This window comes from Orcinus orca, chromosome 16 (genome assembly GCF_937001465.1).
Source record: "Orcinus orca chromosome 16, mOrcOrc1.1, whole genome shotgun sequence".
Classification (NCBI taxonomy): domain Eukaryota; kingdom Metazoa; phylum Chordata; class Mammalia; order Artiodactyla; family Delphinidae; genus Orcinus; species Orcinus orca.
This window is the reverse complement of record NC_064574.1, coordinates 6,225,661-6,296,844: the sequence shown is the minus strand read 5'-3', so window position 1 is coordinate 6,296,844 and position 71,184 is coordinate 6,225,661. Positions and strand designations below refer to the sequence as shown.

The following is a 71,184-nucleotide window of genomic DNA, read 5'->3' as shown; positions in this document are numbered from 1 at the left end:
TTTCCTCTCCCACGGGCCCCATTTCCTCACTCTGTGTGGCTGTGGCCCAGCTCCTGGGTTTCCTGCGGCCAATTAGCCGGCCTACACGGGCGGCTGCCCTCATGGCCTCAGGGACGATTTCAGATCTGCCAACATTCGGCTGTCCGTGGACATGGGCCGCTCTTGTCCATCAGCACTGCTCCATCAGGGGTGGTGATGTCTCTCCTGGGTGACCAACTGGCTGCAGAGAGGGGCAGGGAGGCTTGGGGGCGGGCAGAGGGGGAGCAGATTCTCTCAGGGAGCCCATGAGGGCTCTTGCTTGGATGTCACTTGAAGGTTGCGGGATCCTAAGTTCCACTTGGCTGCGGTCGATTTGCTGGCCCGTTAGTCGGGAATTATTTCCTCGGAGGGCGCCAAGCACAGCTTCCGAAGTCTGGGCGGCTCACTTTTGGGGCCAGGTGATGAAGTGTACTGGCAGCCGGAGTGAGACAGGGCATCACGGTCTGTTGGGGTAATGTGCTGTCAACGCTTTGTTTCCAGGACACTTCTGCTCTGCCGGGCGCCTTGGGACCCAGTGGGAGGGGGAAGGAGGGGGTGGATTGGGGGAGCCCGGGGTGGGAGCCAGCAAGAGATGGGACTGTGGCCAGCACATCTCACCATTTCCCAGGAGTACTCGTGGCCCTGCCCCCGCCAGTGGAAGGCTGGGACACATGTCCGGGCCTGGCAGGTGTCTGCCTTTCTCCAGGGTCACCCAGAGCCTCACAGCCCCGGGCCTGGTGGCCCTCTGCCCTCGGCACTCAGCTCCTTGCCCTCCCCAAAGGCTTGTGTTTCTTTGGCCTGTTGGACGGGGGCCTGGACACTTCTGTTTCCTGCTCAGTGAAGTTGGCAGTGCGGGTGGGGAGACTCAGGGTCAGTTCAGGGCAGGAAAGTGGAGGACCAGGGCTCCTCCCTGGCAACCCCCCAGAGGTGAGGCATCACGTGGTACACCGACCCCCTTGACGCTAGCACAGCCCCTCCACCCGTGGCCCTGGGGCGTTACCGTGCTAACAGTCTGCTGTGCCCTCTGCTCTGGCTTGGCCACGCCCCAGATGGGGCCAGTCAGACGCTGCAGCTTGCCCCAAGCAAGGGTGGAGGTTCTTGATAGAAGACCACCCTTCTCGGTGGTGCTGCAAGTTTGTTTCCATGATAATACCTGTCAAAGCTTGCTGGGCACCGGCTAGGGACCGTTCTCAACCTGGGTACAAATGAGTTCATTTAATCCTCAGAAAGCCTTGGGAGCCAGGTAAACTCTTGTACCCATTTTGTAGATAAGAAGACCGAGGCACGGAGAGCTCAGCTGACAGGGCCGCACACTCTTGGGAGCAGTGCTAGCGTGGGGACACAGCCTGAGCGCCTCGGCTCTGGAAAGAAGCCTGCTGACCCTGAGTTTGCACGTGCTTTGGGAGGGGATTCTCGGCCCAGCCAGCTGCAGAGGTCACGGGGAGCGCTCCGGCCGCTCAAGGGGAACCGGAAATTTGGAAACCGCATTCTTATCTGCTCCCCACAAGAGCTGCAGCTCGGCAGGGCTCCTGAGCAGCGAAAGTCGGCTGGTTCTTCATTCACTTGCTTGTTCGTTCATTCGTTCATTCACTCACTCATTCATTTATTCAACCAATGTGGAGGCAGGCCTTCTCCTGCGCTGGGTTCTCCGCCAGCGGGGGTCAGGCCACGCTTCCTCTCCTGGAGTTCCATGTCCGAAGGGGAGACTGGTAAGAAGTCAGCAAGCACGTGGTGTCTGTGCTGTGGCAGGTGGAAGGGCTAGAAAGACCATTAAAGTGGGTTATTAGAGACTGGAGGCTGATGGGATGGGTGCACAGAGGTGGTCAGGAAGGCCTCTGCGGAGGTGACATTTGAGCAGAGACCTGAACGAAGAGAAGGGGTGAGCCAGGCAGAGGAGAGGTGTGTTAGTCTTCAAAGCTGTGGAACAAAGTACCGTAAACCTAGTGGCTGAAAGAGCACTCGGGGTGTCCGCGGGTCAGGATTCGGCACGTTTTAGCCGAGCTCTGTGCTCAGAGTCTGACGAGGCTGCAGCCACGGAGCCGGCTGGCCTGCGTTCTCCTCTGAAGGCTCATCTTCAAGCTCCCTCAAGTTGTTGGCTAACTCAGAACTGAGATGCCTTTGTCCCACTAGCTGTTGGCTGGGAACTGCTCTCAGTTTCTGAGGGACCTGGGAGCTCCCAGGTCCTTACCATGTGACCTCCTCCTCCGGCCCTCTCACACTTTCAAGCTCTGATTTCAGACGGTCCGGGTCCCTTTTAAGAGCTCACCTGATTAGATCAGGTCCACCCTAGGTAATCTCCCTTTCGAGAAACTCCAAGTCAACTAGTTAGTAACTTCCTCCTGGGATGGATATGCCGTCCCATTCACAGTGCTGCCCACGTTCAAGGGCAGGGAATTAGGCTGGGTGCCTGCCCCAGGGAGACAGTGCTCTGCCACCCACAAGGGATGCGGGCTCTGCTGTGTTGCCCGGGGAGACAAGAGCGCTGTCTGGAAGGACTCCTGGCCAAACTGCCTTAGAAAGAAATGTCAGTGAGAGGCACAGGCTCCATTCCAAAGCATTCCTTCGGACAGCTTTGGGAGTTTCTCCAAGTCCCGGGCACTGTGTTTGAGAGCCAAGTGTGGAGACTGCTCCTGTGTGGCTGTATCCTTCCCAACAGAGAGAGACGGGATACTGCTCAGGGCTCTCTCTGTCACGAGTGACACAAAACCTGCCTCAACTGACTTAAGAAAAATAATTTTTATGTAACTGAAATGGTCTGGCTTCAGGCACAGCTGGATCCAGGAGATCAAATGCTGTCCTCGGGACTTGATTTCTCTCCATCTCTGGCTCTGTCTTCCTTTCCAGTCAGCTCCTGGCAGCTCAAGATTTACAGCCGCCCACCTCCCCTTCCAATAGAAAAGCAGATTATTTCTCTCCAACGGTTTCACAGAATTAACTCAGACTGGTTTGTTCTGCGGCATGTTCCTATCTGTGCATCAGTCGCTGAGGCCTAGAGGATGGGCTAAGCGGATGAGCCAGGCCTGAGTCACACGTCCACCCTTGGACCCTGGGAATGGGGTTCCCCTGCCCAAACAATAGGGAATCCAGTGGGGCAGAGAGGGTCCTGTAAGAAAATTCTAAGTGCTGTTTCCAGAAGATGTGGGAATGCATACCGGGGCATGGGAGGGGGGACAGAGAGCGATGTCAGAGACCATAGCTGTCTCTGCATTTGATGAGACAAAACCAGGGGGGAGAGGTGTGAACACCCACGTCCCACACCAGCCAGGGGCAAGAAGCCAACTGAGGGGAAATTCTAAAGCCACTGCATGCGTCTGTGTGAATCAGTGGGCGCTCCCTGAGGTGGGTGGATGGAGGGAAGAACTCAGGGGGCAAAGGGGATACAGCCATCCCTGGGGGAGAGGGGGACTTCTGGGAAGGGGAGGAGGCGTGGCCAATTCCCTGCAGTGATGTTGGGGGGTAGATAGCAGGAACACCTGGGGGCACTGTCTCCTTGGGGCACCTGGCGAGGTCTGACCCATCTCGGGGGCTCCAGCTCCGGCCCAGCAGAGGCTGCAGATCTGCCTCCTTCAGGTGGCCATGTGGGCTTCGATGATGGGTGCATCAGGGCAACGTGTGGGGAGTGTGCAGCCAGCACCTGGAATGTTCCACCTGGGGAGGGACCCTGGCTTTTCACGATACCTGGGACACTGGGGCAGTATGGGCAATCAAATTTGTGAGGCCCAGTGCAAAGTGAAAATGAAGACCTTTGTTTAAAAACTTAAGAGTTTCAAGACAGCAGAATATCAAACCAAGCACAGGCCCTTCTGAGCTCGGGGCTGCGTGCCTCCCTGGCCGCGCCCACGTGTGAAGCTGCCCTGCAGCGGGGGAGGAGCCCAGCACTTCCCTCCAAAAATCAAGTTTTATTTGACTTAGAAGAATTGAGTCAAGTGATGCCACCTGCTTCCACTGCAGCATCCTTCTCCCCCCCAGGCACTCCGCCTGGAGTCGCATCCTCTCTGGGCTGCGGTAGGAAGAAAGACGGACTCTGCTCACCTGTGCCAGAGGGGAGAGATGCACTTGCTGGGCTCAAAGCCTCATTTCAAAGGTAGAAGAACCTGAATGTGATTCAAATCTGGGTTAAATACTGCTTTTGCCATTGATCAGCTGTGTGACGCCGGAGAGACAGTTCCTCTCTGACCCTCAGGCTCCTTCTCTGCAGGATGTAGGTTCTGATAGCGACAGGTTGGTTGAGCCCACACGGAGCAGCACTGGGGGTGGCCACGTCGCTGGGCTCTGAGGTTTCTCCGTGTCTATTGGGAGAACTTGTGCAGGGTGTGGGGCATGCTTGCTGGGGGGCGCTGCCCGTCTGCAATCACCCCGGAGTCGGGACACCCTGAGAACAGGGCCTGGCCTCTGTCTGCGGCCACCTCTGCTGGCACTGCCTCGCGGGGGGGTGAGGTGAGGTAATCCCCCGTCGTGCCCTCCCAGGTTCCTCCTGTGGCTCGGCCTCCCCGCGCGCCCCCGCCCCGCCGCAGGGCCCTGGCTCTTCTGCAGGGTCACCGATGCCAGGGTCCTCTGTTTTGTTCTGAGGGGCCCACCTCCTTCCCTCCCTCTGTGCGTCCCCATCTGAAGGCCTCCAGCGGGTCCCGGGTCCTCAGGCAGGAGCATCTCCATGAGTCTGCAGGCTGAAGGTCTGCTCTGGTTGCCAGTGGCCAATGGCATCCCAGGGATGTCCTGAGAAGGTCGTCCCTGTGCTCCGTAGTCCCATCAGATTCTGGCTCCATCCTGCAGTGTGCCTGGGGGAGGAGGAGCTCAACGTGCCCACCCACTGCCGGCAACGGAGCAGGCGTCCCCTGTGTGTGAGGTGATTTTCTTCCAAGACCACGGGACCCAGAGCAAAGCCATTTCTGGCATCACGGCAGATGTCCGGCACCTGCTGGCTGACGGCCTCTGATTGGCTTATCTCCTGGAGCTGTGTGGTGACACTTTGACTTTTCCCAGAGTCCCCTCCCCTCCTCCCATTGCCCCTCTTGACAATGGCGTGGGCCACTCTGACCTCTAGATCGATTTGCACTTTGACCACTGGGGAGCTTTTGGGGGAGGTGGGAGCAGGGGTGGCCAGGCTGCTTGGGTAAAGGCATCTGTTAACAGCAGTCTCCACATTTCGCTCTCTGAAGGCTGAGAGACCCCTGAGCAAAGGCTGGCTTCAGGAGCGTGTGACCTGGGTAGTCACACAGGTGCTCGAACCCTAAAGGACCCCACGCTTGGTTCAGTGCTCTGCTCTCACTGTTGGGAAACTCTCAATACGTTTTGAACAAGGGCCCCGAATGTCCTTTTCTCGCTGGGCCCTGCCCTTGGATTATGGGGCTGGCCGGGGCCCTGAGGTTGCCCCCCGCCACCGTGGGAAGAGCCCCTGTTTCTCCCAAACATTCTCGAATGTCTGCTTCCTCCTGAGAGCTATCTCATTGATGTGGCCCTGCTGGGGGCGGTTCATTCATTCTGGTTCAGGGGCCCCCTCAGAGCTGCTCCGCTGCACCCCATTTTTGATCCTCCAGCTTTTTCTTTAATTTTCGACCTTTTTCCGGCCATAGATTCATCGAGTCTGAGCCGGTGCCAGGCTGACCTCTCTTGCTGCAGCATCTCACTTAGTCCTCACAACACCCCCAGGGGATGGAAACAATCATCAGTCTAGTTTACAGAGGCCGGGAGACATGCAACAGGCTGAGACGGCCCTGAATCCAGGCTGCAGAGCCCAGACCCTTAGCAGACGTTTCCTGCCCACAAAGGGCAGAGGTCTGTGCCACAGAGGTCGGAGGAGAGACGAGCGTGTCCTGGGTCCACATCCTCTGCCCCTTTGCAATCTCCCTTCCCCAGGGCTTGCTCTGTGCTGGGGACGGTGCAAGACTTTGAGGGGCTCGGGATCCATGGCTGCATCATTGGGGTGGGGTTGGCCACCCGTGGGACCCATCTGGGGGCCACGTGTTGTTAGTACCAGGAGCCAGCCTGGACCTCGCCTGGGCTGGCAGAGTGGCCTCCCTGGGGACACGAGGCCCCGGCCGAGCCAGGGCTCCCAGGGCTGGGTTCTACGGAGCTTTTTAAAGCCATTTCCTGGGCTAAAAAGAGGAGGGTTGCCAATTGAGTGCCTGGCTGAAGTGTGAGACCCAAACGTCCTGGAGCCCGGTCGTGGAGCCTCCTCGAATTTCTGCCCCGGCCCCGACACGGCATCTGGAGTGAAACGGGCCCAGGAACCTCTCCTTAGTGTCCCTTATGAGGGGAGAAGCTCTGAGCAGAACTCTCCGGACTGTATGTGCCCACCAGTGTCCCAGGGGTTCCTTACAGTCCACGTTCTGGTGGTGCTAATGCTGCTGGTCTAGGGAGAGAGAAAGAGAGAAGGAAAGAAAGTGGAAAAGGGAAAAAAGAAAGAGAGGTGGAGAGGGAGGGAGAGAGAGAGGAAGGAAGGGAAGGAGGGAGGGAGGGAGGAAGGAGGGGAGGAAGGGGGCATGTACTCTGTGGAAGAGAAGCCCCAGGGGGTGGGGGTGATGCTGTGTGGTGGTGACTGGTACAGGTTTTGCCACTGGAGTCCTAGGACCGAATCCCAACCCCATCACTGATGGCTGGGACTCAGGGCCTCAGTTTCCTCCTCTTGAGAATGGGCTAATGACAGTTCCTGCTTGGTGGGCTGGGGTTAGGAGGCAGAGGGCCTGGTTCCCAGCAGAAGCTCCGACTATGTGGGTTTTACGGTCATATTTGAAGTATGACCAAGTGTGGATCTTTCCAGAGACCCCGCCCTGATTTAGGACTCCTCTGCAAAGATGGGTTTATCATCAGGCATTGGAAGATTCTTTTAAAAAACTCCCGAAGTTGGGGAAAATCACATATCATGTTTTAGCTACTGGGGAGTGGGTTTGCTTTAGAAGATTGGAAAGGAAATTTGAATTTTGGGCTTTGTATTCTTTTGTATGTATAAGCTCCCTGGGGCCCCTTGAGAACTTCAAGGGGTGCCCTTGAACTCTGAAGAAAAGTTGCAAAGATAGCACAGTGTTTGCATACGTCCCTCACTCAGTTTGAATTTCCCGTAACGCTGTCATTCTACGTGACCGGGGCTCTGCGTCAACCCCAGTACATCATCACTCACCCAACGCTAGACTTGATTTCGAGTCCCCAGCGTGTCCGCGTCAGGATCGCATCCAGGATGTACTTTGCATTTAGCACTCATGTTTCCTTAGCCGTCTGGTCTGCGACAGTTTCTCCACCGTTCCTCGTTTTCGGTGATCTTGGCCATTTTGGGGAGTAGAGCTCAGGTGTTTTGTGAGATGTCCTGCGATCTGGGTCTGCCTGATGTTTTCCTTGTGGTTAGACCAGGGTTTGGGGTTTCTGGAAAGAAAACCACAGAGGTGAAATACCCTTCCTGTCACATCCTACCACGGGCTACATGATATCCACATGGCATTTCTTTTACTTGTTAGCCATCCTGGAAAACTAATAATACTACATCTTGCCACCCAAAGTGTGGAGGTGTGTACATCTGTCTCTCGGAGCTGTGGAGGTGTCCACAGCAAAGTCATCTCCAAGGGTCACTCTGAGGGACGGCAACAGGGACCAGTCATGGGAGCGGTCGTTGGGGACTTCAACCCCATCTGTCGTATTTTCATTTTTACAAGCTATTTGCTTTTTCTATGAAATGGTAATTGAACGTGTGAGTAGCCCCAGGAGCTTACTCACTGCACAGAACTAAACGCATGCATGTATACACATACATACACATGTACACACACATAGTTACACAAATACACACACGCACACATACACACACACATACACACAAGTGCAAGCACACTGGGGAATCTGAATAAAATGGGTGGCTTGTAACCATGTCAGTATCCAGGTTGTGATGTTACACTATAGTTTTGCAAGGTGTTAGCACCAGGGCAAACTAAGTCAAGGTACACAGGATCTCTTTGAATTATTTCTTACCCCTGCATGGGGATCAATTATCTAAAAATTAAAAGCTTAATTTAAAATAAATGCTCCAAATGCTTCTGGTTGTCTCCAGAATTAAATCCAAGCCCCTCCGTGCTCTGGCCCCGCCCACCCCAGCACACACCTGAGTTCCCACCTGTGGTCCACACACCCCTTTCCCCCCGGGCTGTTTCAGGCCCTCCTACCTCGGCGTCCTCCCACCTCAAGGCCTTTGCACGTGCGGTTCCCACGCCTGGATGGCTCCCCTGTCTGCAGGTCCACTTCCCCCGGCTCCGTCCTAGTTGTCCTTAAAGTTTCATTTCAAGTGTCACTTCCTCTGGGAAGGGTCTCCCTCCCAACGGCGTCTGTCAGCTCCGCCTGTCCCACCCTGCAGCAGCCAGCGCCTCTCCCTCAATGCTCCCGTGGCGTGATCGTGTGATTATTGGTTTCCTGTCCACCTTCCCTCTACACAGTGAGGTCATGCGAGCCCCAGGGCTAAGTAGGCCCTCAGCAAATTCTTGCGGATGAATGAATGGATGAATGAATGAATGAAAATAGGCTTTGCTCCTCAGTTAGTCTGAAACAGGGCCAGAATTTTAATCCTGGTAGTGGAGATGCCAAACTTTCCACTGGAATAAAACTTGTGTTTTTCTTCTGGCCGCTTCTGGTGCGCCCTACCTTGGATGACGTGCCTGTTTGATTTGGGGAGGTTAGGGGCTCATGGGAAGGAATTCTGAAGGACTTTGTCTCCCATGGGGCTCTGGAAGGCCAGCAAGGCATTAAGAAATATCTTTCATCAAGCTTTAATTCAGCCCTGAGAGCGGATTTAATCTCTGCAAGATAAGCTTATTCCAGAAGTGCAAACAGATGCCGTCTGTGGAGTGCCTGCCTCCACTCTGCTCCGAGAAGCAGGCCTGGCTCCGCTCAGACACAGGTTCAGCCCAGGAGTGTGAGGAAAAAGGCTTCAGACGTGGGTTTTCTCTTGGAAGCCTCTCAACCAAAGTTTTGGGAGGTGTTTGAGGATGTCCTTTTGAGACCAGGCTCCAGGCAGGATGAAATGCCCCCGGGGGTCAGCCAACCTCACCTGGGCTCAGAGGCTGTCACTCTGATTCTCTGGCTTCCCGTCATCCTCCCTCCAGCCATCCCGGCCTCGGTTTCCCCATCTGTAAAATGACCAGATGCTCGGCTTTCAAACTTGTATGCGTGTAGGTGCGCAACGTTTTCCTCCCATAAAACGTCTCAAAAGGGTAGTGAATGTGTCATTGCAAGCTCCCTCCCTCCCCGCCCCCCTTACTCGGTGGTGAAGGAACCCCCAGGCAATGACTTCAACCGACACAGCTGCAGCTTCACAGCCAACTCACTGTTTTCTCCGGATCTCATGTTTTCATATACAAAACAGTGCCTGCAAATGAGACCGTGCTCGGGAAGCCCTCCCTTGCGTGCTCAGCATCTGGTACACGGGAAGGGCTTAGTGGCGGGTTGAGGGTGGCCCCCAAAAGCTATGTACACCTGGAGCCTGTGAATGTGGCCTTACTGGGAAAAGGATCTTTGCAGATGGAATTAAGTTAAGGATCTCAAAATGAAGTCGTCCTAGATCAGGGTGGACCCAAGTCCAATGACGAGTGTCCTTAGAAGAGGAGGGGACACACAGGGAGAAGCCATGTGACGATGGAGACAGAGACTGGAGCGAGGCAGCCACAAGCCCAGGACCCCTGGGGCCACCAGAAGAGGCCAGGAGAGGACCCTCCCCCAGAGCCTGCGGAGGGACAGAGGCTCTGCCGACGGCGTGACTTTGGACTCTCGCCTCCAGAACTGCGAGAGAATAAATTTCTGTTGTTTTAAGCCAGCCGGTTCGTGCTGCATTGTTGCATCAGACACAGGAAAACGAATACAGATGCCGTAAATGGCTGTGATGATAATTAATCTTCCACCTTCTCGTCCAACCAGAGCTCACATCCCCGTCTCAGTTTAGGTTGCGTGCGGATTCCCTGCGCTGTGGGGAACATCGTGCGTTTGTGGGTGTCCCCTTCCCCACGCCTTCCCGGGCTGCTCGCTGGAGGGTGTGTCGCCCACCTCTCTACCTCTCTTGCTACATGATTTTTAGGAAACTTCTCTGACATCCTGCCATCTGACTTGGCCAATTTCCTTGCTGAAATCAGACCTCAGCACGACACTGAACCCCCAGCAGGCTGACTTCCTGGAGGCTGCACCTCCCCAACAGGCCCAGGTGGATGCGCGGGGAGAAGGCTCCGCTGTGTTGTCCTGGGGAAGCGATTCCTTCCAATTCCAAGAAGCCCTACGTCCCGGGGACTTCCCTAAGGAGGGCCTCCAACTCTCACAGGCTGAGGAACTGGAGGGTGCAGGAGAATGTTTAGCACCTTTTGAGGGGATATGGATAAAAGTGAACCATCAGGGGAGAGGCCAGTGGGGTAGAAGGCATTTGTTTTGGAGCAGGACGGAGCTGGCCATGAATCCCGCTCCACCTGTATTAGCTGTTGACCAAAGTGCAAGTTACACCACCTCTCGGAGCCTAGCCTTACTCTATTCAGCCGCAAAAGGAGATAATAATGGTGCTGACAGCACAGATCAAGGAGATGAGGCGATGTTCTACAGAACAGCCTGGGCCGGTGCCCCTGGAGTTGTGCGACCCAGTGCTGTGGACCCAGAGGGAAGGCATCCCAAGACGGCACATCTTAAGACGTGTCAGCCCTGTGTGACTTAAGGAGATGCCCCCTGGGGCCACCTCTGGGGAAGTTTGGGGGATAATCACCCAGACCAGGCCCCCAGCAGGAACCTGCTGCTTCCAGTCCAGAGAACAACTTGTCAGGCCTGTCTCCACCCCACACGGGGTCCCTGCGGTTCTTGAAACTCAGAACGTCTGAAGCTGAAATTTCCGAGGTTGGCCACCACGGGCTCCTTGTCTCCTGGTGCCCATTGTCAAATCCTCTGCTGTGTATTTTCAGTTTGTTTTCCTGCATCCTGGCCACCCTGGTCTGTATCTCCCTCCCTCCAGGCCTGGACCATCAGAAGCACGTGTTCTCACCTCTGAAACGGCACGTGGTGTTCATGGCAAAGGAGACTGTGCTGGGGAAGTCCTTCCCTAACACTGAGGCTCTGGCATGTGGGCCGGTTGCTGCCGGCGTGGTGACTGCTCTCCACTGTGATCTTCGCTGGCCTGGGACTTCCCCTCCCTCCTGGTCACAGGGAGAAGGACCTCCGTTGCCGATGTGTGGACACGCTGAGCTCCGGCTGCCCCCCTGCGCGTGGCTGTCTGCGTCCCGCCTGCTGGGAGGACTCCTTCCGCTAAGCCTTGCCCTCTGAGCGCTCCCTCACCCGAATGGCTTTCTGGATTGTCTGATCCCTTCTTTATTCCTTCAGACCCGTTTCGAGAGTCACCTGCGATGACCCAGCTCAGCCCCACGAAGGTTTCCCCGGATTTTCTTGGCCTCCGTGCCCTGGATGTGAACTTGACTTTGCTTTCTAGCTGACAATAATGAGTATTTTTCAGCTCTCTGAAAAGCTTCTGCCTATATTATCTCATTTAATTCCTGCACTATCCCTGCCAGTTTGGGTGGTGTGAGCCTCACTGGCCCCATTTCACAGGGAGGAAACTGAGGCCCCAGAGCTCAGGCTGCTGCCCAAAGCCACACAGCCAGCAGGGGGCAGAAGTGGGGTGTAGACACAGGGCAATGTCACATCTGAGCCCCTGTTGGTTCCATCCGGGGGCACAGAGCCCTTCTGGAATCCTTCTAGCAGGGCTGGGGCTAGGGTGAGGCGAGTGAGCCATGGCCCTGCTCACAGAAAACGCTGTCATCAAGATACACACGATGCCAAAGTAAAAAGTATCAATGCCAAACCATCCGTGATGTACAAAAGACGAAAATGTTTAACCCAGGCTGCAGCCCTGCATTGGCACCATCCCGCCTTATTTGCCTCACCTTAAACCCGGCCCTGGCGCCAATAAACATGACTTCCACAAACAGACGGCGGCCTGGGGACCGGAGTTTACCAATTTGAATTTTCAGACTGAAGACTTCACGTATGTGCTGCCTCTGACAGCCACCTAATTTTTATTATGTAAACTTTCCAGCATGCGGAGAAGGTGAAAGAACGTAGTACAGCAGATCCTGTGGTGTGTGTCGTTTTTATCTCTGCTCTGGACCATAAGCACCTCAAGGCCACGGGCAGCCCCGGAGGCCGTCGAGCGCAAGGGTTCGTGCACTTCATACAAGGACCGCATCTCGGGCCCACCCCAGACATGCTGCATCAGGTCCGCACCCAGCGAGCCTCCCGGGGCAGCCCTGGGCACAGTCAGGCTTTGCGGTCAGACACACCAGAGTTCAAATCCTCATCCTGGCACTTCAACTTGACAGTGAGCGCCAAGTGCTGGGGGTTCTGCTAAGTCCTTCGCAGGCATCGTCTCATTAGTCTCCATAATAACCCAGAGGCTTTTTCAGCCAGTGATTTTGTCCCCCAGAAGACACTTGGTGATGTCTGGAGACATTTTGCTTGTCACCGCCGGGAGGGGCTGCTACCGGCATCCTGTGAGTAGAGGCCAGGGATGCTGCAAAGCCCCCCCAGCACAGGACAGCCCCCCAGCACAGAATGATCCAGCCCAAACGGCCGTGGTGCCAAGGCTGAGAGACCCTGCCTAGTGAGCCAGTGACTATCGTTATCTGTTTTGCAGAGAAAGAAACTGAGGCTTAAGAAGGGGAGTGTTTCAAAGCCACCACCCAAGTGGTAGGTGGGGGCCATGACAGCCCCCCAGGAGGGTTGCCGTAGCAACGGGAGAGCTCATTCAGGCAACTGACTTTTTACAAAGCATCTCCTCTGGGTTAAGTGCTGGAATCACAGTCAGCCTCCGATCAGGGCTGCCGCTGATCAAACCAGAGGCTCATAATGTTTGCTGAACACTCAGGAGCTGCATCGCGGCCGTTATCCGTTAGACTCCAAAAGTCCAGCTCTGACGTCATTCCCGTTTTGTATTTTCATTTGGACACAGGGAGGTCCTTGTGGGGGGCTTGCTTGTGTTTTCCACTTCCTGACCCCAAGTTCCAGGTCTTGGTGCAGAGTTGAGCTGCCCTGGGGAGCCCCCAGAGCCCTGGGGTTCATGCTGGGCAGCAGCCCGATGCGGCCCATCTGGGGAGCAGATGTGCTATTTACAAACCTCCACCCGAGGCCATGAGAGGTGACAGAGGGATCCCACTTCTTGGGCCTCTGGTTCCCAGTAACACGCCTGGTGGGTCCAGCAATATTCAGGACCTACTTCTGCTAAAAAATGATGCCTTGTTTATCCGAAATTCAAATTTAACTGGGCGTCCTGTGTTTTATCTGCACCCCTACTTCCTGGACCACCCCCCTCTCTCCACTTCCCTCCTCTATTATTTTATGTAAACTTTTTATTGAGGTGTAAAATATACAAACAGAAAAGTGGACAAATCTTAACCGACCAGATGCACGGATCTTCACAAAGGGAACACACGAGGGTAACCAGCAATCGCATCTGGAAAGAGGACGTGACCCCAGAAGCTTCCTCGTGGCCCTCTGGTCCCACTGTCCCACCCTGGCGTTACCCCACTGTCCTTATTTGCAGCTCCACACATCACAGACTCTTCCTGTCTTCGAATGATCTAAGCGTGGAAGCACACAGCGTGTTCTCCTGGTCTGGCCTCCTTCTCACGTGGAGATGCAGCCCTGTGGCTGGTGCCTCATCTGTCCTCAGCGACTGGGAATATGCCACCATCAGATACACGACCCTTTGTTTGCCCCTTCCCTGTTGATGGGCATTTGGATTATCTCTAGTTTGGGGCTCTTATAAATAAGAACGTTCTCGCACAATCCTGCCTTAGGCGTCACCCTCGCCCTTCACATCCATCCCCAGTTCACGTATCAGCACGTGGTTGATCTGTCTGGCCGTCTCCCCTTTGGCTGGAAGCCCCAAGGGGGCTGGGCTGGCCTCTCACTCTAGTACCCAGCCCCCAGCACATTGGCTGCACATGGTAGGTGCTCAGTATGGACTTGGGGGATGAAAGAACATCTGCTCCCTCTCTCCCCGGGCATCTCGGGTCAGGGCTGTCCTGGGAGCTGTGTCCATCACGAGTTAAGGTGGGGCACAGAGCTTGGATTTGCATATGCACTTTGACTGTGGACCCAGACAGCTGCCATGCAAATGTCAGGGAAATGGGCCCCTGAGGCTCCGGCAGAAGAGGTGGAGGTACCTGCTTCCCCTGCAGCCTGCGGGCCGATGTCCTATTTTTACCTTCCACGGGCTGCCTGGACTCGGCAGATGTCGCCGGTGGTAACATTCCTGGGCTTCTGGAATGCTTCCAGGCACCCCGAGTCCAGCGGCTCAGAGCTGGATGATAAAGGCCGATAAGGATTCCAAGCCCAGCACCGGCCTGGCCCTGGAGCTCCTCAGACCTGTGCTATCAGAGTCCTGTAAAGGAGCCCAGTCCTAGCTATTCTGGGTCCTGGAAAGCCTCGGGGGACACACTGCTCTGAGGAGAACCAAGAAGGAACCCAGAGCAGCTGGAGATGGAGGCCCACAGGCAAATCCAGCTGCAGACGGCATTTTCCAGCCAATGCGATTGTTTCTGAAAATTGCAAATTAGCTCCTAATGTTCACGTGAAAATGCGGTTCCTGCCTTTCTCTACTCACCCATTTTGCACCTGCCTGACCCAGGGGGCATTTGAATTGTGGCCCTGGGGTGACTTGGTCCTGTGGGGGTGGGATTGGGGGTTCAGCTGAACCTCTCATTTTACACGTGAGAACTCTGGCTGCGCAGAGGTTCACAGCTCAGGTGTGAGGTCCCTTTAGAAATCCTGTCGCCTCCCAGCTGAAAAGTTCTCCCTTCTGTTTAAACACCTCTCCTTGCAAATTAACTCAGTCTCTCAAAGTGTCTCTTTTTCTCTGTTAAAAAATATTAAAAGCAAATTTAAGGGCATTTTTATAAAGGGGAGCGCTGTAAAACACCCCCCAGGCTCAGCTGCCTTTGAATATGCAAATGTTCCCTTCCTGTGGCGCCACCAGAGCCTCAAAGCACCAGGATGAATAACAGGTCTGGTCAAAGTGGCTGCCGGATCAGCTGCTGTCACTGTCCTAAGATGCACACATGGGCAGCGGCTGTTTTCCGAGGGGGTCCCCAGCATTGGTGACCATGTCCTGGGTTCTCCGTCTTCTTTCTCCCACTGGCGAGCCTCAGTCTCCCCATCTGTGAAATGGGCATGGCGACCTATCTCCAGGAGATGATGCGGTGGTGGGCTGGGCTCAGGGCTGGGGTAGGCAAGCCCTCCCCCCCAGGTGGCATCCTCAGCTTGGCATCCCTCCCGCTCACTGTTCAGGCTGTTTTGACGTTGCCTTGCTCTCCTGCAATTGCAGGGCAGTCCTGCACCCACAACCTTCCTTCTCTTTTCTTTCCTTCCTTCCTCTGCCCTCTCCTCCTCCTTTTTCGCTCCTTAGGTGAGGTTCTTGGGAGGCACGTAGAGTGACTTTTTGTGGTAGGCCTGGCTTCAAGGTCAAGTAGCCTTGTCGGGGCCAGGCTGAGTGTAAGGACAAAGAGCTTGGGGGTGGGGATCTCTGGGGGGGGGGGATGGGGGCTGAAGATCCCTGAACCAGCCCCCCAACATCTGCCAGACTCTGGCCTGGCCTCCCCTCTGGACACGGAGCCTCTTTGCATATGCAAAGGAGCCATGAGCCTCCCCAGGCCAGGGCAGCACCATTCCTGCCACCTGCTCTGGAAGGGGAGGCTGCGGCCACTGAGTCCTTCCAAGGAGCTGAGTTAGGGACCCTCCAGGGACCCTCCCCTAAGGGGAGGAGGGGAGCCCGCACCCCGTGGGATGGTGGAGCGAGCCGCTGCTGGCTTTCCCTCCAGCTCTGCTTCCTCTCTCTTCTCTGTCCCTCTGTCTCTGTGTGTGTGTGTGTGTCTCTCTTTCCGCTTCCCCTCTCCTCTCTGTCCCTCTGTCTCTGTGTGTGTGTGTGTGTCTCTCTCTCTCCGCTTCCCCTCTGCCTCTCTTCCTCCCTCCCCTCCCCACCTTGTTCCTCACCCTGACCCCTCCTGGGGGGACCTGACAGCCCAGGCTGTTCTTTCCAAAGGATGCCTCCACGTGGAGAAACATCAGGATTTACTCCGGAGAACACGAGATGCAACACGAGTGGAAGCCCTCTGTCCTCCTCTGCTGCCCAGCAAGAGGCTGGAACTCTCTGCGCCCCCTTCCTTCCCCCACAGGCTGTGGGACGGGGGCGGGTGGGGGTTAGGGTTATAGTGATGATGCTAATTAACTTGCAGGAGGGGCCAACCTGGCCTTCAGCAGAGACAAGATGACACCTGGAGAGCCCAAGTTCGAATCCTGGCTTAGAATCCCACTGGCTGAGCTTGGCCTAGCTATTCAGCCTTCTTGAGCCTCTTTGTCTGTAAAGTCAAGGTGGTCATTCTACCAACCACAGGGTGCTGTTGTGATGAGGGCATCATGGGTGTTGCCACTCCCACCCCAGGGCCTTTGCACGTGCTGTTCCCCCTCCCTGGCATCCCTCTCTCACACAACTCACTCCCTCTTTGTTCAAATGTCAAATTCTTGGGCCATCTTTTGAAAACAACACATGAAATCCATCCTTCCCTCCCTAGCACTCCCTACCCCATCCTTGCTGTATTTTTCTCCACAACACAGACCACCCTCTGCCCGCCAGGCTTCGTACTTCTTTCTTTACTTCTTGGACTGTAAGCTCTGCCAGGGGAGAGGGGCTGTCTTCTCCCCAGCACGTAGTGTTCTGCACACACCAGGTGCTCTGTAAATACTCGTGGACGCGACCAGCACATTGAATGAACGGCATGCTTCTTTCTCATCCGGAGTAACGAAAACACACTCTGATCCTGCATCTGAGTTACCAGGACATTCAGATGTCGGCACCCCTCTCAGGCAGCAAAGGAGCAACGCGGAGCTCTCCCGTCTTGGGAATGGAAAGCAGAGAGGACCCTGATCACTCAGAAAGCAGCCAGGAGGGGCTCCAGGGGGCGTGAGAATAGAAGAAACGGAAGCTAGTTTGCCAGGCACCGGTCTGAGGAGCCCACCCCAGCCACTGCGAAGGATCGCCTGAGTGCTGGAAGCTTCCGGAAGGGTCTGCTCCACAGCCCTTGACTTCAGATCTCAATATTTTTCTCTCTGAGTGGCTGAGCAGATTCTGAGGTTGCCTGAGATCTGACCCTCAGCGAGCATCTGAGAATGCCCTAGTTCTTGGCCCTCGCTATGGCTGGCATCCCCGGAGAGCTTCAGCGATACCAAGCTGGGTCCTGCCCCAGAGGGTCTGGTCTAGATGCAGCTGGGACACTAGGATTCCCTAGGGGATTCTACTGCACGGCCACACTTGAGGATCCCCGTGTTAACGGATCTTTGTGAATGGGAATAACGTTAACTATTGTTTATCTAACATCTTTTTCATACTGGGTGTTTTTTGGGCAAATGTCAGAAAACTGGGCTCCCTCCAGGGGCCAGGCAGGCCATTGTAGGAAGCGGACTGAGAGGCGATAGGGAGTGGTGGGGACTGTGGTGAACTGGGGAACCATGGCCCGTCCTAAAGGGGCAGCCAAACTCAATGCAGATGATGGCCAGTGTCCTGGGAAGCAGGCCCAGTGGGCAAGGGCTTCTGATGAGTCAAGAGAAACAGGAACTCTGAATTTTAGTGGGAAATTAGCTCGTTTTAAAACACCAGCAATTGGGCTTCCCTGGTGGCGCAGTGGTTGAGAGTCCGCCTGCCGATGCAGGGGACACGGGCTCGTGCCCCGGTCCGGGAAGATCCCACATGCCGCGGAGTGGCTGGGCCCTTGAGCCATGGCCGCTGAGCCTGCGCGTCCGGAGCCTGTGCTCCGCGACGGGAGAGGCCACAACAGTGAGAGGCCCGCGTAACGCAAAAAAAAAATAAAAAAAAAATAAAAAAAAACCCCACAAAAAACCACCAGCAATTAATTCATATTAAACGCGGGGGTGGGGAGTGAGTAGTCATGTCCATTGGTTGGATGTAGCCTGTCAGTGGCCAGTTTGAGATCTTGGCTTCATGTCTCTTATCGCTTTTCTTCACTGCAGTATCCATGGGGGTTAGACATTTTTGCTCTTTTTAGAGAAGAGGCAAGAGATTCCGAGAGATGGAGTCATTTATTCAGGGTTGCCGGGGTAGGCAGAAAAACGGCCCCCCAAAGATGTCCCCGCCCTAATCCCTATAACCTGTGACGTCCCCTCATGTGGCAGGAAATTAAAGTTGCAGATGGAATTAATGTCGCTAATCAGCTAACTTTAAAAGAGGGAGATTGTCCTAGATTATCCAGGTGGGCCAATGTCATCACAAGGTCCTTTAAATGTGGAAGACAGAGGCAGGAGAGTCAGTGTCAGAGTGAGAAAACCAAGACCGGCCTTTCCTGGCTTTGAAGATGGAAGAGGCCATGAGCCAGGGGGTTTGGGCAGCCTCCAGACGCTGGAAGAGGCAAGCAAATGGATTCTCCCCTAGTGCCTCGCGCAGAGTCTCACTGCCCAGGTTGCAATCCTGGCTCCATCTTTGAGCTGTGTGACCTGGGGCGTGTTTCTTAACTTCTTCTGAGCCTTGCTTTCTGCATTTTCAAAAGGTGAATAATGATGGCATTTCCCCTAAGGGATGGTTGTGAAGATGAGGTGAGATAATCAGGGTAAACCCCTTGCACTAGGACTAGCCCATCACCCATGGGCTTCTGATTACTATTATTACTGTTACGGGACAACGCTTAAAGCTCTGCGCTCACACTCCAGCTGTGGGCTCGGTGGGCACCCTGCATCAGCTGTGGGCTTCATTTGGGCCACGTGTGTGCACGGTGGCCGGGGGTAGAGGGTGGGTGCAGGGAAGTTGAGGGGGGCACTAGTGTCTCCCAGGCTTGCATTTCCTGTGAATAAAAGTTCTAAAAAGCCCTCCATCCTCTTTCCGTTGAACTCTCTGCCTTTCACAGTCCACCTGAGATGGCTTCGACCTCAGATTTCCACACCCCCCTCAGCGCTGTGGATGCCTATTCACTGCTCTCTCCAAAATTCTAGAGCTGCTTCTAAAGGGCAGGTGCCGTCCAGCATCACCCCATGTCACCCTCAAACCCCCTGCAGCCACGTGGGATCGTCCTCAGGCTATAGACGTTATTAACATAATAACAGTAACAGAAAACATTCGCTTGGTGCGAAGCACCAGGTCTGTGCCAAACACATTTCCCTGTATTGTCTCATTTCACGACCTCAAGAGTCCAAGCGGTGGCCTGTCCTACAGAGAGGGAAACTGAGGCACAGAGAGGTTTAGTAACCTATCTCTTGGACGAGGAGATGAAGCTCAGAGGCAGTAACTAGTTTGTAATCCCTTACAAATGGGAGGTGGGAGCTGGAATCCTAGGCCAGGCTGGTCTTACTCAGAGCCTACGCTCACTCTTCCGTCATCTGATTAAACAATACTTCCAGATTTTTAATTTCCCCCCAAATACCACCTTCCTCACAGACACCAGGTGAGCACATTTGGAGGCAGGAGAGCTGAAGAAAAACTCAGCTTCTATTGGCTACTCCAATAGATGTCCTTGCAAAACCATGTGGCTTTGCGAAGAGAAACTTTAGTCATAAAGATAGATGTTTCACCGTCTAAGTCAGATCACCCCACGCTGTGAACTGTGCTTAGAAATATTGTTCATTATTAGATTGCTGGTGCCATTTGGTAAGGAATTTAAATCCCCCATCAAGTAAATGAATTGCTATTAGTTTGAAAGAATGGTGTCGGGTTTCCACTTCTTTCTAAATAAAGCCTCAGGAAGACAAAAGGACAGGTGGAAGTTACAGGTTAACTTTTTGTGTGCTTGTAAAATTCAGGATGTATGCAAATGAACACAAACGTGGTAATATGGATATTAACTTAAACTCGCTGCAAGATGGCCACTTTTATTTTTTACTTCTTTTTTTTTTGAATTATAGTCGGTTTATAATATTGTCTTAGTTTCAGGTGAAGCGTGACACTTTTAAACTCATTTATTTGAATCAAAAATACTTAAAAAGGGGCTTCCCTGGTGGCGCAGTGGTTGAGAGTCCGCCTGCCGATGCAGGGGACGCGGGTTCGTGCCCCGGTTGGGGAAGATCCCACGTACCGCGGAGCGGCTGGGCCCGTGAGCCATGGCCGCTGAGCCTGCGCGTTCGGAGCCTGTGCTCCGCAATGGGAGAGGCCACAGCAGTGAGAGGCCCGTGTACGGCAAAAAACCCAAAAAAACAAACAAACTTAAAAAGAACTTTTCAACACTGCTTTGGTAAATGGAAAACACCATCACTTGCCAGAAACAGTAATAATTATCATCATTATTGTTAGTGACATTTTGAGCATTTCCTCTGTGGCAGGAACCGCCAGAATGCTTTACAAACTGTGTGACACATTCATCCTCACTGATGTAACTCTATGAGGCTGGTACCATTATTCCCATTTTACAGATGAGGAAACTGAGGTTTCCTTCTTTCAGTCTGTTTGAAGTAGGGGTCTCTGGTGAGGACATGAAACTGACTTGAATTCATCTTTTGAATGCACCTGAATCACCATGTTCCCCTCTCCTCTTCCCTTATTTCACCCAGCTCCTATTCTTCTTGAAAAGTTTAGAAACTTGGTCCAGAACCCCGACCCACACCTGAAGCCTAGGCTGGTGAATGCCCTTTCCCCTCTCCCACTGCGGCTCTGAAGCACCCACCACATGCACCCTCTCCACTACCAGACAGAGCTCATGGAGGGCAGAGACAGAATCCCCTCACCCCATCCCCAGCACGCGGCACACAGTAGGTGCTCAGTAAACAGTTGTTGAAGAGATGAATGAGTGAATGAGTGAAGCAAATGCTGGAAGCAAATTCAAAGTCCAGCACAGCTGAGGTTCCCCGCCCACAGGCACCTGGACGATCGAGGTGGTCCCTGTCTTTGGTTTTGGTAGTGACCTGTCTATTTTAAGGTGCTGCTACTCTGAACCTCCTTTTCTCATCTGCAAGATGAGGGACAGTAGAAAGGGGGTCACCCTGCATCTCCCTCGGGGAGCTGTTGTAAGGATTAAATGAGTTCATATTTAGATTAGAACAGAGCCCGGCACAGAGCAAATGCTCAAAAGTGTTAATAACAACAACAATATTATGTACTATCGTGATGTACATTATCTAGTTATCTATATATCATAACTATTTATGACAAGCGATCTTGGTTTTCCATTTATTGTAGTTGTGAAGTTTTATTTAAAAATAAATGTATTTGATTTTTAAAAAGTGAGTTGGAAATAAGTATCTGTGCAGCGGTACCCAGATATGGCCCAAATCCTGAGTTGGTACTGAATGACAGGTTAACATAACCATCGGGGGGGCGGGGAGGTGACTCAGTTGGGCACAGCTTCTAGAATACGTACCCTGGTCACCTGGAGACAGGCACCACTGTGGCCTGGGGCGTGGGTTTCAGAGCAGAGAGGCCGAGGCTCTTTGGAGAAGCCTGAAGATGGTTTGCCAAGGACCTCAGATGTGCTGCCACCCTGGGCGTCCCCATTTTGCCTTCTCTGAATGTGCAGCCTCCACCCCAGGCCCGGGCTGGTATTTTTAGCACACAGGCACCCTGCACAGCCTCATACACTCTGACCAAATTTAGAAATCACAAGAGGTCTTTGCACTTCCACGCCCTTGGTAGGAGTAATGAATGAAAAGCTCCCCTTCCCCCCACCAGTCCAGCTAGAGCCCACCCTAACGTATGCTGGGGTCTGTCTACCGACTGGTGAGACGCCCAAGATTTATCTCACAGTGAGAGAAAGCAAGTTGCAGAATCACATGTGTGTCTGGGTCTACTTCTGCAAAAAACAAAACAACCCCCCGTGTGTATGTGTGTCTGGGATTGCATAGCCCAGAGAGGGGCATGGGGCAGGCTGCTAACAATGGGAATTGGGGGGTAGGGTGGGTTAGGGTGTGGAGTTGGAGGCGGGGGAGATGAGTAACTCTGTCCCTTATATTTATATAAGCAAAGCTTTACATTTACTATTTACAGTTAGCTGAAGGTTTCTGAGGCTCTGTGTGATGGTTCCTCACTGTTTCTGACAACTGGACATCCACTGCCCATTCCCTAATGCAGGGGTCCCCAACCCCCAGGCCGGTACCGGTCCACGGCCTGTTAGGAAACGGGCCGCACAGCAGGAGGTGAGCGGCAGGCGAACGAAGCTTCATCTGTATTTACAGCCGCTCCCCGTTGCTCGCGTTACCGCCTGAGCTCTGCCTCCTGTCAGATCAGCAGTGGCATTAGATTCTCGAAGGAGCGTGAACCCTACCGTGAACTGCGCATGTGAGGGATCGAGGTTGTACGCTCCCTAGGAGAATCTAATGCCTGATCATCTGAAGTGGAGCTGGGGAGCGGCTGCAAATACTGATTACCATTAGCAGAGAGGTTTGACTGCACAGAGACCATAATAAATCAGTTGCTTGCAGACCCATATCAAAACCCTATCAGTGAGTGGCAAGTGAAAACAAGCTCAGGGCTCCCACTGATTCTGCATTATGGTGAGCTGTCTAATTATTTCATTATATATTACAATGTAATAATAATAGCAATAAAGTGCACAATAAATGTAATGTGCTTGAATCATCCTGAAACCACCGCCCACCCCGGTCCGTGGAAAAACTGTTTTCCACGAAACTGGTCCCTGGGGCCAAAAAGGTTGGGGACCACTGCCCTAATGCTCTCAGATGTGCCAGGGACACTACTGCTCCCTGCTCTGGTCCACTGGGTGCTGACTCCACCCCCAGTTCCAGGGAGGGGCGTGGCCAAGGCTGGCCAATCAGAGCACTGCATGCCCTGGTTCTTCAGGGCTAGGTCTCACAGCTAGCAGAGAGGTTACTGCAGACATTGTTAAAAACGGAGAACCCAAGACCCTCTGCTTAAGAGCTACTCTGGAAGCTCTGTCACACCAACGAATTCATTCCCGTTGGCCAAGCTTGTCTGAGGTTCGTCTGAGGTTCTTCTGAGTCGTGATTGGGTCTCTGCAAGCGCATGAGGCAGCACCCTTATGAATCCACATAAGCTGATGGCTGAATTCTCAGGAGTCTCGCATAGCAGTTGTCAAACATGGCCAATATTAAAACTAAATTATATAAACTTACCATTAAATGAGTTATATTAAAACCACTTACCTCTCCCTAATTATTTCACTACACTTTGCTATTATCCATGACCTTGGAAATGCTGTAGGACAGCGTGTGCCTGTGTGTCTCCCCGCTCCACACACAGCGAGTCACGCTGGTAGCTTGAAACCCGCCATGGTTGGGAGTATTCACACCATGGAAATTGGCAAACGCTGCAAATATGGCTCCCCCGCCCCAAACTGTGGTTAAACATTTACGGGCATGGCGCTGAAAGGAGGCCTGATAATGCGTGCAGGGCCCCGTCTGCTCTTCAGGGACCCCAAGTAACAGGAAGGAGAGATTGTAGCATCCTCAGGGCAAGAACCACAGTTGATCTCCTTTGGTTTCCCCAGCATCTAGCAAGGACATTCCATTTATGGGTGTCAACTGACTTGAGGAAATCAGGGTCCAAGGTCACCTGGTGGTGGGGTAGGGTCCTGAGCTCAGCTCACCTTGGAATCAGCCCTTCTTGTACATTCATCTCTGACACCTGGAAGACCGAGAGGCCCTGCTGGTATCTGAGCCCAAATGCTCTGCCGCCAGTAATGAAGGAGACTCTGCCCCTCCCAGAGGCCCTAATGTTCAAGGCTTTTGTTCTGAGCACTCATTTCTTAACAACTTGCAACTGTGCAAGATGGTTTTAGCAAGTGATGGGCACGGCATTTAATAACACAAGGTCCCAAGCTGAGGCAGGTATGCCTTTCCAAAATATATGAAGAAAAACTGAAAGGATAAATAGACGAACCCACAATTATGGTTGAAGACCTCAACACTCTTCTCTAAGTTATTGAAAGAACAAACAGACAGAAAATCAGTAAAGATATAAAAGACCTGGATGGCACTATCAACAATGTGACCTAAGTGACATTTTAGAACACGCCACTCAGCAACAGGATACACAGTTTTCTCAGGTGCACATGGAACAGTCACCAAGATAGACCATATTCTGGGCCACCAAACAAACCCTAACAAATTTAAGAGAAATGATAGCATACAAAGTTCATGCTCTGACCGTAATGTAATAAATCTAGAGTTCACAAACCAAAAGGTATATGGAAAATTCCCAAATATTTAAAAACTAAATGCACTTCTAAATAACCCATGGGTCAAAGTGGAAATCTCAAGGGAAAGTAGAAAATATTCTGAACTAAAAATAAAAATATAACATATCAAGATTTGTAAAATGCAACTAAAGCAGTGTTGGGAGGGAATTTTATAACATCAAGTGCGTATGTGAGAAAATAAGAAACATCTCAAATGAATTATCCAAACTTCTACCTTAAGAAACTAGAAAAAGAATGGCAAATTTAATCTGAAGGGATGAAATTATAAAGAGAAGAGCAGAAATCAATGAAATTAAGATCAGGAAAAATGAGGGAGAAAATTAATGAAACAAAAAGCTGGCTACTTGAATCAAGACCAACAAAACGGATAAACCTCTAGCTGGACTGACCATGGCAAAAACAGAGAAGACAGAAATTAGCAGTATTGAGAATGAAAGAGAGAACATTGCTATAGACTCTACAGACATGAGAAAGATAATATAGGAATGTTATGAACAACTTTACGTCCTAAAATTTGACAACTTAGGTGAAATGGACAAACGCCTGAAAGACATGGACTACCAAAGCCCACTCAAGAAGGAATAGTTAACCTGAATGATCCCATAGCTATTAAAGACATGGAATCCACAGTTAAAACTTTCTAACAAAGCAAACTCCAGACAAGGTGGCTTCACTGGTAAATACTACCATTCAAGGAAGAAATAATCCTAATTCTATACAAACTCTTCTAGAAAACTGAAGAGGAGGGAACACTTCCCAACTCATTTCTTGAGGCTAGCATTACCCTAAAACCAAAGATATTACAAGAAAATGACAGACCAGTATTGCTAGTGTACGTAAATAAAAGAATCTTCGGCAAAATGTTATCAAGTCAAATCCAGCAAACTATAAAAAAGAGAATACATCATGACCAAGTGAAGTTCATCCTGGAATGCAAGGCTGTTCAACGTTGGAAAATCAGTCAGTGTAATCTATAATATTGGCAGATACATTAAAAAGCATATCATCATCTTAATTAATGTAGAAAAAGCATTTGGCAGAATTCAGTACTCATTCATGATTAATTCTCAGCAAACTGGTCATAGAAAGAAATGTCCTCAGTGCAGTAAAGGGCATCTACAAAACACCTACAGCTAACATCTTACTTAATGGCAAAAGGCTCAGTATAAATTGAGTTCCCTGTAAATTGGAAACTAGGCAAAGATGTCTACTCTCACTACTCCTATTCAAAATCATACTGGAGGCCCTAGCTAGAGCAATATGGCAAGAAAATTAAAACATAGATTGGAGTGGGGAAAAAATAAAATTGTCTCTATTTGCAGATGGCATGATTGCCTATGTCGAAAATACCAAGGCATCTACAAACAAATTGGCAGAACTAATAACAAGTGAGTTTAGTAAGGTTGCAGGATACAAGGTCAATATACAAAACTCAAACTGTATTTCTCTATGCTAGCAATGAACATTAGGAAACTGAAATTCTAAAAACAGTACCATTTACAATAGTACCAAAAAAAGAAAAACCTCATGAAAAACTCAGGGTAAGTTCTAACATCTGTGCAAGGTCTGTACAGTGAAGTCTACAAAACAAGGATGAACAAAATCAAAAACCTAAATAAGTGGAGAGATATATTGTGTTCATGGATTGGAAGACTCAATGTTGTTAAAATGATAAATTCTTCCCAAACAGATCTGTAAATTCATCCCCTCCAAAATGTACTTTTGTCCAACAAAATGTACAAATTTGTACTTCTTTTGTACAAATCAACAAATGGATTTGTAAATGTATATGGCGAGGCAACAGATCTAGAATAACCAAAACAATTTTGGGAAAGAAGTACAATGTTGGAGGACTCACATTTTCTCATTTCGATGCTTACTATAAAGCCACAGTAATCAAGACAGTGTGGTACTGATGAAAGCCTGGATCAGTGGAACAGAATGGATTCCAGAAATAGATCCCACGTGTGGCCAATTTACTTTCAACGCAGCTGCAAAGGGAATTCAATGGACAAAGGATGGTTTTTTCCACAAATGGTGCTGGAACAATGGGTCATCCATATGTGAAAAAGAAACCTTGATCCACGCCTTGTATCATATACAAAATGTGACTCAAAATCGATCCTTGACTTTCATGCAAAACATAAAATTACGAAACTTCTAGAAGTAAACCTAGAAACAAGTCTTTGTGACCTTGCGTTATGCAAAGATGTCTTAGCTAGGACGCTAAAAGAATGATTCACCACCAAAAAAAGGATAAATTAGACGTCACCAAAAATTTAAAAAAAAAATCTGCCCTTTGAGAAACACCACTAAGAGAATGAAAAGAGAAAACAGAGAGAAAATACTTGCAAAATATATGTCTGGTAAAGAACTTGTGTCCAGAATCTATAAATAACTCTCAACCCAATTTAAAAAATGGTTAAAAGATTTGACCAGATATTTCATCAGGGAAGATATGCAGATGGCAAGTAAGCTCATGGAAAGATTTTCAAACTCACTAGATATCAGTGAAATGCAAACTAAAACCACAATGAGATGTCACTACACACCTACTAGGACAGCTCAAAACAAAACAAGACAACCCCCTGACAATACCAAGTGAGGGCGAGGATGTGGGCAACTTGACCACTCATACCTGGCTGGTGGGAATACAGGTGTGTCCACTTTGGGAACTGGTTTGGTAGTTTCTTGTCAAGTTAAACAACTTCTGTCTTATGACCTAGAGATCTCCCCTCAAGAGAAATGAAAATATATATTTGCGCAAAACCTGTACACAAATGTTTGTAAGAGCTTTACTCACAATCCGCCCAAAGTAGGAACAACTCAAATGTCCCTGACCTGGCAAACAGACAGGTGGACTGTAGAACAGCCATACAGTGGAATATTGTCCCGCAGTAGAAAGAAATGAACAAATAATCCAGGAAACAGCAAGGCTGAATCTCAAAGTCATTACATTGAATAGAAGAAGCCAGACTCGGGCTTCCCTGGTGGTGCAGTGGTTGAGAGTCCGCCTGCCGGTGCAGGGGACACGGGTTCGTGTCCCGGTCCGGGAAGATCCCACATGCAGCGGAGCGGCTGGGCCCGTGAGCCATGGCCGCTCAGCCTGCGCGTCCGGAGCCTGTGCTCCGCAATGGGAGAGGCCACAACAGTGAGAGGCCTGCGTACCTCAAAAAAAAAAAAAAAGAAGCCAGACTGAAATATATAGTGTATTTGATTGGAAACATATGATTGCATCTACATGACATTCTGGAAATGACAACTGTAGGGTCATAAAGAAACCAGTGGCTGCCATGGATTGGGAGCCGGGGAGCAACAAGGGAGCACAGTGGGATTTGGGGCCGTGGTTACATGGCCATTCGTTTGTCAAAACTCAGAACTGTACACTTAAAAGGGGGAATTTCACTCTATGTAACTTATACCTCAAAAACTAAAACTATGTAAAAAAATGTATTGTTGGAAAATAGCACTAAGAAGAATTCTAATATCCAATTCACTTAGATAAAAAGTTGTGATTAGTAAGTTAATTTCTATTTGGCCAACATTTAAAGGCCCCATATTCCCATGACTAATTTCTGATTCTTCATGAAATTTTTTAAGAACAAAATTTTTAAAAATGTGAGCAAGTATCTACCCGTACACATGCATCCATCCGTCCTGACATTATCCCACCTGTTGCAGTAAATGGTAAGGATAATTTTTAAGAAGATCCAGCTGTTCTTATTCTGAAACGGGTCTGTGTTATCCAAAGTGGACTCTTAGCCTGACACAGGACACATGCAAAGTTTGCAAAGTCAGACAAATGCATTTTCAAACGTTCGTGCTCTACGTGACACATTTACCGGCAGCCTGATAGTAACTGCCGTACCGTTGGCAGGTCCCGGATCTTCCTGCCATCTCCCTCCCCTTGCCATGGGTCACGCGCTGCCACCGTGAAACAGCTGTCCCAGGCCACCTGAGCGTGCGATCTCGGTGCCAAACCACGGAGGAGGCCCCGCAAATTCCAGAACACAGCTCACATGTCGCTTCCAGAGGCTCTGTCTTCTTCCGTTCCCTGTGGGACAAAAACCAGTTGACAGGACACCTGAGAGCTGCTGAGTTGCTCTTTGGGGTAGAACCACCCAGAGTGAAGTGCTTAGGTCCTGGTATTAAAAGCATCTTCACTTTTCCAGACATTGGTGAAAACAGGGAAGAAACCCAGCCTGTAGGGCAGACGATGCCGAGGTGGCGTTGCCACAATACTGCCTGATTCTCCGGTGCCGCTTGGAGCTGCTAATTCCGTGGACTGGGGTGTCCAGTTCACAAGCCCCTGGACAGTCCCAATGCCCAGAGAGATTTCTGAAGCTCCATGGTCAAGGGCCTTGGAGGAGCTGGGATTCCACCCCCGCCCCCGTGATGGGAGCAGGTGACGGTCAGGCGTGTTGTGTGGTGGGACACAGAGCCACGCTTCAGGAGGGGCCTCACGCTGGCCGAGGCCAGTGGGGGACCAGGCGACCAGTGCAGTGAGAAGTACACGCCCAAGCAACAGGCGACGCTGCTCCGAGCAGGACCCAGGCCCTCTGCAGAGACAGGCTGCCACTGGAGCAGAAGCCCCCCAGAGAACTGGGGTGTTGCCTGCAGACACAGGCTTCAGTCCAGGTGGGGCTGTCCCGCTGTCCGCACTGCCCACCTGCAGCTCCAGCCACGCCATCCATCCCTGAAAACACCCCTCCCCACCCCCTCCAGCAAGGGTGCCAGGCTCCCTCTGTGGCTCGCTGCTCTTCCCACGTCCTGAAACATCACTTCCATTTCGTGCTGGGGCTTCCGAGGGAATTCAGGAATCAGAGGTAACATGGGTTCACGCATACGGTACTGAATAGCCACAGCTTTGGGATCACATTCTAAAATCCAGGCGCGCAAAGTTGAAAAAGAGTGGTCAACAATTGCGGCCGCTTCTAGGGAGACGGTCATGCCGGGTGACACTTCAGTCTCCAGGACTTGTTCCAGCAGAAAATGTTCCAGGGATTTCACTGCTAAGTTGGGCACATCCATTAATAAAATTTCAACTTCCTCTAGCTCCTTCGAAAGACTCCTACTTTCAAGTATGAGCTTTTTTATTTACGGAGTTGGCATCAGGCTTGCTAATGACACTCTGTGGCCAGGACAGAAAAAGCCTAGTTGTTCCAATAGTCCATTTAAAATTGATTTTTGACACCTGGGGCAGCTGTACTTAAACCCTTCTACACCAGCAGCAAACCTTGGGCGTGCCTGTGTAGTGAAACTCTTTTTTCTGCTTAAGATAAATGATTTAACTGACAACATATTTTTATGTTGTTGAAAAATCCTAGGATCCTTTTTTTGTGTGTGTGTGGTATGCGGGCCTCTCACTGTCGTGGCCTCTCCCGTTGCGGAGCACAGGCTCCGGACGCGCAGGCTCAGCGGCCATGGCTCACGGGCCCAGCCGCTCCGCGGCACGTGGGATCTTCCCGGACTGGGGCACGAACCCGTGTCCCCTGCAACAGCAGGCGGACTGTCAACCACTGCGCCACCAGGGAAGCCCCCTAGGATCCCTTTTAGAATTATTTTGTCAGCATTCACTGACGATTTCAATGCCATAAGCACGTTACTCTCATTTGTAGGGGGTAAAGCGGTTCTCATGCTTTGAAATACTAGATGAGCTTCTCTCCAGAAATTCATTTAACGTTTTCAAATGGCCATTAAGTGAAAGGGCTACCTCGGAAAAGGTTAAACACAGCTTTTCCAATCAAGTTACTGACCGATGCTGATTGATTTAAAGTAATTCATTGTCTGGCGTGCTGTTTTCTGTTATTACTTTCCTGACACTTATAGTTCAGGCCTTGGGATACAATTATAATAATTATCTGGATGGGTCTTTTAATCGGCGACCTTTGGACTCTTCAACAAACTGTCACACTTCATTAACAGGAAATGACATCACGTGCCGGCGGTCGTCTGGCTGCTTCTCTGAGGAATATTCCACCATGAGCACTATTTGTAGTCTTCCTATATGGTCTCCCGTGGCTGGCTCCCAGCCATTGTGGCTCAGTTAAGAGGTATCTTTTCCTTTACTGCATTTTTTTGGTCTCAACAAGCATGGTGAGCATCCCGTATAGTACTTACCTGCAACTGCTCAGAAAAACAAGCACGTGTGTCTTTTGACATCCTAAACTGTGCATACTATAAAAGACAATGATTTATGGAAATGAGGCTCATCATGGCAGCCATGCCTTGGAAATGAGACAGAAGCTACTCAAGTAGCACCGTAACGAGGCTGCCCCTTAACATCTGTTTTATCTGATACTCAATTAAAAATAAACTGCAATAAAAAAAATTGGGGAAATGTAGAAACAGTCGGTTTGATAAGCCAAAGGTCCTAAGGCTGTTCATTGAACATGTTTAAGTATAAATAACACTGCCCACTCAAGACGGATCGTCATACAGGATACATTCCCAGGGGCTGTTCAGTAAGATTATCAACGGTTAGCCAAATGCGTAACATTTATGCTGGAAATAATACCTGGAGAATAAGAAATTCCTGCCATTTTCACAAGGCTGTCGAACTTTATAATGTAAGCTGCTTGAGTGCCATCAGGACTTAACCCCCCTTGTGGTCCCAACCCTTTCAGTGACTGATCTCAAACAATAGAGGCAACAGTCACGCCTCAGGTGTGTTTCAAAAGCATCCTTTATATAGTAGAACTGTTGTCAAACAGTGTTGTAATTTGAACACCCTTGCCCCAAAAAAGAGGCATTAAATTGTGCAAGAAGTGTCCATTCTAGAATAATTTCCTGCTGGATTCGCAGAACTATGTCAAAGGCGGTGTCTCTCTGGGCATCCTGACCCCGGGGCCGTGAGTGTCTTCTCTTCCAGGTCCTGGAAAAGCCCTTTTCTCACTGAGCAACCTCAAGGACCAGAAACCCTCCTGTTAAAGACACAGCTTTTTACTCACTTTTCTGTGTTGTATGAAAGTGATCAAATGAATCGCCAAGACTGTTACGACTTGGGTTTGTTAACTTGTCTCCAAGGTCTGGCGTCCGTCTCCGTGTTTGAAAAGAAAGAAACCACTGCCCTCTTGTGGAGACTGGTGTCATTGCTCCTGTCACAGAAGTCAAAGGCATCAGGAATTTCTCCCTTGATCCAGGCGTCAGTGGGAATCTGGGCACATAACGGAGTCAAAGCCGAGCATCTGAACTTAATTCTACCTAATAGCTCATCCAGATGGTATACATGCAAAACACTGAAAACTACCTATGAAAGACTGTTTCTGGGGAGTTTTTGATGGTGTCTACATACCAACTGGGCTTACATTTTCAAACCGTGTTTCTTATGTTATCTGTTCTTTTTAAATTAAAAAACTTACATGCTAGTAAAATACATGACATGAAGTTTAGCATCTTAACCATTTTCAGCGTACAGTTCAGTAGTGTTAAGTACATTCACTTTGCAACCAATCTCTGGAACCCTTTTCGTCTTCCCAAACTGAAACTCTGTCCTCATTAGACAATAATTCCCCCTCCCCCACCCCTCGGCCCCTGGCAGCCACCATTCTGCTTTCTGTCTCTATGAACTTGACTCCTCTAGGGAGCTCACATAAGTGGAATCACCCAGTATTTGTGCTTTTGGGGCTGGCTTATTTCACTTAGCAGAATATCCTCAAGGTTCATCCATGCTGTAGCAGGTGTCAGAATTTCCTTCCTTTTTAATGATACTCCATTGTATGCACAGACCACATTTTGTTTCTCCATTTATCTATCTATGGACATCTGAGTTACTTCCACCTTTTGGTTATTGTGAATATTGCTTCTATGAACACGGGTGTACAAATATCTCTTCAAGACCCTGCTTTCAATTCTTTTGGGTCTATCCCCATATTGCTGAATCACGTGGTGATTCTATTTTTAATTTTTTGAGGAACCACCATAGCGTTTCCATAGAATCTGCACCATTTTACATGTCTACCAACAATGCACAAGGGTTCCAGTTTCTCCACATCCCCACCAGGCAAAGAAGACGTGTTTTTAGAACCATCATTCACATATAACAAAGAAAGGCAATTTTAAGTCATTTTATTTTATTGAGTTTTGCAAAAACCTCTTTAAACAACAGTCAAAGAATAAGAAACTACTGCAAAAGTTCAAATAGGCCCAATTATAGCATACAACAGACCATGGGGTTAGTCTTATTATGTGATTTCAATTAATTCACTGTCATAAAATGAATATACTGCCTTTCCTGCTGGGAAATTGCTTCCATATGTTCACCTGACATGGGGCTTCTGAACTTGGGGTATTTTCACACCAGATCAGCATTTTAAGAATTTGAATTTAGTCAACTAGATGGGAGAAATTCTTTCACAATGCATACATACATCAAATTGTATATCAAATCATCACAAGGTACACTTTACAGTTTTATTTGTCAATTATATCGCAATAAAGCTGAAAAAAAAAAGAATTTGAACTTAGGACCTATCAGTGATTTTAAAATATGGGGTGGAGGGGAGTTCCCAGCAAAAGCAGCTGCTGAGCTAAAAAAAGAAGAAAAATACGACTCAGTATAAAGATAGATACTAGTTAACTTTAAGTACTAAAGAGGCATTTCATGTGCTGCTCGAATGTGGGAAAACCTCTTTGGCATGGCCAAAAAATACTCATTATAGGTGCTCTAAAAAAGTACCAGTTCTCTGCAGGTACACATTTTCATTATCAGATTTTTCTGTTTCTTCTCACTCGGCCAATTATTTAAAAAATATAAACAAAGGCATTTTAGCAAAACAGAAGGGTGACAAACTGATATACTAATAAGCTATAACGGAATGTAATGGGGGGACTTCACACCTGCCAAAGAAAATTAAGCGAGCCCTGCTGATCTGCCCCAGTAAAAACAATTGCTCATCACTTTCCGGTCTAATGTGAGGTTTCTCTTTTTCTACTCAGTTTTTAAAAAATACCATTAGGATCCTTTGCATTGAATTTAGAACTAATTAAAAGTATTATGGTAGCTTCAAATTTTATGGATAACTCATTTGTATAAAAAAGGACATAAAATTAGTCTTTTATGTTTAAAACTCGTAATATCAGAAATATCACGGGTGTGTACAATCCAACCTGCAGTTCCCCAGCTTTGCCTGTCTGGTGAAGCACTAAGTAGTCTACGTCATCATGGAAATGACTATTATCCAGAAATCACTGCTCATTCATTGGGGGTCACCCTGCCAGTATCAAGTGAATGAATTCATAGGTCTGAGGTTTCATCCTCCAATTCAGGATTGGGGCCCTTTATCAAATACCTGCAGTGTTTCTGAAATACCCAACTGAAAATAGGCAACCAATTCTAGGCACTACCACAAGCTCTGGAAAAACTGTGACCATCCGTTGTCATGAATTTAATTGTTTCAAAGACAGTGCTAAACCCTCGTAACGCGCATTAAGAACGACACGTTGTCACACCGAACCTGGACTCCCCATCAGTTCTCCATCATGGCCAGGATCATCTCACAGGTCATGTCTTCATCCGGGTCCTCGCCTCCAGCCGTGGCTTCTCCAAAGTCGATGGGAACCAGCCCCCCCGGGTACTGCTCTCCGCTCACCAGGGAGGCCTCCTCAGCAGTGGCTTCTTGGGGAAAAGGCACAGCGTTGGCAAATTTAAAATAAAGCAGCCACGAAATCAGAATTGATAAACGCTGCGATTGTATTTTGGAAACAATGGCTGAATTTTTAGCGCAGCATTTTAGAAAACAATACTTCCATTTATAGGACGGTACAAATACCCTGATCTCAACTGTTTAAGGCAGGGCTTCTCAACCCCAGCTTTAAGGCAGGGCTTCTCCACCTCAGCTCTGCAGACATTTAGGGACGGAGGGTTCCCTGCTGTGGGAACCTGTCCTGCGCACCGTTAGGCGGTTAGCAGCCTCCCTGGCCTTGACCCGCGGGGTGCCAGAAGCACCCTCCCCCAGCTGTGGCAGCCAGAAATGCCACCAGACACAGGCACCTGTGCGCCGGGGGGCAAAACCACCCCCCGCTGAGAACCGCGGCTTGAGGTGAATGCAGGTCCTGTGAGTTACTGGCCGGACGGCTTACACAAGTCTTGTCCTGGTGCCCACGGAATGACACTGATGACATGAAAAAGGCCAGCTGCTCTCGGGACACCTGTCCCATCAGCTAATCAACATACCCCGAGTCACCTCCGGGCCAAGCGTCCTGCTAGGTACACGCCATGAGCCACACTCAGATCCGTGACCATCCCTGCCCTCCTTCCAGCAGCTTCTAAACAGTCAGCCCAACTTTGGGAGTCTCAAAACAGAGGCTCACATCCACATCCAACCCCCTACCCATCTTCCAAATTCCTCCCTGAGAAGACTCGTGCAAAGTCACTGACGAGGCACCGGGAATGAGAGACAGAGGGCCCCGCGCAGAAGAAGGCTTTTATCGCATGTGACTTCAAACTTGTTGCAACATAGTTTTGCTTACGGTTCCTTGAAGCATTTGGGAGGGGGGAGGGGGGAGAGGAATAAGACTCAGGCCTTGTGTACGAAGATGAACACAAGAGTCGCGGAACAGGTGCCGTCTGACAGTAACTTGCAGAAATCTACCGAGGACCTGGTGGGGGACACGCTGACCCACTGACACAGCAAAAGTAGAAATGAAACGATGACCTGGAGGATGTAGGTTCAAAAAAAAACCCTGAAGTGCAAATCAAGTCCTGTTTCTGGCTAATACAAGTCAGGTTACTTGTCTCAATGCACACTTTGCTTTGAATACGCAGCTGACCCTCTTCGATACGCAAAACGTTTTAATATATCCAGTCTTTTCATCCCCGATTTTTAAAACTGCAAGAGTTTTGCCCTTTCTGCCCTTCTGGCTCACGAACAGTCAACGCCAGCCGTGTCTCCAGGGCCCTTCCCAGAGCTCGTCGACAGAACGGTCCTGTTTCAAAGACTAGTGTAAGTAAATGGGGGAGAAGGCGCACGTGGGGACCCACTCTTCATCACTAAAAAAATTTTTTTGTTCTTTCAATGTCAACGTCCAGAAAGCACGTTGGGGAGAGGTCAGCTCAGGATTAATGAGGGTGAGGTGCTGCCCCGCAACTGCGGAGGCCGGTGCCCAGGCTGGAAGCCCTCAGGCTTGAACAATGGAGGGGCCGAGGGGGCAGGGGAGAGGGGAGTCCATGGGAACAAGAGGGAGCAGAGTGGAGCTGGGAGTCCTGCCGGTGTATTTATTTCTTCTCAAGACACAAGTATATTTGAGGCTGTCGAGAAGGATCTGGCTGAACCGGACGAGCTGGCTGTTGGGGAGGGAGAAGAGAAACGTGGAGGGGTGAGCAGGTGGGAGAGGTGCCACGGGGTGTCCACGGGAGCCCGGGGCGGGCTGTGGCCTCTGCAATCCAGTTCTCCACTGGCGGACGGCACGAAGGCCTGCGGTGTGGGGCTGCACTCAGGATAAAAGGGACCACGTGTGAGCTCTCGGTGGGACATGGTAACTCCTGCAGGAGATAAAACAGCTGCTCCAGAGATGGGCCGTGGGTGCGATCCTGGATGGTTGTAACTGAGCTGGGCAGCTGTGCACCGACTGAGGACCCCTAGGTCCTGCCAGGTAACCTGCCCTCCAGGACCTGGCTCCCGCGATGCCTCCAGAGTTTGAGCTTTGCCAGGTGGGTGAGACGTGGAAAAAGAACCAGGGAGTTTGGCATGTGGACAGTTACTGAAATGAGGGACGCTGCACAGAGGGGAAAGGGACGGACTGCAGGACGCCCTGTTAAACGTGAGTTTCCGATAAACACTGAATCATTGCTTAGCATAAGTTTATCCCAGAGAGCGTGTGGGATATACTCAGACGACAAAGTTATTCATCGTTTACCTGAAATTCAAATTTTACTGGGCGTGTCCTTCACTTTATCTGACAACCCTTGGAGGAAGGAAGAGGCTTCCAGCTCTCCGTGGGAACATTCACAAGTCCAGGATTGGGGCTGGAATCAAAATCTAGGGAATTTAAAGGATGAGGATGCCATGCAAACATTTTCCATTTGTTTTGGCTGAAGGTTGCCTTGGTTTCCAGTCACACTCTAAGTCTAAGATTCTCATACGAAAGGAACAGAACAGCTGCACAGGAGCTAGGGCCTCCCCCTCGCGGAGCAGAACCTTCCACAGGGCCGACAGCACACGGACAGCCCCTGTGTTAACCTGGGGACTCACATCTGCTCCCTGAGGCTGGAGGGAAAGGACTGACGCCTGGAGTGGGTTGAATGGCAGCCCCGCAAAAGACACGTCCACATCCCAACCCCCAAACTGAGACTGGGACTTTATTTGGAAGAAGGGTCTTTGAAGATGTAATGAAGGCCCTCGGGATGAGATCATCCTGGATCTTCCAGGCAGGCCCTAAAGCCAACGACACGTGTCTGTATGAGACAGACAAGGTGAGACGCAGATACAGGGGATGCGCCCACGGGCAGACAGAGGCAGAGACGGGGTGATGCAGCCACAGGCCCGGGGCGCCTGGGCCACCGGAGGCCGGAAGAGGCAAGGAAGGGTGCCCCCCCGCCCAGAGCGTGCAGATGGCGCGCAGCCCTGCTGATGGCCTTGATTTAGGGCTTCTGCCTCCAGACCTACGAGCAAATCCATTCCCGTTCTAAGCCACCCAGCATGTGGTCATTTGCTGCGGCAGCCCCAGGAGATGGACACAGGCCCATAGCTCCACCAGGCACAGGGACGGTCCACCAGCACGACCAAGGACAGCGGGGGCACGTGCAGCGTCATCGCCTGGCTCTCACGTCCCGCCAGGACCCCCACGTGACGGGGGGTGTGGACCCACCGGGGTCCCCAGGCTCACTTCCTCTGCGCATCCTCCCACTTCACCAACCTGCCCGTCGGGGCAGCAGCAGCAGCAATGGCTGCTGGGAACAGGCGCCTGCTGGGGTGGGACACTTAGGGTTTCTGGATGCGTCCCCTGCACAGTAACGCTCAGCACCCAGGGAAACGTACAACCAGAAAACCACCGTCAGAATAAAACCTGATTCATTTAACACGAGGTACCGTCTTCCTTGGCCGTCTCTTTCGGGATGGTCGGCTTCCTCATTCTTGTTCGTCTTCCTTTTTCCGAGGTGGTTGGCTTTTCTTGCCTGGAGCCACACTTTTTCAAGTGTCTCTGCATGTTATTCTGCCAGAGAAAGGAGAGCACAGGGAAAGCCAGCATCACTGGGAATGGCGTGGAAAACCCACGGCTAAAGAGACGGGAAGCGGGGAGGAACGCGCGCCTCGGGTAATCTTGTACGAAAAAGATGGTTCTTTTAAAGGTGACCCTTTTCCGTTGTGTTTCGGTCTAGCCGAAACCCAGCTTATTTTTAAATATTTTTAAAGTCATGGACGTCAATGAGAAGACAAAATTCATTTTCCTAGACTGCTTCTACTGAAGTGAGGCTTGAAAAATTCAATATACCCTCGATTTTATAAAAATCAGTAATATACCATGGGCATTTTACTGCCCTACCAGCTTCCCTCCAGACCCACTATGCATGGAGGTATGAAGACTGTACAACATTTGGAATTAAAAAGGCAACTCAGAGCTTTCCTATCGAACCTAGTAACGATATATTTTTGTCTATGAACACGCAGGATGGTTTAAAATAAGTGAGAACACTTACACTAAGTCCATATGCTAAAGTAAGATACTGGCGGCATGTCATTAAATATGCTGATTATATAAAATGTGACCCCTAATTTCCACTGAGACTTCAGCGTGGTGGTCGGGGCTGTCCTGGTGCGTCGGGGGAAAGCGGAAGGATCCATATGTAAGGGGAGGGGGATGGTATTTAAATTGCTTCCATTTTATGCTTATCCATACGGGTTGGCAAACTGCTTTTGAGCTACAACGGCAGACTTGAGTAGTTGGGGCAGAAACTGGTCTGTGAAGATGAAAATATTTACTCTGGCCCTTTACAGAAAAAAGCGTGCCAATCCCTGGTTTATAGGATGACGAAGTATATAAAACCAAGCCTTTTGGAGTCAAGGATTCCTTTGTGCATATGATAAAAAGCAAGGCTCCTTCCCCAGCAACAGGCATGTGTATCTCCACACACAGTCTCCCTACGACTTCACAAAGCTCATGGTTAAGAACTCCTGACACAAGTTTGGATGAGCAAACAAAACAAACAAAAACACATCCAGCCTTTACAAAGTAAGTGGGGTGAGAGTTTAAGTAAACCTATGGACATTGACGGCCCAGGGGGCAAAGTAATGATACAAACCTCTGTGTCAGGGAAATGTTTCTCAGGAGAGGAGGTGCCCAGTATTCTGAATCCAGAGCAGGGGGTCCTTACTGGGGAGGAGAGGGGTGGCCCTGTGACATTCTGGTCTAGAGATACCCTGGGACCACTGTGGGCTAAAGAATGGAAGTTTGTGAATCCTATGCTTTTTAAAAATTAAATTGAATTTGAGAATCCAGATATACTTTCATTTATTTGTCTATGTTTAAACACAATTTTTTTTTTTAAACATCTTTATTGGAGCATAATTGCTTTACAATGGTATGTTAGTTTCAGCTTCACAACAAAATGAATCAGTTATATATATACATATGTTCCCATATCTCTTCCCTCCTGCATCTCCCTCCCTCCCACCCTCCCTATCCCACCCCTCCAGGCAGTCACAAAGCACCGAGCTGATCTCCCTGTGCGATGCGGCTGCTTCCCACTAGCTATCTACCTTACGTTTGGTAGTAAACACAATTTTTAAAGAGCAGTTTTAGGTTCACAGCAAAATAGAGAGGGAGGTAGATTTTCTTCCCTACAAATCCTCTGCTGTCTGCCTATTCTTTCTTCCCCCAAACCCCAGCCCCAAGCGACCGCTGGTCCTCTTACTGTCTCCACAGTTTTGCCTTTTCCAGAGCGCCACAGAGGTGAAAGCATACAGCGTGGAGCCTTTCCCGACTGGCTTTCTCTTAATGCACATTTAAAGTTCCTCCATGTCTTTTTTTTTTTTAAGATTTTTTTGATGTGGACCTTTTTTACTTTTGCTCTTTCTAAAATATTAATTTAAATGTTTATTTCCTCTTTTACGTTTTGTATTATAAACTCGTTTAAAGCTACAACTTTACAAATATTGACAAGCTAATCCTAAAATTCAAATGGAAACGCAAAGGACTCGAAGAGCTGTAGTTTTGGGCTGCATCCCGTTAGTTTGGACACGCGCTATTCATAAGTTTTAAATATAATCTTAATTCTATTCTTCATTTCTCCTTTAGTCCTAATCATGTTATAAAAGAGGGATTTTAAATATTCAAATTTGTATTGCTGATTTCAAAACAGTTTTTTGCAATGGTCAGAAACATGATCTTGCAATTTCAAGTATTTTGGAAGTTAAAGAGAAATCTGAGGTTTTCTTTATGAACAATTTTGATAAAATTTCTTCCAATTCGTGTAATGTCCTGCCCCGTAATGTTGAAAGGAAATATTAACTTAAGTTTCTACCATCTAATTGTTATACTTTGCCCATTGTATATTGTGAGGCTAAGAATGAAAACCAAGTATTTAGTCGGTAGTTCTTTATGTCTGTACCATCAAATCTTTTTTAGAGAGAAAAGACATAGAAGTTTAATAGCTATTCTTAACGAAGAAATAGCTTCACTCCACTCGCTGTCATACAACATCTGAGAATTTTCAACAGGAAAATAACTGGCTGCTCTCATGTTCAGAAAGGGGAGATCTGAGGAGAATTACACCATTTTCATTAACCTGGGACACTTAGAATCCTTTATCCCACCAACACTTGCTGCAGTTCATTTTGTCTTACTGTGTACACTATGAATTCCTAACACAGGAAGCTAATGCAAAGTATACTGTTGTCGTCCTGGACAAAGATAATGTGCTGGTAACAATGTCACTTCTTGTATTTACAAGTTCAGCGAAAGAGATGAAAGGGACACCCATTCCTCTTCTTGGGAATCACAAGTTGAAGTATTCAGCACTGGTCATGCTAGATCTCTAAAGAACTAGGCACACACAAACCAATAAGTAACCATAAGTCCATAAATAATCATTATTTCACTTAATTGAAGTATTCACTCTTTCTAGATAACATCCTCAAAATAGAATTTTTTTCTTTGATATTAAATTTTGTTGTTGCCATTGTTTTGTTGGTTTCGGATTACCATAAACTTTTGTAACTTCTCTTAAAAATAAGAGTAATAATTTTCCAACTGTAATGACTAAACATTTATGCCACGCTAAATTATTACATTAAAAACCTGCTTTTTAAATTATATAAAGGGAATTAATAAGAAGTTCTCTAACTAAAAAAATGTTTTTAATTAAAAAAAAGAAGAGTAACAACAAAAAAAGAGCGACAATGTTAGGGAACTAATAGATTTAACGATCCTCAAAGATATAACTCCAACCTTATGAATCCGGCGTCCTTAGGGCTAGCACAGAGCCTGGCACCTAGTAAGTCCTTCACAAATTTGTGTTAAATGAGCATATGTGGCACTGTCCAAATGATGCAGTTCCAGAAAAGGCACTCTGGCGCCATCCGAGACAAATCACATACTTGCCGCGTGGTTAAGATCCCTTGACTTATCCGGTCCTCTACCAAAGCTTTTCTCTCCATTCTTGGAAGCCCTTTTAATCCAATTCTAGTTCTCTGATGCTAACATTTTCTTTACAATCTACTAAAGAAGGAGGAGTCGGAAAGGGACAAGGGAGAGGAGGGAAAAGAAAAGAAAAGGAAGGTATACAGGCCACGAAACTTCTCCACCTTCTCTATCTTACACAATGAGCCATCCAAAGTCCAGGAGGTTATGGTCTCTACAGGTGTTCAATCAGGCGTCTCACTATTGATGTGGACCATTTTTAAAGCCTTTATTGAATCTGTTACAATATTGCTTATTTTTCATGTTTTGGTTTTTTGGCTGCGAGGCATGTGGGATCTTAGTTCCCCGACCAGGGATCGAACCCGCACCCCCTGCGTTGGAAGGCAAAGTCGCAACCACGGGACCGCCAGGGGAAGTCCCTCTCCATGTCTTTTCATGGCTTGATGGCTTGTTTCTTTTTAGCGCTCAATAATATTCCACCGTCTGGATGCACCACAGTTTGTTTATCCATCCACCTACTCAAGGGAGTCTTGGTTGTTTCCAAGTTTGGGCAATTATGAGTAAAGCTGCTATAACACCTGTGTGTAGGTTTTTGTGTGGACATAAGCTTTCAGCTCTTTTGGGTAAATACCAAAGAGCACGACTGTGGAATTGTGGGGTATGAGTATGTTTAGTTTCGTAAGAAAGTTCCAAACTGTCTTCCAAACCGTCTGCCCCATTTTACACTGCAACCAGCAACGAAGAAGAATTTCTGTTGTCCCACCTCCTCACTGGCGTTTGGTGTTGTCTGTATTCCGGATTTTGGCCATTCCAATAGGTGTGTCGTGGTATCTCATTGTTTTAATTTGCATTTCCCTGATGACATATGATGGGGAACAATTTTTCATATGCTTATTTGCCATCAGTATATCTTCTGTGGTGAGGTGTCAAAGTCCTTGGCCCATTTTTTAACTGGGTTGTTTTCTTATTGTTGAGGTTTAAGTGTTTTTTTTGTTTTGCGGTACGCGGGCCTCTCAGTGCTGTGGCCTCTGCCGTTGCGGAGCACAGGCTCCGGATGCGCAGGCTCAGCGGCCATGGCTCACGGGCCCAGCCGCTCCGCGGCATGTGGGATCTTCCTGGACCGGGGCACGAACCCGTGTCCCCTGCATCAGCAGGCGCACTCTCAACCACTGCGCCACCAGGGAAGCCCTGCCTACTTTTTCTGTTAGCGCCCTTAGCATATGAATTGTAGTTTTAAGTTCCTGGTCTGATAACTCCAACATCCCTGCCATTCCTGATGCTTGCTCTGTCTCTTCAAATTGTGTGTTTTGCTGTTTGGCACGCCTTGGAATTTTTCTTTTTTTTGCATAAAAGGAGCTGCTGTAAATAAGCCTTTAGTAATGTGGTGGTGTGGGGTGCGTTCTCCAGCCTGTGTTGAGGGCTCAGCCTTTCCGTGAGCCTGCGCCTCTGGGCTGTGGTTTCTCAGTTTCTTTTTTTTCCCCTCTTGGGTGGGACAGAATGTCTGGAATGGGGTGGACTTGGGTATTTCCCTTCCCCAGGTCAGTTAGGCTCTGATAAAACCCCAGCAGATTAGGCACTGGTTAACTAGTCTACCCCTAGAACAGGCCTCGGTAAGAAGAATGGTTCCTTTTCCACTCCCCCTGCAGGAAGCAGAAGGAGATTGTTTTGTTTTTGTTTTTTAGATATTCGCTGTGGGAACCTTGTTGAACTCCTGGTGGTAAAGCTCACAATATTGTGGGGATCCCCTATGACTGGATCCCCCTGCACCTTTCAACACTCAGTTGTCCACGCCGAGCCTCCAGCAATTCATCAGTGACAGCTCTGGTTTTCCTACACCGGCACTGGCTTCCACAGCAGTTCCTGCTTCTAAGTCTCTGCTCAGGTAAGAGGGGACTCCCTGCATTCACCTGTCTGTGTCTCCAAGCTTGCGGGCAGCGGTTTGCCCTGTGGCCTCGCCTCTTTTACGGATCCTAAAGAGTTGTTGACTTTTCACTCTATTCAGTTTTTTACTTGTTAGGATGAAGTAGTGACTTCCAAGTTCCTTACACATGGAACCAGAAATGGGAAATCCCTTTCGTTTATTTCTTATAAACAGCTTTATTGAGATATAATTCCCATGCCATAAAATCCACCTGTTTAAAATGTATAATTCAAGGTTTTTAGTTCATTCACAGAATTGTGCAACTATCCACCACGATCAACTTTAGAACATTTCAAAAAGAAATCCTATACCGTAAACACTCTGCATTCCCCCTCCTTCCAGCTCCAGGCAGCCACTAATCTACTTTCTGTCTCTATGAACTTGCCTGTTCTGGACATTTCATCAAGATGGATCATGTAATATGTAGCCTTCTGTGTCTGGCTTTTTTCGAGGTTCACCCACGTTATATAGCATGTATCAGTGTTTCACTTCTTTTTGTGGTTGAATAATATTCCAGTGTATGGGCGGGCCACGTTTTATCTGTTCGTTAGTTGATGGACATTTGGGTAGTTTCCACTTTTTGGCTATTATGAATAATGCTGCTGTGAACATTTGTGTACAAGTTATGTGTGGCCGTATGTTTCAACTCTTTGGGATACATGCCTAGGAGTGGAATTGCCGGGTCACATGGTAACTCTATGTTTAACTTTTTGAGGAACTGCCGGACTGTTTTACAAGGTGACTTCACCGTTTAAAAATCCCACCAGCAATGTATAACAGGTTCAGTTTTCCCACATCTTTTATTATCTGCCTTCTTTGATCACAGCCATTCTAATGGCTCATCCTAGGAGTATCTCACTGTGATTTGGATTTGCATTTCCTTAGTGACGAATGTTTTCATGTGCCTATCGGCCATCTGTATATTTTCTTTGGAGAAATGTCTACTTAGATCCTTCGCCTGTTTTTAATAGGGTATTTAACTTTTTATTATAGTGTTGCAAACATTCTTTCTATATTCCGGATGCAAGTCCCAATGTGCTTTCTTGAATGGAAGGAGAAGTTTCAAAGCTTCTGACCTCATGTTCTGAAGGATCCTGTGAGGCTGACTTACTCTTCACTCTGCTTGTTTCTCACACCAAAGGGCAGCTTCTTTACAGTTTTAACTCAGTATGAATGACACTGGTTTTGGAGCACTGCCACCGCTTCTGTTTGAAATTTTGAACTAATCGCATTAACACTCCAGAACTGTCCCACACACTACCCAAAAAACACAACTACCCTACCATCTTCCTCTAAGAGAAAAGATAGCTTCTTCCATAAAAATAGTCAAGTTCAGATAATTCTAAACTTTTATAAAGTACACACATCATCTAGGGATCTAGCTAATCATCTGTGGTGGCTTTAAATGTCCACAAGTTCTTTGGCGCTCTTTCTTTCAAAAGGGACTTTACCCCTCACCCCTTGAATATGGGCTGAATTATATGCTGCATTTCTAATGAACAGAAAAGTAGGGTCGTGTCACTTCTAAGATTAGGGGACACTGTGGCTTCCTCCTTGCTCTCTCTCGCTCTGGTCACGAGGACACTTGAGCAGCCCAATGGAGAGGTCCACGGAGCGAGGAACTGAAGCCTCCTGCCAACAGCCATGTTGAGCACGCCGTCTTAGAAGCGGTACCTCCAGCTCCAGTCACGCCATCCAATGACTACAGCCCCTGACAACATCCTGACTGCAACTCACGAGAGACCCAGAGGCAGAACCACCCAGCTGAGCCACTCCCAACTTCCCAACCCACAGAAAATGAGAGAGAACAAATGTTGGTTGTCTTAAGCCACTACGTCTCGAGGTAATTTGTTATGCAATAGATAACTAATACGACACCTAAAAAAATAAAACTGAAGAGTAAATGTATTTCTGAGCACAGCGCCGAGAGACCTATTCTAAGAATATCTACAAAACATATTAAAAACTGCATTCTCTCTGTGAAGTAGCCTAAATCTAATCCACAGGGACAATTTTTAAAATGTTACCCTAAAAGCAGGGGTTCTTTGTAGATTGTCCGGGAGCCTGAGAACTCCCTAAAGCCATTCGCAAGATTCTGTCTGCAGGAGTGTCTTTTTTCACGGAAGGGAAACCACATGTTTCTAAGATTTTCAAGAGTTTTGTGACTCCAAAAAACTAATAACCACTTTCTTAAGGCATGACAGATGCTACCTTAAATCCTGGCAAGTTTCTATAATCAGGATAAAACTGCCCAAGTGTGACACCGTGCCTGGGGACACAGGGATCTTTTCAAGGAGGATTTATTGGGACTTGAGGGAGCTTACCAAGCGGGTAAAGCCTTTGCCACACCTGGGGCATTTGTAAACAGTCGGGACGAAAGTTGTATCATGGTATTTCTTGAAGTGCACGTTTAGAAGTTGCTTCTGTGGGAAACGTCTATTGCAGGAGAGGCAGGCAAACGGCTTCTCTCCAGTGTGGGTACGTATGTGAACTGTCATATGACGTTCCTAGAAGGGAAGGAAAACAAATGGCTGAGCTACTGACAGGAATTTTTTAGCATCAGACGTTATTTATTGTATACCTTTTTTTTTTCCTCCCCAAAGATGTGTGCATTTTTAAGAAAAAACAAAGCAAACGCATTCTTGACACAGCACTGCCGTGGAAGTAGCGCGGTCTGGCCTCTAGGAAACAAGCTTACACGGTCCCTGCCATCAGGTTACCAAGTTCTCAGGATTAATCCCAGCTGGTCCTACGGTCCCAGGAGGGATGGAGTAGAACATACCTTGGGGAGTGAAACCGTCATCAATTTCCCCTCCAAAAGAGCTTATGTATTTGCAGCCCTATTTCTATAATTATTTGCCATGATCTGAGTTTACAAAGGGCAGATGGAACCTGCAAACTTGAAAATCTATTGTTAGAGTTTCAACTCAGCAGACTTTTGGGGTCTGAAGGACATTAAGCATCTAAACATCTTCCCGGCTACTTCCTGATAGTGTTACAAATCTTCATATCGATTTAAAAGCATAGTGGGGGACGTCCCCAGTGGGGAAGAATCCACCTGCCAACGCAGGGGACACGGGTTCGAGCCCTGGTCCGGGAGGATCCCACATGCCGCGGAGCAACTAAGCCTGTGAGCTACAGCTACTGAGCCTGCGCTCTAGAGCCCGAGAGCTAAAACTACTGAGCCCGTGTGCCACAACTACTGAAGCCCGCATGCCTAGAGCCCGTGCTCCGCAATGAGAAGCCACCGCAATGAGAAGCCCACACACTGCAACAAAGAGTAGCCCCCGGTCACTGCAACCAGAGAAAGCCCATGTGCAGCAATGAAGATCCAACGCAGCCAAAAATAAATAAATTTAATAAATTCCTTTTTTTTTAAAAAAAAGAAGCATTTGGGTGAAAATAATTGTTCTTGGCAAAGAAATCGCCAAAAATTTTAACTAAGATTTATATGAGTAAATCATTTGGGGCATCAGGACAAGAATATAGAGAGAGCCAAGCAAAAGTACACATTTTATTTGTTTTACTTAAAATGGCATGATTATTCAGATGGAATATACGACCACTTCTGCATTACTGTTAATGCCCTAACTGATGGCTTTCCTTGCAATCTTTCTCTCACGAACATACGTCTCCCCGCCACGCACCTTTCACCTCATCCCTCTCTCCCAGGTAAGCATCACCCGGTCTCCTGCTGGGAGTCGTGGTCCAAACTGGGAGGGCTGCTCTCCAGGACCAAAGCGGCTCAGTGCACCCAGCAGTGCTCTGGCCTCATCCCTGGCCTCCAGGTACCCCTGTCTGCTCTCTGCTCCCCAAACACCCGGGGCTCTATCCTCCCTGGGACCACCTCCCAAGTCTCATCCATCTTCCAGGAAGCTCTCTTAGCTGATTTACTCAAATTTGAGCCTGAGACATCCAAACAGTCCAAACCTCAAAATCTACGAGAAAAACTCACTCTCCTTTATTCAAAGCATATGCTATTTCTAGCCCACACTTTGAAACACAGTAAGAACTGACCTCCACCTTTGGTGACCAGTGGCAAGATATTCACAGTAGCACAAAATGCTTCAAAACCGCTGTTCGGTTCTTCAGCTTTTGGTCTTAGGACCCATTATACTCATAAAAAATCATGGCCAACTCCAAGGAGCTTTTGTTTATGGGGATGACATCTATTAATATTGACTGTATTCGAAATCAATTGAGAAATTAAAAATATAAAAAATATTTATCAATTCATTGAAAAATAACAACAAATCAACTATGTTAACATACCTCTGTAAATGTCTGTTATCTATTTTTTAATTTTTATTTATTTATTTATTTTTTGCGGTACGCGGGCCTCTCACTGTTGTGGCCTCTCCCGTTGTGGAGCACAGGCTCCGGGTGCGCAGGCTCAGTGGCCATGGCTCACGGGCCCAGCCGCTCTGCGGCATGTGGGATCTTCCCAGACCGGGGCACGAACCCGCGTCCCCTGCATCGGCAGGTGGACTCTCAACCACTGCGCCACCAGGGAAGTCCTATTATCTATTTTTTTAAAACAAAAACACTAATGTCTCGCCTCATATATAAGATGGCGCTATTTGGGACATACCTGTATACAAAAGTATTTGCTGTTTACCTGAAATGCAAATTTAACTGGTCATTATCTATTTTTATTTCTAAGTCTGGCAACCTTATTCAAAGGAAATAGCTTCTGCCTTCGGTCTGCAGGGGTGTGTTATTGTGGCCGAAATAGATGAAGAACATCTGCTCTCCCAGATACGTAGTTGGGAAAGGGAGCAGAATTTTTATAGTTTTTCTCAAATAATTGTGGGTATTCTTCTCTATTACACCAACATTCAACAAGTGGTGATTTCTTAAAAGTTGGTTAAAATGTGGGGCCTGAAACCACACCAGTGAACTTTTTGTACTTTGTTATGTTAAAATGTGTTGATCTTTTTATACTTTGAATGGATCTTTAACCCATGCATGATTTTGTAAATAACATGCATGATTTTGTAAATAACAGGTGGGTCATTTGGAAAACATCAGAAGCTCTGAGTTATAAAGAGCTTCTAGGTGTTGAGTACATACTATTAAAAATGCTTTCTTAAAATCACTTCAGTCTCATTTGAAAAGTCTTAAGTATTAGAAAGCTGCCAGGTTCACGCTGATGGATGTAAGTTTTCCAAGTGGGAACTGCTTTCTTGGCAACCCATTTTCCTTGACGTGGCAGGATCACTACATTTGCTTTCAAGAGAACGTCTACAAAATACCCAATAATGGAATAAGTAGAGTTTGTCATCTGTTCTTTCAAGAAAAAATAGTGATTCACGAAAAGGTGGCTAGTTGAGCTGGCAACTCAAAAGTCCCACAGATGCCTCCTCCAGATGACCACCGTGCTTTGGAGGACAGCGGAGGTGCTTTATGCCAACTTCGCAGTTCATCACGCAGACTATTAAAAAGAGCATTCAGGGTCAATCAAGATGGAATAAAGTGAATAACTTTCACGGCTTTGTCAAGGACATTCTTAAGTAGACTGCCCTTCCTTTTTGCTGCCAGTGCACGAAGAACAAGAACACAGTGGTCCTGCTTGGTGTGGCCGCACTGACTCACGTTAAAGCAGCTCCACTGTTCTTGCACCATCAGTGCCAATGTCACCTAGTGAAAAGGGCGAATAATGTGTTGGCATTACAACTAGTTAATAACAGTGATCTTGATCTTATGATCCTGATTGGTTTCAAGGACCTCTAGGGGTCTGTGAGCCACACTTTAAGAACGCTTGCTTTCAACTCTCGGCTCCTCCCCAAAGTGCCTGAAACACAGTACCTGCTTGCAGGCGTAGCTGCAGTGTTCACACTTGAACCTCTTCTCGTTTTTGTGAGTTTTCTGGTGCTGAATGAGAGCATAGCGCTCGTGGAAGACAGCAGAACAGTAGCGGCACTTCATCTCTGCAGCTTCGTACGTATGCAGCTTGAGCAAATGGACGCCTAAAAGAGTAACCGAACATCACGTGGGAGAATAAGGTTACTTTCCGTGAGGCCGATTTCCCCCTACGCTCCAAATAGGGTTTCTCACCCTTGCTACTACAGGCAGACCTCGGAGATATTGCAGGTTCCGTTCCAGACCATCACAATAAAGTCAATCACACGGATTTCCTTGTTTCCCACTGCGTATAAAATTTATGTTTATGCTATACCGTAGTCTACTAAGCGTGCACTAGCACTATGTCTAAAAAACAATGTACATACTTTAAAAATACTGCTAAAAAATGCTAATCGTCATCTGAGCCTTCAGCAAGTGATAATCTTTTTGCTGGTGGAGGGTTTGAAATATTGCGAGATTTACCAAAATGTGACATGGAGACCAGAAGTGAGCAAATGCTGTCGGAAAGATGGTGCCCACACACTTGCTCAACGCAGGGTTGCCACAAACCTTCAATCTGTAAAATACGCGGTACCTGAGAAGCACGAGAAAGCAAAGTGCAATAAAACGAGGTCTGCCTGTATTAACACTTGAGGCTGGCTCATGCCTTCCTGGGTGGGTGTCCTGTTCTCTGCAGCAACCCTGGCCTCTACCCTCTAGTGCCAGTAGCATCCCTTCCTCCCTGCTTGTGACAACCAAAGTGCCTCCAGACACTGCCAAGTGTCTCCTGGGAGGTAAAATCAGTCTCAGCTAAAACACTGCTGCTCTAAATGCACGGCACACTGACATCTCATCTTAATATTCGTTCATATAGAGTCAAGCGTTTCATAAGCTAGGGCATATCGGACCTGGTGTGTTCATTTAACAAAGCACTTGGAGAACCCTACGGTGTGGGTGGACTTTGAGGATAATGTTAAGATGGTTTTACATAACGAAGATATAACTTCTGTATTCTGGCTTAAAATAGAAGCCCCGACGTTCTGTTAGAGGCCAGTGCTCTGTTTTTTCCTACGTCGTACTCGAGAGACGCGCTCTAGGATAATTTCGGCTCAACTAAGTCTAAAGCGTGCTGGCTTTCTGATCCTTTGTGTAAGACGTCTCTTCAGGGCAGAGGTACACACCTCATACGTGCCGACTCGGTCATTTAAAGAGCTTGGTGTCTCATATAGTGACAGGAAGGAAGACTTAGCTTGTGTACAAAGCATCTTACGGGTTATGGAGGTATAGGGAGTGCGCCACCGACCTGGATGGGACATGACCTGTATTTCTTTGCCGTGGTGTCGGTAATGTCCTTTCTTGGCAACTGGCTCAAGACTCTTGTGCCCTACAGGGTCTCACTGGGCTGTGTTTTGCAACTGACAAAGGATCTGGATGCAAAGTTAAGACTTCATTAAACACCTTTACCCTTTCAGAAATGTTTGCAAATGTTTGTGCCTCTCATCTCCAGAATTTCTCTGGGCAAACCAGGGACTCTATTTCTGCCGACATATTGAGTGTCACAGTGTTATGTGTTTTAGAAAGAAGAAAATGAGAGACCAGGAACCCTGAAACAAAGGAGAGGGGCTGGTTCACTCACCGTCACCTCCACCACCGCCCCCGGCTAAGTAGGGCCGGTTTCCTCTGCAGGCGAGATACAATCCCAGCTCCCAGTCTGGCACTTGGAACTGCTCAAGGTGCCTCGTACTGTTAGGAGGGTTCACCTTGTCACAGGACGGATTTCATGTCACATGAAGCGGGCTCTTTTACTGAAGCAAGTTCCTTATGGAAAGAACCATGTCGTGCTTCCACCCTCGGTTCCCAGAATTGTTTAGGGTCACAGCAAGGGTTTAAGAAAAATTTGCCGAGTGTCACGGGAGAGATCATTTAATAGAGAGTCAGAACCTGAAATCAGGCCACCTCCTGGCACCTGGTCACGAGACTCTGGGGCAGTTCGCTTTTTGTCCCTTATCCGCTTCGTCATCTGTAAAAACAGGCCCACTATGGAATAAAATAATACCCGGGAAGCCCTTTAGGAGCTCAAATGCCCGTGAGAGCTCATCTGTGTACCTGGACCGGGCCTGGGCCAGACTCTGAAACTGCACTTACGAGATCTAGCCACAAGATGGCATCACAGCACGTCCGGAAAACAAACAAACACACACCCAGGAGCAGTACCTGAATCCCGCTGCCTCCCTGGAATCAGGCCCAGGGCTCCACAGGCTTCCCGAAGAGCCGGCCCACGGGGCAGCTAAAGGAAGTTCTCTAAGCCAGACACTCACGCAGGTCGCTCTTCCTTGCCGTGACGGTGTCACAATGCGGGCACTGGTACTTGGGGATGTTCTCGCCATGCTTCTGCAGGACGTGTATCTTCATGGTCCCGCTCTGGGTGAAGCGTGCGTGGCAGATGTGGCATTCGTAGGGCCTCTCACCTGGGACACGGATGACAGCAGTGACCCTCCGCCGAGGGGCTTCACCCCGAAACCCCTGGTGCTCCCCAAAGGACACCTGGGGCTGAAAGCCTTTCTTTCCCCCCCAGGACTCCCTTTGCAACTCCTTTGCAACTAGGGCCAGGTCCCTAAATCAAGCCCGGACAACGTGGTGTCCAGCTGTGTGGACAGCAGCCCAGATGGGCGACTCTCCTAACATCTGGCGGTACTCACAGTTCAAGACCCACACCTGGTTCCTACCCTCGGTGTAAAGAACCCAGAAGCACACATAATCATAGTCCTTATACAACAAAATATAAAGACGGTGCTTTACGGAATCAGTACACTTTGTTTTTTGTTTTGCCTTAACGTTGAAGGATGAATTAAGGCGCCGACTTTGAAAAACCTGGAAAACCTATGGGAGCAACTAGTTGACGGTGTTTACTCTTCACAGTGGGGTCACCACGGGGTATCTACGTGCTGTGTTTATGTGTTGAATTACGCTCCCTCAACGCTAAATAAATGCAGAGGCAACATCCCTGTGTCAAAACTTCGCTTTGATGTTCGACCTCTAATTCTGCACCGAAGATAACTTTGCCAAGGTCACTTGTAAGAAGGAAACTACGCTTTACTTATTTGGCCTTAAGCGTGAGAAACTTTTACCGGAATGCGTCCTCATGTGCCGTTTCACCTTGCAGGCGTCTTTGCCGGCGTAGCTGCAGAGATGGCACTGAAAGGGGCGCTCCCCCGTGTGCGAACGGATGTGGCGCTTCAACTTACTTGCCTGATAAACAAATGAAAGATATTTATTGCAGCAGAAACTCCAAACTTGTGGCGTCTTCGATAAACCAGCGTTGTAAAAGATATCTAAACGAGTCCGATCTTAACAGCAGAGCCTACCTCCCATCCCGGAGAAAACCTGCTAAAGCCACTGCCGCTTCCTTTTTGCGGCGGATGACGCTCTGCATTTGATGTGTGTGCGTAAGACCCTCGGGCGATAATGAACGGGACGTTCAAGAGACTCTCACCTCAGCTTCACTTTACAAAGGAAAATGGAAATCTAGCTGCTCCCTGGCATCCACAATCTTATTTTCATTTCTAAGGCAACGGCCTCTCAATAGCTGCAAAGTTTAGATCATGCTGCGGAAGTGCAGAGGCCAGAAAATTGTTTGCTTGCATAACAGAGAAACTTGAAAACATGAGCTCTCGAATGGACCGACATCTGTCGGACGCACTTCACAGTTCCAAGTTCTGTGGACCCTAAATGGCCCAGGGATGGAGGAACACCTTCCTTGCCATTAAGAATAGATTCTACGCGGGAACTTCCCTCGTGGCGCAGGGGTTAAGAATCCGCCTGCCAATGCAGGGGACACGGGTTTGAGCCCTGGTCCGGGAAGATCCCACATGGTGCGGAGCGACTAAGCCCGTGCGCCACAACTACTGAGCCTGTGCTCTAGAGCCCACGAGCCACAGCTACTGAGCCCGCGTGCCACAACTACTGAGCCCGTGTGCTGCAACTACTGAAGCCTACACGCCTAGAGCCCGTGCTCCGCAACAAGGGAAGCCACCGCAATGAGAAGCCCGCGCACCGGAACGAAGAGTAGCCCCCGCTCGCGGTAACTAGAGAAAGTCCAGCACAGCAATGAAGACCCAACGAAGCCAAAAATAAACAAATAAATACATTTATATATAAAAAATAAGAATAGGTTCTACGCGGTAGCAGTTTGTAAGAACTTTTAAGTAGAAGAAAATACATTCTAATTTGATTAATTACGTATCCTAGGCAATTAGTTAAAAGGCAAACATGCCCATTTTATCATGTTTTGGGCCTATTGTAGTGACCTTCTAGGACTGTTCTTATTCTGTATTCACTTCTTTCAGGCTCCTTTCTACCTTTAGCAGAAACAGAGGTAATGAACCATGCTTGGGCTACAGACGTGGGAAAGCCCTCGGCAGCCTGTCTGTGATCTCAGGAAGGCTCCACTTGGCCTGGTTCCCTAATGTGCAGCTTCCCAGAAGCCTAAAGAACATTCAAGAACAAAGGAAGACTCGGAATGGAAAACAAGACCAAACCAAAAAATTTAGCTTAGATTTTTAGAAGAAAAAAAGATAGCTTTGAGTGTATCAGAAAGCAAAACAAAAGGAATTTTAAAAACTGTAGCATGAGAGGTTTGAAAAGCGGAGTGGTGTGCATGATCAAAGAAGGCTGTGTGTAAACCTTCTCTGGACGGCTTTGAAAGGTAGGAGGGGGAGGGAGGGGAGTTCAGAAGTTGGGGTACTCTGCATCCCAGCTTCACACATTCCTGCTGGCATATGTGTAAAGGGGTGGCGTCAGGGTGGGGGGCTTTGGCCACTCCCCCTTAGAGCAGACCAGCATGCTAGGACTTGGAAGATGCAAAACACAGGGTGAGGGCAGAAACAGAGGGTCCATATGTTGAGGTCGACCCTGGAGAAGGGTCTCAGCGAACGTGGGAAATTTGTGCTGAGAACTGGCAGGACACCAACCACACGTCTATTCTAGGCGTAGGATTCTCAGATGGCTTTGTTCTTTGAAACCCTCATTTTGTGTTTTCAGGGTACAGTTTCAACCTTTAACTCAGATGACAAATAATTTTTGAAAATAGTTATAGCAAAAAAAAAAAAAATTTTTTTTTTGGAATCAAATTCTGCCCTGTCTGTGAAATTTCCTAGTTGATGAAACGCAGTTTCATCACTACTGTATTTAAACTTTAGCCATCCCCTTTAACTCAGTTCAATTCAAGCGTATCGTCCTTTCCCAATGGGGCTCAAAATCAGGACCCAGCATGCGCTCTGCTAGATAGTGGAGTTCTTAAAGATTAATTGTACAAAAGTGACACTCAAAAGTAAATATAGGGCTTCCCTGGGGGTGCAGTGGTTGGGAGTCCGCCTGCCGATGCAGGGCACACGGGTTCGTGCCCCGCTCTGGGAGGATCCCACATGCCCCGGAGCAGCTGGGCCCGTGAGCCATGGCCGCTGAGCCTGCGCGTCCGGAGCCTGTGCTCCGCAACAGAAGAGGCCACAACAGTGAGAGGCCCGCGTACCACAAAAAAAAAAAAAAAAAAAAAAAAAAAAAAAAAAGTAAATATACTGTTCTGTTGTTTCACTGAGGGTGTGCTAAATCTGCTGGAAGGTATAAAGAAACTGATCTAGTTGAAATGAACATGACTTATAACTGAAGATTTAACAAGTTGGCCTCTGTCATTAAGAGTGGAAATGGCCACGTTTAAACCTTTTTTTTTTTTTTTGCTGTGCGCAGGCTTCTCCCTGTTGTGGCCTCTCCCGCTGCGGAGCACAGGCTCCCGGACGCGCAGGCCCAGTGGCCATGGCTCACGGACCCAGCCACTCCGTGGCACGTGGGATCTTCCCGGACTGGGGCACGAACCCGTGTCCCCTGCATCGGCAGGCAGACTCTCAACCATTGCGCCACCAGGGAAGCCCGGCCATGTTTAAATCTTTAAGCACATTGCTTTGTATCAAATCAAGTGCCACTGAGGAAAGCTCAAAACTCTCAGCGAACATTCAGTTTGGGTCTCTGTTCTGTCAGAGCAAATACACTTTGATTTTCTGGAACAAGTCCTACAAAGAATGCAGGGTAGAACTTTTTAACAAATATGAGAATTATTTCTCAAGGACCACATGTTATTTGTAATTTGTACAGCTCTGCATACTGCTTTCCCTAGTCAGTAATCAAAGAAACCACATTTAAAAAATTAAATTTAGGAAACAAAATGAGTATTGTTTCCTGCAGAGATGTTATGAGAGATTCTACTGGTAGTTTGACTTACATGACTGTGACAGCAGCTTCTTAATACAACACTACGGAACTTGAAGAGTGAACTTACCTCTACGCTAGCGTACTTGCACATGGAACATTTAAAGGGCTTCTCGTGAGTGTGTTTATAACGTCTGTGTCGGGCACGTTCTCCACTGGTGACAAATGCCATGTCACAGTCACCACACTTGTAGGGTCTGGTTCCTGTAAGATCACATCGTTTATTCTTTCAAGCAAGATTTAGCCACACTTTTCCTAGGGAATCATAACTTATTAATGACACCCAGTCTCAAAATGCTTTAAAAGTTAAGAGGCTCTTTAAACCACAAAGGCCCCGGAAAGATATGAGAAAAATCTTGGGAACATCCAACGTTTTTAACTAAAATTGAAGAAAAAAGACAAAATTAAAGTCTAAAAAACTGCATTATTTTACTATACAAACAGATGGATTTGCATTCTTACCTAAGCCTCAACACACATCATTCAAGGTAAACGTCCCTCTCAGCTGTTTACCTGTATGGGTGTTGATATGATTCCGAAGGACAGTAACAGTACGGAAAGCTTTCAGGCAAAGGTGACACGTATAAGGCTTTTCATTGGTGTGAGTTTTCAGATGACGATTCAAACTCGAAATTCTAGAAGAGGTGAACGTGCAGATGTCACAGTGGAAGGTTCGTTTTCCTTCTGTAGGAGGGAGAGACAACATTTATGTATTGGTAAAAACCTTTCTTTAGGTGTTCAAGTTCCACTTAAATACAAAGTAACTACACACATCCTTTTCTCACCTAATGTGGTAACTGAACAAAAGGTGCTCCATGCAAATGGTAAGCAAAAGAAAGCTGGGTGGCTGTACTAATGGACAAGACAGACTTCGACAAAAATTGTTACAAGAGACAAATAAGAACATAACGCAATGATAAAAGGGTCAAACCATCATGAAGATATAACAATTACAAACATACGTGAACCTAATAACAGATCCCCAAAATACTTGAAGCAAAAACTGAAAGAACTGAAAGTAGGAAGAGATGGTTCAATAACAGTTGGAGACTTCAATGCCCCACTTTCAACAATGAAGAGAACTAGACAGAATATCACCAAGGAAACAGAAGACTTAAACAACATTATAAACGAACTGGACAGAAGAAACAGCTATAGAACACTCCACTCAACAACAGGAGAACATACATTCTTCTCAGGTACATAAGGCACCTTCTTCAGGAAAGACCATATGGTAAATCAGAAAACAAGTGTCAATTAATTTTAGAAGACAGAAATAATTTGCTCTCTGACCATTATGGAATGAAGTCAGAAATCACTAAAAGAAGGAAATTTGGAATATTCACAAATATACAGAAGTTAAACAACATACTCCTAAAGGACCAATGGGTCAAAGAAGAAATCACAAAGAAACTGTAAAATACTTTGAGATGAATAAAAGTGAAAACATGGCACACCAAGCTTACAGGATATAGCTAAAGTGCTCAGAAGGAAACTTTTAATTGTAAACACTTACGTTAAAAAAGAAAAAATATTTCAGATCAATAACCTAACTTTACATCTTAAGGAACTAGAAAAATAAGAGAAGTCTAAACTCAAAGCTAGCAGAAGGAAGAAATAATAAGGATTAGAGTAAAGATAAATGAGATAGAAAATAAGAAAACAGCAGAGAGGACCAATGAAACTGAAAGTTGGTTCTTTTAAAAGATCAACATTGACACTTTCTCTAGACTTGTAACTAAAAAAAAAAAAAGATAAGTCAAATAACTAAAATCAAGAAGCAAAGTGTACTACCAACCGTACAGAAATAAAAAGGACTATAAGAGAATACACAGATGTGTGCCAATAAACTAGAAAATCTATACAAAATGGAAAATTCCTAGAAACACACAAACTACCAAAACTGACTCAAGAAGAAATAGAAAATCCAAATAGCCCTACAATCAATAAAGAGATTGAGTCATTAATCAAAAAAGTTCAACAAAGAAACCCCCAGGGCCAGATGGCATCATTGGAGAATACCACCCCACTTAAAGAATTAACAGCAATCTAAAACTCTTAAAAAACATCTAAACTCTAACATCTAAAACTCTTAAAAAAAAAAGAGAGAAGAGTAGGAAACACTTCCCAACTCATTTCATGAGGCCAGTATTACTCTGATACTGAAAAAAAGACACCAAAACAAAACTATAGACCAATATCCCTTATGAATACCGATGCAAAAATCTTCAACATGCTAGCAAACCAAATCCAGTAGCATATTTAAAAGATTGTGCACCTTGACTACGTGGAATTTATCACAGTAATGGAAGAGAGGTTGAACAGATGGAAATCAATCAATGTAATACACCAAACTGACAAAAGAAAGGGAGAGAAAGCCCTACGTGATCATCTCAATAGGTACAGAAAAAGCACTTCACAAATTCCAACACCCTTTCATGATGAAACACTCAACAAACTTGGAATAGAAGGTTTTGGGGTTGAGTTGTGTTCCCCAAAAAGATCCGTTGCAGTCCTAATGGCAAATATCTATGAATGTGACCTTACTTGCACATAGGGTCTTTGAAGACAATTTCAGATGATCATACTGGACTAGGACGGGTCCTAATCCAATACGACTGGTATCCTTATAAGAAGAGAACAGAGACACAGAAAGAGACACACGGAGAACTTTATGTGACAACAGAGGCAGAGACTTGGAGGGATGCACCTACAAGCCAAGGATGCTGTGGTTGCTGCATCAGCAGAAGCTAAGAGAAAGGCATGGAACACATTCTCTTTTAGAGCCTTCCAACAGAGCATGGCTGTATCAACACTGATTTCAGACTTCCAGCTTCCAGAGCTGTGACAGAATATGTTCATGGTTTTTTTTTTGTTGTTGTTTTTAAGATGTTGGGGGTAGGAGTTTATTAATTAATTTATTTTTGCTGTATTGGGTCTTCGTTTCTGTGCGAGGGCTTTCCCTAGTTGTGGCAAGCAGGGGCCACTCTTCATCGCGGTGCGCGGGCCTCTCACTATCGCGGCCTCTCTTGTTGCGGAGCACAGGCTCCAGACGCGCAGGCTCAGCAGTTGTGGCTCACGGGCCTAGTTGCTCTGCGGCATGTGGGATCTTCCCAGACCAGGGCTCGAACCCGTGTCCCCTGCATTGGCAGGCAGACTCTCAACCACTGCGCCACCAGGGAAGCCCTGTTTATGTTGTTTTAAGCCACCCGGTTTGTGGCATTTTGTTATGGCAGCCCTGGGAAGCTAATACAGGTACCAATTTAAAAATGGGCAAAGGATTTGAATAGACATTTTCGAAGAAGACACACCAATAGCCAATAACACATGAAAAGATACTCAACATCATTAGTCATTAGGGAAATGCAAATGAAAACTATAATGGGATACCCCTTCACACTCACTAGGATGGCTGTAATTTTTTTAAATGGAGAATAGTGAGAATGTGGAGAAAGTGGAACCCTCCTACATTGCTGGTGGGAATGTAAACTGGTGCAGCTCTGCAGCTCCTCAAATAGTGAAACATAGAGTGTCCAGCAATTCCACTCCTCGGTATACACCCAAAAGAACTGAAAACAGGTGTGCAAACAAAAACTTGTCCATGAATATTCATAGCAGCACCATGGACAATAGCTAAAAGGTAAAAACAGCCTAAATCTGGATCAACAGATCACTGGATAAACAGAACACGGTGTGTATCCACACAATGGAATGTTATTCAGGGGTGAAGGGATGAAGTACCGACACATGCTACAGCGACGTGGATGAGCCTTGAAAACATTATGGTATGTGAAGGGATCCAGACACAGAAGGCCATATGTTACCTGGGTATGATTCCATTTAAATGAAATGCCCAGAAGTGACTGTTTGATGGGTACACTTTTCTTTTTAGGGTGATAAAAATATTCTGGAATTAGACAGTGGTGACGCTTGCACAGAATTGTGAATATATTAAAAAACCTGAAAATGAGCTAGGAGCTGGGAATTTGGGGGTACAATCTCTTGATTTAAATATATGAGAAACTAATATATAGCAAAGGTTACGAATGCAACCAGCTACTGAAGCCAGAGGCAATCAGCCTAAATGAATAACGTTAACCACACATAAGAAGAAGGGACAGTGGTGGCAGTGTGGCTTTCTAAACTGAGTTTCTTTCTAACCCCGACTAGCTGTTGCTAGAAGGAGGAAACAGCTGAGGGTGGCCAGATATGACTTTTTATAAATGAGCTAAAAGTTGAGACTTCAAGGGTGGACTCTCTTGATTTAAATAAGGGAGAAAAACTAATACTTTAAAAAAAGCTGAACAAATACTTTTCGAGGGTCAGAGTCATTCTCTTTCCTGGCCTCACCTAAACATCCCCTCCCCTTAAAGGGAGCCTCTGCTGCCCTCTGGGCATCACTCCTTCCTTCTCCAGGGCCTGAAGCACTTGCTCTGGTCTCCGTCAGACCCTGTAACCCCCCGGGGATGCAAACTAGGGAGCAGATGGGGCCCAAATTTCTATTTCTGTGCATGGCCCTTTTCGGGAGCCTCTGTACTATGCTTTCAAAACATCTGCGCACAAGATGCAAAACTCTTTTGGATTTGACTCACAATACAGAACGTTAGCTCAAAACCTCTCCCATTTCCTGACATTCTGAAAGCGACTAAGGCAACCACTTCAAACTTCAACTACCATCCCCTTCCCCTGAAGAGAATCAGCAGCCCTGTTGTTTGAAGAGTCTCTTACAAAGGAACTGGCCTACCCTTTGTCTTTTTTTGACTTTCTGTAGCGTTGGCTTCTTCAACATGTGCTTGACCCAGCGCAGGTTTCTCAATATTTAAGGGTGAAACTGTCAGAACAATTTCAACTCTTCCTTCATCTCCTGGTCTCACTTCCAGAAGAAGAAACTGCCCTTCTGTTTCTTCACTGGATCCACCTTCAGCCAGCAGCCGTTCCTCTTCCTGACCTTTCTCAAGCTAATACACAAAAACAGGTATTCAAACAAGTACAGTACTATTAATTACAGCCTGATTCAACTCTTTGCTTTGATGAAACCACAGAATCCATAGAGAAAAACACAAATTAAAGAAGCACAGAAGATTGTCCATTGCAACCAAAATGCTTCAACTGTAATTACTAAGCATCGAGGGTCTCGGTGGTGAAACAGAACACAATTTAAAGACTCGATGCGTCTCATCATATTCTAATTAGCATAACTTTTTAAACTCTTCAAAAACAACATGAGGTCCCCCAAGATTTTCCTGGGAAATATTTTTACTGTATTTAATTTTAAATTGCAAATTTTAAACTGCTTGTCCATACATAATACTGCATGAAGGGTAACTCTAAAAAACAGTTTTCTGGCTTCCTCCCCTGCCCCCCATTTTATTAAAACTAGTTGTACCTTTCTAGATCCAGAGCTTTCTGCCAGGCTCACTGCACACTTACTGTCTTCACTGGCCCCGGTCACATTCTCCTCCAGAACATGAAACTGCATCACCTCCACCTCCTGCAGCAGGTACACCTCCTCCTGGATGCTAATGGTGACACACTGGTGCGGGCTCTGCTGGGACCCCTCCCCAAGGCACACCAGTGACTGCAGCCCACTACCAGCCTGCTGCACCATCCCCTGCACCTCTTCCTGGTGCTGTGGCGCCAGGTTCTGCAGCTCCGCATCTTCGGAGGTCAAGTGCACCATCTGCAGGGTCAGGATGTGCCTCTCGCCCTCCTCCGGGATGGCCAGCAGGAGCTGCAGCTCGCCCCCTGGGATCTTGGCCTGGAGGGCCCCGTGGGTGCTCTCGGCCTCTAACTCTTCAGAGCTTGGGTGTTCCCTCGCTCTGCACACCCCTTCTTCTTCCTTCTCCAGGGCTTTTTCTGTTATCAACCCTGGTTCTTTGCTTTTGGTGAACTGCTCCGGAGGGACAGAGATCTCAGTCCCTGCCATTGTGACTTGGTCTGTCAGAGAAAGAGCAAGCCGTGTGGGTGGGCACAGTGGGTTCGGCCTAGCAGGCTTTGGGGCTGGTCAAGGGCTGACAAGGTTCCAGCCTCAAAAGGCTTTGGGGCTTACACGGCTCAGGACTAAGTTAACTCAGCCTAGGCCTACAAGGGGCTGGACTAAGTAGGACTGAGACTAAAGCAGGTGTTTGTCCAGAAGATTCTAGAACCAACAGATGTGGGCCTGGGCAGGCTTTCAACAAATGCACATTCCAGGCCTGGAACGCTTGACCCTGCGCAGGCTTCCAGCAAATGCGCATTCTAGGCCTAGAAGGGAGGCCTGGACAAGCTTCCCACCAGGGCACAATTCCAGACTCAGCACCCTTTGAGCCACGGAGGCTTTTTGCCTCGAGCCTCTACCCACGCACCCTTGGCCATGCAGACCTCAGGTCTAGCATAAGCCCCTCCTGGTCTGGGGCACCTCCCCCCTCCTGGCTCCACCCTGGCCGACCCCCTCCTCGCCACCTACCAGAACCTTTCCTGCCCACACCCACGCGGAGCAGCTCCGGCTCTGGAGGAGGCTGCAGTCTGGCCCCCGGGGGTGGTCCCTCACCCGGGAGGCGTGGCATCGGCGCCCGGCCGGCCCAGTACCGGTGGGCTCCACCTCGTGCCGCGTGCTGCAGGCCACCGCCTGCCGCCGCAGACAGCTGCCTGGGCTCGAGGGTCAAGAATGGCAGTACGCAGGCGCAGGGCAGGAGCGTGGCCGCGTGCAAGGGGCGGGGCCGGGGGAGGGGTTGATGGGGCATGCGGAATCTGGAGGAGGGGACGTGGGAGCTGCAGGGGGCGCTGCAGGTAGTGCTGAGAGACCGTGGCAGGGTGGGGATGTATGAGGGGGGGAGTGGAGGGGAGGGGGCGCTGAGACCTGGGGGGAGGTGGTGAGGGGGGGAGGGGAGGGGGACCTGCAGGGGGCGCTGAGACCTGGGGGGAGGTGGTGGTGGGGAGGGGAGGGGGACCTGCAGGGGGCGCTGAGACCTGGGGGGAGGTGGTGGTGGGGAGGGGAGGGGGACCTGCAGGGGGCGCCGAGACGTGGAGGGAGGTGGATGAGGGGGGGATGGGAGGGGGACCTGCAGGGGGTGCTGAGACCTGCGGGGAGGTGGTGAGTGGGGGGAGTGCAGGGGAGGAGAGAACCAACTGAAAGGGGTTTTGAGAGATGGAGTGTGTGGAAGGGGGAGGAGGGAACCCGCTGGAGGCTACGGAGAGATGGCGGAGGAGAGGAAGAGCGGGAGTAGAGGGAGGGAGGGGGGAACACAGCGGGCGTGATGGAAAACAGGATTGAGCCCAGGACATGGCCAGGGGGTGAGAAATGGAGGTCAGTGGAGTAAAAGACGTTGAGGGGTGAAGGGCGGGCTGTGGAGGAGATATGAGGAGGCCAGAAGGAAGACACGGCTATAGGTGGAAGCAAGAGGGAGCGAGAAGGCGAGACGCTGGGAGGGGGCTGGACCCCGTACAGTCTTACATCCTTCCCGGCTCTTTAGACGGTCTAAAGTGCTTTCCAGAAGCTCTCCTGTAAGGCAGCTGGAGGGCAAGGGAAAATGAGGGAGAAACAGAGAAGGGGGTGGGGGAGAGGGGAAACTCAGAAGGAGCTGTGAACCCACCACCTGTCCTTGAATTGTTCGTTTTAAAGGGGTTACTTTCTCTTGTACGAATTTCATCTCAGTAAGTTCTTTTTAATGGAGAATAATGGTTTTGATGGTCTCCACAAGGAGTTGGTTCTCCAGCGAGATACAGAATAAATACAAGTTTGGGGCCAACGGAGGGTTAAAATCATTTGCAGTTCACTGATGTTTTAAGGCATGGTTTACACTATTCCAGGAAATTCCATTCTGTTTTATTTTTACTTTTTAATTTTTTTCAAAATTTTAATGAAAATTTAATGTTTGCTGATTGTGTATAAATATATTTGGATGCCGGGAAACAAAAAATAACTCGAAGAAGAAAGCATTCTTGAGGACAGGATTGGGGTGGGCCTCCAGAACCTCCGGGGGGGAATGGCCTGTCGTTTGGCCTGCCTTTATCTGAGCCCATCTTCCAACAAACCGGTGACGGGTTTTTCTCCCATCCGTAGCCAGAGAATCGTTGATGTCCATCAAAGTGCTTCCTGTATGTCTGCCCATTCGTTCTCCACAGCCCCTTCTGGTAGCTCTGTATTTTATTTCACATTATCGTGCAGAGTACCTATGCAAATTTTTTTCATTTTTGATAGTACAAAGGATAGAACTGAATTCACTTTTAAAAGAAACTCATTTGAAACTAACACAGCATTGTAAACCAACTATACTCCAATAAAAAAACAAAAAAACAAAAACTCATGTACCAACAGTAATGGGTTTGTTGGTTAAAATCTTGGATGGCTAGTCTTAACATTGTGTCTGGGTTACAGTATGTGTGCTATATGGGTGAAGATAAATATTTGAAGGTCACTGGGAAAAGACTGTGTTATAATAACTTCTTTTAAATCATTTAAATGAGTTTTTCTGCTTGAGCAATCACGACCTATTTAGTGCCTTCTCGGGTAATTCTGCATTATTGCCCTCACACTCATGAAGCTAGAAAGTTTCAACAGGATTTATATAATAAATTCATGTTTAGAAATTTCAACTACGGATTAAAAACACATTTTTTAAGGGACATAGAAAGGGGAAACCGAGGTAGACTTGGAGGGAAAAGTAGGGGCTTAAAGAGGAGAGAGTCGGGGGGAGGGGCGAGCAGGGGGAGAGCGTCCTTGAAAGGGAGAGTTGGGTGACGTGGATGAAGCACTCAAAGGAGGTAGAGCAGAGCAGACAAACCTGCAGTTTTCCAAGCTTTGGTTCTGATGTGGAAAGTTCCAGCAAAGATTGCACCTGTTTCCTTTCCTCTTTGCAGGCACCCCTGGGACTCCCTGGCAAACCTGGACTCCCTGGCAAACCTCCCACCGAAGGATGTGTCACCTTGGAGCCTCTGTGGAGCCTTCTTTCAGAAGGTGGAGGTAGGAGGGACACCCCAGAAGGTTGTCTTCCTTTGAGAGTCTCCAGGCAGCCCTGCTGACTGGGGGAGGGGGAGGAGATTGCACACGTGCAGGACCCGCGAGGCGGCGGGTGTCGAGGCAGCCTTCCTGGGCCAGGCTGCTACCCGGGCCGTGTCAGTGACTGGGTTCAAAAGGTGGGCAGTATTTGGAGCCCACCGCTAGGCCAGACACGATCTCAAGACAGCAGGCTTGGCTGGCAGCCTCTGGAAGAATCCAGACTGTCGAAGCCTCATTTCAGCAGGGCTGGCTTCTTTGCGGATGCAGGTGACTGTCACCTGTCCATTCCTTATTCTCTGTGGAATCTGAACTGACCCTTCCTTTCCGATTCCGTAAGCCTCCCTGCGTTCTTGGTTAATATAATATTCGGGGGGAGACACCTCCAGAAAGAGATGCTGGATTTCTGTAAAAGGCCTGTGGAGCACAGGAGACTAGCAAAGTAAGAGATGTGACCTATTTCAGCCCGGCTGCGTGGAGCAGTTTCTACCAGTTACACTCTCCAGCCCTGTTTATTAGGGGCATCGAGGTAAAGCGCGAGGCGGGTTGCTTGCATGTAGTCTAGAATGAAAAGAGCAATCAACTCGTGGGCCTGCAACCGTCTTGTCAAAAGCCTGAACTCCTCAGATTCACTTCAGTTGCCTCCTTTACCCCTTCCCGGTCCCTGCTCCATCCAGACCCATCTCCTGACGACCTCAAGTGGCCACACAGGGTGTAAGCTGAGCCGTGTGTCTGTTCTAATACCCAGAGCTTTGAGCCTGGCTTGGCTTTGCTGTCGTAGGTGTCCCTGAGAGCCCTGACGGGTACAGCGTAGCCCTGCCGAGACCTGGCATCCTGTCCCGGAGGGATATGCTGCTGCATCTCCTAAAGATGCTGCGGTTGGCACCGGCCAGCGTCAGGCTCCTCCAGCACCTTTGGTGCAGTTGTTGGTCACTCGCCTCCTTCAGGTGACGGGGATGCTCACCACGCCTTTTGCCCAGTATGTCAAGGGACTTGTGTGTGGCTGTCAGCTGCTTGCTGGATGGGCTCCTGGGAGAGGCCACAGAGGCTGTAACATTATGGGCGGTACTGTTCCTTGGCTGTCCACATTATCAGCTTTTGACCAGCCAGCGTGGCTCCAAGGAAAGAAGGGTCCTGGCCGAGCATATGGCGCTTACCACGTCAAATGGAACAAGGGTAGGAGGCCACGTTAACACTTGGTTGCAGAAAGCAAATGTTCGAGTACCTCTACTCGGCTCTCTTGGCCACAAGTTCTACCTCCAAGGTCTGCTTTTGACCCAGGAGGCATGGATGACGGGGGCAGCGGGGGGAGCAGACGTAATGTATAATCCTATTCAGAAATGTAATACATTTACCCAGAGATATATACATGATCAATATAAAAATATTTTGAAACAAAAATATAATAAATGCATGTCTTGCAGGACGGCATTGAATGAGGCAGGCCGGCAAGTGCTGACGACATCTTTAAAATTTATTCTCAGTCTGCTCCCTGCTTCCAGAGTGAGTGTCGTGAGCCTTGCCACCTAACGAGTCCCTGGCCCCCTAACTTGAGTGCAAAATCGTTATAAGGCACGTGGTACGCACTTAAATAGTTGAGCTTCCCAAGTGAAAAAGGAGTTTGGTGGTGAAATGCTATGTGAAGTTTGGAATTGTCAGAGAATCTGCGGCAAGGGGTCTTTGTCAGTAGTTTGTATCCAGTGTGCCTAGGACAGGGAGGGCCCTCGGCAGTGTTCTGTGGAATTGCTGGATGCTGGCGTCCATAGCCCTTCCCCATTCTATTTTTCTTGCCTCTTTAGCATCCAGGAAGGGTGAATTTGGTTTTTATATCCTGGAATCTTACCTAAATAAACGTCAGAGTGGTTTTCTCCTGTTGCCCTGAAGCGATATTTACCTGAACAATTGAGAGACATCTCTGACCGCTTCATTTTAAGAAGCCTTCCTGAAACTTTTTACTTTCTTCAACAGTTGTTCATTCATGCCGTAGGTGTTTATAATTAACTCAGCTAACTCCATCGTTGGGAAATGGGGTACTCAGAGGACCTTTCTGAAAGGTGATCTGGCGCCCCAGAATTTCCAAACTCCACACTGGATGGGCCACTTCCCAAGACGGGCGGTGGGCCTGCTTTAAGGTAAAGAGAATTTAACCCATGATAGGTTAGGAGGAAGCCCTAGTACTAACTAAGGTACGTTTGTACTGCCTCAGCTGCGTGTGTCACTATAATCAGTTCACCGCTAAGGAAGAGGAGATGGAAAGTTAATTTCTACTTTGCCAAATATTAGAATTTAAGAGTAGATACCAAGTTCTTCTTCTGCATGGTTGGGTGTTTCTGTGTTTATTTGCTTATATTGCACTGAAGCCTGACTAGCAAGTGGTAGTACATTATTATTTAATCCGCTGTGACGGTGATAAGGTTGGCCCCTCCGTGTGTCATAGAGATAATTCATGCCCAAAGAGTACATAAACAGCCTGGCTCTTTGGCCTGAAATGTGATTGCTGTCATTCTGGCTTCAACCGGTGGGTTGCCAAGGAGCGTCCACTTTCGAACCTGCCAGTTAACCTGTCGGGCAAACGATGTTTTTATATGGATCATTACCCTTTGACCTTTGGTATGAACACAGACCGAATGTACTTTTATTTAATGAGCAATTCAGCATTGCTTGTGGACTTGGCCACAGGGTGAAGAGTTTGGGGACAAAGGAGGCACAGGGGAGAACTCTTAAAACCATGTGGGGTGTTTATGAGAAGGGAAGAGGCAGGATACAAGCATGGGAATTTGACTATTAAGCAAAAGTGCAGTAGGTGTTCTGGAACTCTCCAGAAGTTTATCATTATAACCTCTACCTTGTCCTGCTTCTACATGAAGAAACGTTTGGGAAATAAGTAGATAACTAAATAATAAAAGCTTTATTACATTAAGTCTGATTAGCTGGAGTCCAAAAACAAGCATCTTGGGGGGAAAAAACCTGGAAATGTGTACTCCAGCCCATGAATGGTAGTTAACCTGGGGGCTGGGGTACTGAAGAGGCCGATGGGAAAGACTGTTTTATTCTGTGCATAATTTCTTTAAATAGTACCTAAAACGAGTGTGAAAGAAAAGGTGATCTACTTTTTTGTTGTTGGGAAAAAAACCCCTGGAGGATCCAAAATCTGAAATAAATGCTGAGGGTTTATGGACTGTGCTCTGTTTGTCTCTACAGCCCAAGCTTCTAACTGCTGTTCAGCATCCAGAGGAAGCATAACTTAGCAGTAAAAGTGGTGCACAGCTTCTCTGCTGTGTGGCCTTCGACTGCTTCCTCACCCTCTCTGAGTCTCTATTTTCTCATCTGTAACTTGAGCCTAATAATAGTGCCTTCCTAATTTTATTATTATGGGAAATAAATGAAATAATCCGTATCAAGTGCTGAAAAATAACACAGAGCCTGGGATACAGTAAATACAAAATAAATGTTAGTTATTTTATTAGTATTTTTCACCAATTTATGCAACAGTTGTTATTTATAATAGAATATTTAGGTTGTTGGAATTTTGCAAGTCTTTATCTATCTATTTATTTATTTATTTTTGGCTGCATTGGGTCTTCGTTGCTGCGTGCAGGCTTTCTCTAGTTGCGGTGAGCGGGGGCTACTCTTTGTTGCAGTGCACGGGCTTCTCATTGCGGTGGCTTCTCTTGTTGTGGAGCGCAGGCTCTAGGCGCGTGGGCTTCAGTAGTTGTGGCACATGGGCTCAGTAGTTGTGGCTCACGGGCTCTAGAGCACAGGTTCAGTCGTTGTGGCGCACGGGCTTAGTTGCTCCGCGGCATGTGGGATCTTCCTTCCTGGACCAGGGATCGAACCCCTGTCCCCTGCATTGGCAGGCGGATTCTTAACCACTTCGCCACCAGGGAAGTCCCTCTGCAAGCCTTTTAAACTTCACTTTTTAGATTTCTTTTGCTAGTTCTAAAATTAAATCTGCCTTAAAAAAAAATGACATCCCTAAATCTTCTGGCACAGAACAGATAAAGAGGGATTATTTTACATTTTTATATTTCTCCAGTAGGTTTAGCATCAGAAAAAGGTCTAAATTCAGTGGCATGATTAGATCATACCTAATTAGATGCTAATTAGAGGCTGGTAATTCTACTCTCAAATCTAAGAGGACTGATGCCCTGTGCTGTCCAGTACCGAGGACAGCTTGGAATGGCCTAGCTTTTGCAGGAGCTATTCCACTCTTGCTCTTGTCAAGGTCAATGCTAACCACACTGATGGGTCCCTGCTCAGCTCCCAGTGCTCTGACCACCCCTCCAATCCTCCCCTGCCCATCCCCCAACACGGGCCACTAGGATCTCGCCTCCGCTCAAAACACCACCCCGCCCCACACAGAGCCCTCCAGATGCCAGGAGAGCTGGTGACCCCCGCCCCCCAGACTTCAGGCGACCACCTCTCTCCCACCTGCTCTCGTCACACAGCCCCTTACTGCCTCTCACACCCCAAGCAGGCTGTCCCTCAGGGACTTTGCGCTTTGAAGGGTGGCAGAATGCCACCCCAAATACCCCACTTTCGCATAAGGATTATTTTGAGCTAAAGGCACTTGGAAAAGAGCAGATGCAAGAAGGGCCTCCTGACCTCTCCTTTTCTTTCTGAAAGCGGGAGATGAAACCCCCCCCGTGAATGGTGCCCTCCCGGTACCAGGAAGAAAGAAACAGTCTTGTCACCAGAGGTGGGGCGTGGAGGCCGAGAGAAGTCCGAACAAGCAGACTTGTTAAAATAATTCCTATTTTCCTTTAGTCTCCCCCTGTATTGTTACTTTTCCGTAGTTTCCTGTCTCTGCTCAGCTCGGTAGATAAACACCCAGACCTGACCCGTTCACTGGGTCTTTGTTCCCTTGGGGGGCGCCCATGTCCGTGGAACAATCTGTGTGTGCTTCTCCTGGTAATCTGTCTTAGATCAATTTAATTCTCAGGCCCAGCTGGAGACTCTAAGAGGACAGAGGAAAAGTTTTGCCGCCCCTAAAGTTTGATCTCTGTTCCACCATCCCTTCTCTGAGGCCTTCCTGACCTTCCTGTTTATTTATTATTTTTTTGTTTTGTTTTGTTTTTTGAATTTTATTTATTCATTTTTTATACAGCAGGTTCTTATTACTTATCTATTTTATACATATTAGTGTATACGTGTCAATTCCAGTCTCCCAGTTCATCCCACCACCACCACCCCTGACCTCCCTGTTTAAAACGGACCCCCCAGTGTCCTTTGTCAGCTTCCTGTTCCCTAGCATTTAAAAGTAGTTGGCATGTCCTCCAAAACTTGAAGGCTCATGGTGTGCTCATAACAAATGTCACTAAAATGCATGCTCCCCCAGGGCCAAGATCGTCCTGTGTTTTCTTCTGCTGTCTGTTCCTTCCTGGTACTAGATCAGGCTTGCCCCTTGCAATGCCCTCAACAAATATCTGTTGAATGAATGGACCTGAGTGAATAGTTGTGCTATCATTTTATGCAATAATCTTACCTGGTTCTGAGAGCCAAGCGTTCAAAGTCAATGCGTAGTGGGTTCCGTTTACCTTTTAAGGTTAGTTGTCTATATCCTTGTAACGTCACACACGTCTAATGCTGCTTTAACTTCTCCATTTGGAGGATTTAGAAAGGCTGCCTGCCGTAATACAGCAGTAGGAAATAGAAGCCCCGAACGGAAGCTGAGAGTCTGTTCATGGTTTACCACTTATGCCCAAAGTACCTCTGGCTTTTCGTTGACACATGTTCGAAAATATATGTTCTACAGAATTAAAATTAAGAATCATTACTTTGGAAAGGGGAAGAGATGGTTTTCACTTGGAACAAGGGCTGCATTTAGGGTGAAAGAGGACTCAGAAGAGTCTCTGTGTGTGGGACACCTGCCGAGATGCAGGGCAAACGGTCTTCTCTTCAATTTGGGATCGTCAGGGCTGCACTTCAGCCATATATTTGTGAATGGATGGATGGAAGGAAGGAAGGAAGGAAGAAAGGGAAGGAAAAGGGAAGGAAGGGAGGAAGGAAGGGGCTTGAAAAGCAGACTAGAAGCCCCGATGAATGCGTGGGAGGCTGGCGGATAGACCAGGTTTCCCAAAGACTGCTGTTCAGGCCAGATGCCCCTCCGGCCAGGCCGCCCAAGGGGAGACACATTGTCTAAAGCAGCTGGCCTCCTCACATCTCTGGAGAGCATGACTGCCATGAAGTGGAAAATCACCTTGATAAGTTGCCTGCAGGTGGAAGAGGTTCCCGGCCAACACCCTCAACGAGATAAAGAAACTGCTCTGTATCAGACGTGGAGAATTCGCCTCTATTGTGTTCGCCTTTTCTTGTCTGTTTGTTTTCGAAGGTGGGGGGCGTGCAAGGAAAAGAGCAGAGAGGACGGAAAGAGGGACGGCCAAACAATACAGCTGACCCTTGAGCAACGTGGGGGTTGGGGCACTGACCCTCTGCAGGGTCGAAAATTCTGGTATAACGTACAGTTGGCTGTACATAACGTACCTCAGGGGTCCCCTGCATCCACGGCTAGGGATTCAACCACGGTGGACAGTGCAGCACTGTTGTATTTACTGCTGAAAACACCCGCCTGTCAGTGGACCCACACACTTCCAATCCGTGTTGTTCAAGGGTCACCTGTACTGCGAAATGGCTGAGGTGTTGCTTAGAGGTGCATCTTATGAAGCTGCAGGTTGCGCTTCTCTCTCCCAGCCGTCCGTGAGCTCTCCTGCACACACAGAGGCCCTGGTTTGGGGGCGGTGTGTGTGGTGTGTGTGTGATGTTTGTGCACATATAGAAACCGAGCGGAGGGCTGGCTTCCACGTGGGCACGTGTGCAGTGCAGGCCAGCGTGGGTTGGGGAACGGTCCACAGGTGAAATTAACCCAGAACTGGGCTTTGGACGCAGAGGCCACCATGAGGATGTTGGTTTTGAAAATAATTATAGATTGACGGGAGGTTGTCAAACAAGAGCGTATGGGGGGGTCCCTTTACCCAGTCCCCTGCAGTGGTTACATCTGAGGTACCTGCAGTGCAGTATCAAAAGCAGGAAGCAGACATGGGTACAATCCACAGAGTTTATTTAGACTTTCACAGTTTGACGTGCACTCCTCTGTGTGTGTGCATGTGTAGTTCTATCACATGTGTAGATTTGTGTAGCCACCACACAATCAGGATAGCAAGTACCATCAGCCCGGGATGCCTCCAGCTACCCCTCTGTAGGCACACGCACCCTCCTCCCCACCCCATCCCTATGACCGTAAGAATTTAAGCCCCTTGCGAATTGGCAGGAATCTTGGGAAGGATGTTGTCTTTTTCCACAAGACTGGCATGGGAGGCTCATGCTTATCTTATCTAGACATTACGGGGCCGTGTTGGCTCCTGTACCGGAGCCCTAGAACTATGCTGATGTGACAAAGCGCCTCTGACTTCCGTCCTGAAGAGCTCACACTCCAAAGTCCT

The 71,184-nt window shown here is 48.3% G+C and overlaps 1 protein-coding gene across 4 annotated transcripts; it reads right to left on the bottom strand.

The window, feature by feature from the left end:
• Window positions 1–31,870: 31,870 nt before the first annotated feature.
• Window positions 31,871–60,958, bottom strand: CTCFL (CCCTC-binding factor like). Of its 4 annotated transcripts, XM_033410319.2 has the most exons (11): window positions 60,377–60,958; window positions 60,158–60,283; window positions 59,516–59,729; window positions 55,285–55,455; window positions 54,842–54,975; window positions 51,642–51,762; window positions 50,832–50,981; window positions 48,478–48,638; window positions 44,994–45,176; window positions 37,199–37,322; window positions 31,871–33,786 (listed from the first exon to the last, which is right to left on the bottom strand). In XM_033410319.2, the coding sequence occupies exons 1-11, from the start codon at window positions 60,695–60,697 to the stop codon at window positions 33,638–33,640; spliced, it is 1,854 nt and encodes a 617-aa protein (XP_033266210.1). In that variant the 5' UTR covers window positions 60,698–60,958; the 3' UTR covers window positions 31,871–33,637. The 4 variants fall into 4 exon arrangements, with proteins under 4 accessions (XP_033266210.1, XP_049554904.1, XP_033266209.1 ...); XM_049698947.1 differs by having other exon boundaries at window positions 60,158–60,958; XM_033410318.2 differs by having other exon boundaries at window positions 59,516–59,714; window positions 60,158–60,958.
• Window positions 60,959–71,184: the final 10,226 nt, after the last annotated feature.

What these genes read in the sequence shown, in the direction of transcription:
- CTCFL (XM_049698947.1), bottom strand. Translation starts at nt 60,697, where the DNA reads ATGGCAGGGACTGAGATCTCTGTCCCTCCGGAGCAGTTCACCAAAAGC. An exon ending in AAAGCTCTGGATCTAGAAAG is followed by an intron (nt 59,730 to 60,157) that starts GTACAACTAGTT and finishes TTTGTGTATTAG; the next exon opens with CTTGAGAAAGGTCAGGAAGA. An exon ending in AGAGACGGCCAAGGAAGACG is followed by an intron (nt 33,787 to 37,198) that starts GTACCTCGTGTT and finishes CTTTTCCCCAAG; the next exon opens with AAGCCACTGCTGAGGAGGCC.